Below are 71,098 nucleotides of genomic sequence, written 5' to 3' on the forward strand. Positions count from 1 at the left end.
ATCCTGCTATTGACTCTTGAACTGCTTTCAGATGGTCTTTTTGCATGACTCTTCGTTTCAACCATTCAGTCTTGCATTTGAAATAAAAGGAAAAGTATTAATACACACACACATATATATATATATATATATATATATATATATATATATATATATATATATATATATTCATTTAAAAATAAATAAAAAATTGATATATACGTACTCTGAGGATATCTTTAGGAGTTCTTCTTATGTGCGCAGTGATAAATTCACAAACGTAGTATCCACATAAGTTATTACCTGGTTCCTGCCGCAAACACCACTGTACGAGAAGAAGATTATTCTCATCATCTCACACGTAAATTGAAGTACGATATAGTAATTAAACACGTGGGGAAGTGTATATAGTACAACTTACTGGTATTTCAACTACATTAAGTGGTGCCTTGCAATCCTTGCGATGTTGCCGAATAAACTCTTTCCAAACCCTGTGCGACCAATAATGTACGATCGTTAATAAATTATGGCAAAGTCTATTCAATAATAGTTGTGCGCGAGAGATCGAAATTACCCCTGGATAATGTCTATTATATTTTGGTATAGTGCCCGCTCTTTTCTCAACGAGTCAAAGATTACTAACCGACTTGAGTTTAACTCAATGACAATGAGTATCCAGTGAAACCTGCATTGATTTATACACACACGTACATGCATATAAGTTGTATTGATATTACATAAAATGTGTAGACTACATTATTATTAACACTTACTCAAAGTTGTACGGGAAAAGTATTGTTGTCTTGTCGCGCTGCTTCACGAAGAACATCATGATATTCTCCTGTGCTTCAGATACCCACCGCTCCTTGACAATAATACCGGTTTTGAATACGATATAAGGATCAATGAAGCCAACACTGGTGTCTTGTATTCTTTGAAGCTCTGACATCTGGAATCTGTATATAAATATAAGTTACATGTGAGGATAATTATATACACGTACGCATGGAAGTGAGTTTATTAAATAAAAGTAAGAATCACTTACAAACAAAAGGAGCTAATGATTGATTTGTCCAGAGCGTCCATGTGGTATAGTTGATGCAATTCTTCGAAACTAATATGTAAGATGTCATCGCCACGGAAGTAATGATGGTCTCTAAATCTGACAAAGATCCACTGCTCACCCCTGCCATACGCCTGCATGTACCACTTGTTGAGCAAGTACATTTGCGTACCCAATTCATTCAGAGCCGCAGGGTTGTACAGACTTTTGCCATATTTATAAGTCTTCCAGGTATCAACTTCCAGGTTCTGGATTGGAGCTTTGCCCGTCAATTGATCCAAGGTTAAACCAGTATCTTTAAAAAAAGCATTAAGGGCTTGAACCGACACTTCTCCAGAGTTGTCTGGTCGATAGACTTCTATGTTGGAACCATATTCATTAGCAACAACAAGATTTTGCATTGGTTGCTTCTGTTGTCTGAGCTGTGGGACATCCTTCCCTGATGCTCTTTTTTTTTCTTATCTGCATCATGTGACTTCACGAGGGAGCGGTCATAGTCTGATAGTGGCGAAGGCTTACGAAGTTCAATCATCTTTTTCTTGTGTGCATCGACCTTCTGCCTCAGCACATCTCATGGTATGTAAAAGTGCGGCTTCTCCTTAAGCTTCGCTTGACTCTTGTTTTTGATATCTATAAAAAAATCTTTCACTTTTTTGTCTTCTTCAGCTGCTATTTGCTCATCAGTCTTTTCAGGAAGTATTTCTTGAGAAATAACTCTTTTTCTCAGGGTCTTCTTTGCCGTCGGGACCTTAGACGTCTTTGTAGTGCGTCGCTGTGGAGGGGGTGGGGCGGTGTTGGAGACCGGCGTGGAGGCGATGAGGCCGGTGTTGGTGGAGACTGGCATGGAGGCGTTGGAGATCGTTGTGGAGGCGGTGGGGCCGGTGTAGGAGTTGGAGATCATTGTGGAGGTAATGGGGCCGGTGTAGGAGTTGGTGATCACCGTGGGGATGAAGTCATCTCGCCCCCCGCGACGTTGTGATGAGATGGGGAATGAATGATTAGGCTAGGCTAAGGGGAGACCCTGCTACAAAAACAAGTTGTGTGTCAATTATTTTTGAAGCCAATAGAAAATTAATGGAAAATAATATTTCATTCACTTTCATTCGTACCTAGGGTGAGGTAGGGGAAGCGGTGGCGCCCCAGGAATGATGATGAAGCGTTTGCGCCATTGAATAAATGTCTTCTCTACTTCTCCTAGTGTTTTCTCCCCATCACCGCCTTCAATGTCAAGAGGAACATTGCTGTAACCTTTGAGCACTCTATCGACCGAGACGCTAGCATATCTAGGTTGAATAACTGACCCATGAATTCTTGGTGTCTTCATTCGGTCTATTGGAGATACAACCCCGACAGCCACCATGATTGATGCATTATTACCATCTGGAATATGCAGCTCACATGTTGTTAGAGGCTCGGTAATGTCATCAACAGGGAAGCGCAACCTAGCGTCGTCTTGAATAACTGGCAGCTCCGTAGAAGCACAACTATTTTTCATCTGACCAACGGGGCTAATGGTGACTCCCGGCGTTGATTGCGATTGCATTTGACTCATTGCTAGCTGCACTTGCCTCTTGATCTCCTCCTGCATTCTTGCCTCAAGAGATTTTTCTCGTTCACGTGATTCAAGCAATGCTTGTCGTGACTCATCAACAAATTGCTCCAATGCACGGATTCATTCTGCCTCCTCATCCTTCTTTCTCTGGCGGCTTCTGTAGGTATCCTTGTCTGCTGGGAATGCGTGTAGCCATGGAACCGCCCCATAGCCTCTTGTTTGACCACCATGTTCGAGATTCTCTAGGGCAAATGTCAATTCATCATTCTCTCTGTTGGGCTTGAAAACACCACTATCAGCTTCTTCCCTAGCACGAGCTAGTCTCTGTGTTGCTCTCTCAATTTTTTGGCCGAAAATTAGCTTGCCAGTGTCTGGGTCTAGGCTTCCCCCATGAGCGTAGAACCAATTCTTCGCGCATTGAGGCCAGTTCTTCTCTATTATTTTAGGTATGATTCCCTTGGCAGTAATCTCTGCTTCTAGGTTCTACCACTTGGGAATAGCACTCCTATAACCACCTGATCCCATGCGATGATGGTATTACTTCTGTCGGGCATTCTGCCGATTCCTCATCACACGTTCCTCACTATCTTGAGATGTCTTGTATTCTACGAAGGCATCCTAATGGGATTCCAACTTGACAAACGCCTTAGCATTAAAATTCGGCGTAGCATTCTTCAAGATAAACTTTTTATACAATGTCTTCTTCCAACTTTGAAACAATGTTACCATCTTCTTCATTGTCCAATCCCTCACTAGCTCCTTCAAAGCATCATCTACTTGTAATGTGAAATGCTGAGTGATATCTCTCCAAGCTAGGTTCTTGTCACGATCAGATACAAAACTAACATTAGGAGCGGATATCTTCTGCTTCCATTCACGAGCACTAACTGGGATCCTATCCCTTACAATGAACCCACATTGATTGACATATGTCTGAGCATGTGGTCCCAATGGTTTGCCGGTGTCGATGTCGAATTCTGATATTATGAAACGGCCCTCTAATGGCTTTTTTGGCCCTCGAACTTTCCTACTTTTGTCGATGGTTGATGTAGATCCAGAGACCGGCTACATGAGTAGAAACACAACGATTAACAACAAATATACGTACGTATGCATCTATAAGAGATGATAGATAATCGAATATACCTCGCTAGTATTTTCTTGCGCGACAATTTGTTGATCTTCAACCACCGGCATATTCAGGATATCCTTATAATCAGCAAAGTACTGACTCGTATCATCTACATCCACATTGGTGCCGGCGTTGATAATATCCACCATTATGTCATCACTCAAGTTATCATCCGGAGCAGCCATTTGTATCTTCAAAATACTATGGTACATAAGTACATGTGATAACACATATAGAATTACTAAATCCAATTAAATATAATAACACATAATATTTCATAAGGATAAACAATAATAAGGTATAGGCTTTGGAATCGAATCAAAAACACTTTCGATCCAAAAACATGGAAATAAGTACATGTATATATATACACATAGAATGATACAATATATTTTCTCTCTCTCTCAACACATAAAAATAAGTGCATATGTCTATATCTCTAGATATGCATGTGATAACACATAGAATGTCTCTCTAGATACAATTTTCTCTCTCTCTCAACACATGAAAATAAGTACACATATATATACATATAGAAATAATTAAGTACATATGTATACATATAGAATCTCTCTCTAGATATATATAGAGAGATAGAATATATAATTACTAAATCCAATTAAATAAATCTAACATGAAATCATATAAACTAGTAATAGATAATACATTTTAATCTAACATATATCAAAAACTATAATAAAAAACTATCTAAAAAACTATCTAAATAAAATACTAATTAAATTTTAATACATTTAAATCTAACATATATCAAAAACTATCTAAAAATAACTAAAAAACTAACAATAAACTACTAATTAAAATTTAATACATTTTAATCTAACATACAGCCGAGACTTTGTAAAAAATCTAAAAAACATGGCCGATCGAGAGCAGCAGATCAAGAGTTCAACGGAGGGTACGGTGGGCGCGTGGGAAGCGTCGGCGATGGAGGGTGGGGTCAGGTGCGGTGGCAGAGATGGGATGCGGCGCGCGATGCGGGCTGGGAGAATGGGGCGGCCGGGCAGGGGTAGACGACGACGGCGGCGCAGCAGAGACGAGCTCGACGACGGCGGATGGCGCGGCCGGGCGGGGCTGAGCGACGGAGGCGAGATCGAAGATGAACAGAACAGACGTTCGATATATATAGGTCGGGACCATTTAGTCCCGGCTGGTAACACTAACCGGGACTAAAGGACATTTAGTCCCGGCTGATAAGACCAATCGGGACTAAAGGTCCAACCCTTTAGTCCCGGTTGGTCTTACCAGCCGGGACTAAATGTCCTTTAGTCTCGGCTGGTGTTACCAGCCGGAACTAAAGGTATTTTTGGGCGGGCACCGAAATTGCCGCCCACCCTTTAGTCCCAGTTCTTGGCCTGGGCCGGGACTGAAAGCCTGAAATTTTGGCAACCTGCCAGCGTAATTGGAAAGGCCTGGGATTTTGATTTTGTTTAATACTAGGTTAATCAATTAATTCCATAGCAACTTCAATACTTTGTAATATTTATTTTAAAAAATACTATTGATTAACTAATTATTTATTGTAAATAGGAAAATTTTGTAACCTAAAGTTTTTAATTTCTTTTATGAATATAGAATATAAATGTTACTAATACTAAGTATTTTGTTAATGCAAAATATATTTATAACTTAAAATTAATAAAACTAATATTATTCGATAGGAAATTTATTATCATATTATTGTAACGTCAATGTTTCAATTTTTTCTCGGTTTTTGACCAAAATTGACAGGAAATTTTTGTTGAACCTATAAAAATAAAGAAAATATAGTATTTTTTGTTCTACAACTTTTTCAAATGAAAAAATGACCTATATAAGGATTGTATATATTGATGAGCTTAACAAACTTGGTATTCAAAAATTTTCAATTTGAGACAATCTAGGGTTCCGAAAATTAGTTTGTATGCGTCGAAATTTAAAAATCACAAATTTGAACCATCCAAACTTTCTCAAATGGAAAGTTGACCAAAACAATAATTGTAGATCTTTTTGAGTTTAACAAACTTGGTATTCAAAACTTTTCAATTAGAAGTAATTTAGAGTTTATAATACTAGAGTCAAAGTGTTGTTTTTTCATTTGACCAAATTTGACTTGGTCAAACTTGCTCAAATGAGACACTAAATGACCTCAGATGAAAAAACTCTGAATACCAAGTTTGATCATCTCAGCAAGATCTACAATTGTTACATAGCTTATTTTCCCATTTGAGAAATTTTTATCAAACACTAGTCACAACTTCTTGAATCTCATATAGACATTCTAAAACTATGTCACACACTTGTGAAATTTGAACTACATTTTGTTCAAGCTTTCTCAAATGAAAAAATGACCTATATAAGGATTGTAGATATTGATGATCTGAACAAACTTGGTATTCAAAACTTTTCAATTTGAGACAATCTAGGGCCCCGAAAACTAGTTTGTAGGCGTCGAAATTTAAAAATCACAAATTTGAACCGTCCAAACTTTCTCAAATGGAAAGTTGACCAAAACAACAATTGTAGATCTTTTTGTGTTTAATAAACTTGGTATTCAAAACTTTTCAATTTGAAGTCATTTAGAGTTCATAATACTAGAGTCAAAGTGTCGTTTTTTCATTTGACCAAATTTGACTTGGTCAAACTTTCTCAATTAAGACACTAAATGACCTCAGATGAAAAAACTCTGAATACCAAGTTTGATCATCTCAGCAAGATCTACAATTGTTACATAGCTCATTTTCCCATTTGAGAAATTTTTATCAAACACTAGTCACAACTTCTTGAATCTCATATAGACTTTCTAAAACTATGTCACACACTTGTGAAATTTGAACTACATTTTGTTCAACCTTTCTCAAATGAAAAAATGGCCTATATAAGGATTGTATATATTGATGAGCTTAACAAACTTGGTATTTAAAACTTTTCAATTTGAGACAATCTAGGGTCCCGAAAACTAGTTTGTAGGCGTCGAAATTTAAAAATCACAAATTTGAACCGTCCAAACTTTCTCAAATGGAAAGTTGACCAAAACAACAATTGTACATCTTTTTGAGTTTAACAAACTTGGTATTCAAAACTTTTCAATTTGAAGTCATTTAGAGTTCATAATACTAGAGTCAAAGTGTTGTTTTTTCATTTGACCAAATTTGACTTGGTCAAACTTGCTCAAATGAGACACTAAATGACCTCAGATGAAAAAACTCTGAATACCAAGTTTGATCATCTCAGCAAGATCTACAATTGTTACATAGATCATTTTTTCATTTGAGAAATTTTTATCAAACACTAGTCACAACTTCTTGAATCTCATATAGACTTTTCTAAAACTATGTCACACACTTGTGAAATTTGAACTACATTTTGTTCAAGCTTTCTTAAATGAAAAATGGCCTATATAAGGATTGTAGATATTGATGAGCTTAACAAACTTGGTATTCAAAACTTTTCAATTTGAGACAATCTAGGGTCCCGAAAACTAGTTTGTAGGCGTCGAAATTTAAAAATCACAAATTTGAACCATCCAAACTTTCTCAAATGGAAAGTTGACCAAAACAACAATTGTAGATCTTTTTGAGTTTAACAAACTTGGTATTCAAAACTTTTCATTTGAAGTCATTTAGAGTTCATAATACTAGAGTCAAAGTGTTGTTTTTTCATTTGACCAAATTTGACTTGGTCAAACTTGCTCAAATGAGACACTAAATGACCTCAGATGAAAAAACTCTGAATACCAAGTTTGATCATCTCAGCAAGATCTACAATTGTTACATAGCTCATTTTCCCATTTGAGAATTTTTTATCATACACTAGTCACAACTTCTTGAATCTCATAGACTTTCTAAAACTATGTCACACACTTGTGAAATTTGAACTACATTTTGTTCAAGCTTTCTCAAATGAAAAAATGGCCTATATAAGGATTATAGATATTGATGAGCTTAACAAACTTGGTATTCAAAACTTTTCAATTTGAGACAATCTAGGGTCCCGAAAACTAGTTTGTAGGCGTCAAAATTTAAAAATCACAAATTTGAACCATCCAAACTTTCTCAAATGGAAAGTTGACCAAAACAACAATTGTAGATATTGATGAGTTTAATAAACTTGGTATTCAAAACTTTTCAATTTGAAGTCATTTAGAGTTCATAATACTAGAGTCAAAGTGTTGTTTTTTTATTTGACCAAATTTGACTTGGTCAAACTTGCTCAAATGAGACACTAAATGACCTCAGATGAAAAAACTCTGAATACCAAGTTTGATCATCTCAGCAAGATCTACAATTGTGAAGTCATAACATATTACATAATATCCGTCTCTAAAACATAATATATTAAACATGCATCGTTGTATCATGCGGGCACAACAGTGAATTTCTTCTTGACGTATGACCCTTGGTTATGATCTTGTCGTAACCATGGAGTGTCTTCATCATTTAACATGATGCTTGGATCTTTCTTCACTATGAAGGGTGGAATTTAGACATTTCTTTCGTAATCTTCTGACATGTCTGACTTGTCTTCAATTCCCACTATAAAGAATTATGTGGCGCTTTGGCTCATTGATCATTGAGCTGATGTCTTCGTTTTTCCTCTCTTTGATTTTGTAGACATGTCTTTCATATAGAACACCTGACTCACATCGACAGCAAGGACGAATGGTTCCTCTTTGTACCCAATATTATTGAGGTCCACTGTTGTCATTCCATACTCTTTGTCGACTGTTACCCCTCCTCCGGTCAGCTTCACCCATTGGCACTGGACCAAAGGGACTTTAAAATTAGGTGCATAGTCTAGTTCCCATATCTCTTCTATGCGGCCATAATATGTTTGTATATTCCCATTTGGATCTGTGCCATCTATGCGAACACCACTATTTTGATTGGTGCTCCTTTTATCTTGGGCAACTATGTAAAATGTATTCCCATTTATCTCGTACCCTTAGTACGTGAGGATATGCCACGATGGCTGCCTAGCCAACAAATACAGTTGCTCATCAATATTGTCATCGCCTTGACATTCTTTTCGCAACCAACCACTGAAACTTTCCATGTGCTGACGCCTAATCCAAGCTTCAGTCTTCCCTAGAAACTTGGATCGTAAGAACTCCTTATGTATCTCGATATACGGATGCACCAATGACGAGTTCTGAAGAACTGTGTAGTGTGCTTTATTGAAATAATCATCTTCCATGCCGATATATGTTTTCTTCCCTAAAGTTCCTTTACCACTGAGTCTCCCCTCGTGTCGTGATTCGGGAACGCCAATCGGGGCAAGGTCAGGAATAAAGTCAACACAGAACTCAATAACCTCCTCTGTTCCATAGCCCTGGGCGATGCTTCCTTCAGGCTTAGAACGGACTTTCACATATTTCTTCAAGACTCCCATAAACCTCTCGAAGGGGAACATGTTATGTAAGAACACATGTCCAAGAATACTAATCTCCTTCACCAAATGAACTAGGATGTGTGTTATGATATTAAAGAAGGATGGAGGGAACACCAACTCAAAGCTGACAAGACATTGAACCACATCATTCTGTAGAGTAGCTAGTTCCACTGGATTGATTGCCTTCTGAGAAATTGCATTGAGGAATGCACATAGCTTCACGGTGGCTAGACGTACATGTGGAGGTAGAATTCCTCTTAAAGTAACTAGAAGCAATTGCGTCATAAGCACGTGGCAGTCATGGAACTTTATGTTTAGAAATTTCTTATCTGGCACATTTATTATACCCTTTATATTGGAGGAGAATCCCGATGGGACCTTGATGCTGCTTAGACATTCGAACATGCTGTCCCTCTCTTCTTTGCTAAGCGTGTAGCTAGCAGGACTTAAGTAATGACGTTCATCATCTGTCTTCTCTGAATGAAGGTTGTCTCGTTCTTTCATGCCCTGCAAGTCCTGGCGTGCTTCAAGTGAATCCTTTGGCTTCCCGTACACACCCATAAATCCTAACAGGTTCACACAAAGATTCTTTGTCAGGTGCATCATGTCGATTGCGTTGCGGACCTCTAGGACTTGCCAATAGGGTAGCTCCCAAAAGATGGACTTCTTCTTCCACATGGGTGCGTGTCCCTTAGCATCTTTGGGAACAGATTCACTGCCTTGTCCCTTTCCAAATACTGCTTTCACATCCTTGACCATTGCGAGTACATCTTCCCCAGTTCGGTTATGAGGCTTCTTCCGGTGGTCTAGCTTATCTTTAAAATGCTTCCCTTTCTTTCTTACTTGGTGATTCAAAGGAAGGAATCGACGATGGCCAAGGTACACGACCTTTCGACATCTTTTCAAATATATACTGTCAAGGTCATCAAAACAATGTGTGCATGCATTATATCCTTTGTTTGTCTGACCTGAAAGATTACTTAAAGCAGGCCAATCATTGATTATTACGAACAACATTACTCGTAGGTCAAAGTGTTCTTGTTTGTACTCATCCCAGACACGTACACCTGGTTTGTTCCATAAAACTAGAAGTTCTTCAACTAATGGCTTCAGATAGATATCAATATCGTTGCCAGGTTGCCTCGGACCTTGGATGAGGATCGGCATCATAATGAACTTCTGCTTCATGCATAACCATGGAGGAAGGTTGTAGATACATAGAGTAACTGGCCAAGTGCTATGACTAGTGCTCTGCTCTCCAAAAGGATTCATACCATCTGTACTTAAGGCGAACCTTAAGTTTCTAGCCTCATTTGCAAACTCTGGAAATTCCCTGTCTATCGCTCTCCACTAGGACCCATCAGCTGGGTGTCTCAGCATATTGTCTACCTTACGGTCTTCTTTATACCACCGCAACAACTTTGCATGGTCTTTATTTCTAAACAAACGTTTTAAGCGTGGTATTATAGGAGCATACCACATAACCTTGGCAGGGATTTTCTTTCTAGGACGTTGTTCACCCTCGACGTCACCAGGATCATCGTGCCTGATCTTATACCGCGATGCTTTACATACCGGGCATTCATCCAAATTCTCGTATTCATTGCCATGGTAGAGGATGCAGTCATTAGGACATACATGTATCTTCTGGATTTTTAATCCCAAAGGGCAGACAACCTTTTTTGCTTCGTACATAGTGGTGGGCAATTCATTTGGCTTCGGAAGCATCTTCTTTATGAGGTTCAATAAATTCTCAAATGCCTTGTCGGATACACCATTCTTTGCCTTCCACTGTAGCAATTCCAGTGTTGTACCTAGCTTTTTTTGCCCCTCTTCGACCGTCGGGTATAGCAACTTCCTATGATCCTCAAGCATGCGCTCGAACTTAACTTTCTCTTTTTCACTTTCCCATTCTTGTTGTGCATCACGAATGGCATCGCCAAGAGCATCACCGAGATCATCTTCTACCGCTACCTCTTCTTCATCTCCCCCCATTGTAGTATCATCAAAGACACCATACTGAGCAATAATGTCATCAATGTCTAAATCTTCTCCTTCACCTTCTTCCATCATGACCCCGCTTTCTCCATGCTTAGTCCAACATATATAGTTTGACATGAAACCTGACTTAAGCAAATGTGAATGAAGACTTATTGAGCTTGAATATTCCTTTAAATTCTTACATAGGGCACATGGACAGCACATGAAACCATCCCGCTTATTTGCCTCGGCCACACCTAAGAAATAGTGCAAGCCCTCAATAAAGTCTTGGGAGCGGCGATCGGCATTGTACATCCAATGGCGTGACATAATCTGTATTACACGACAAATTATGAAAACCTTGAATATAATTAAGTATTTTATTACACAACATAAATGACACACACACGGTTGATTAATTAACTAAGCCTGGCTACAACGTAAGCAATCCCAACTATCACTAAACAAACTAAAACTACAATGCACTTCAGTAACATAATTATTTCGTGATCGTACGCAACTAAAATAGACAAATCATTCTTCTGTTGAATATCAATAAGCTTCTCCTGCTGACTCACTGCCTCATCAGCAGCAGCCGCTACCTCAAGCGCACCCAAATTCTGCACGTATGTAGCATAATCTTCCTCCCAGTACCAACCATCGCATCCATTGCCCTCCCACTGAAATTAAAGCCAAAAAATATTTAGTCAAAAATATTCAAGAAAAGCAGGTCAATTAGCCATAATTATAAAATGCGTAAGAAACTCACATCGCGATCCGGGCACTTGTAGAAAACACGACCCTTGTTGGGTTCCTGTCTGTTGACTCGGTACTCCATCACAATCTTCTGCTTACACTTGCCGCAGATAATGAGAGGGAGTTCTGGCCTCAGTCGTTTCGCAACCGAACGAGAGGCCGATGATCCGGTACCAGTTGTCATCTACTTTCTATACTTATTTTTGCAAACTAGTGTAAATTTTATATTTTCTAAAATGATATATTTAAACAAAACTAGTACGGATTTCACATGTTTCAATAAATAACCATCCGTACTAGTTGACCTTCCTTACGTGATCATCTCGGTCAGCATTTCTCCACCGGACGGCACCGTACTTGGCCAAGGAAGAGCTCCGATTCTACGAGAAAGGGAACACGGTCTTCCACAACCGTTGCCGCTCTCCCTCGTAGAATCAAAGCTCCTCCTTGACGTCCGTTACCGCTCGGCAGAGAATATGTTGGCCGAGCTGAACACGGTCCGCAAGTTCAACTAGTACGGATTTTCTATAATTTTCTAACTATTTACTAAGTTTTTCATTTCATAGAAAATTTAATTCTAAAAAAAGGTATGATTTCTAAGTCGTTCATTTCATAGAAAAAAATAATTCTAAGTGACCTGTTCGATATCGGCGAGCTCACGGACGTTTAGGTTGCCGAGGATAGTAACATTTGTAGATGACATTTATAGGTCTGAAGTTATCAAATATCCATCAAATTATAGCTCCAAAACATGTTTCAATAAATAACCATCCGTACTAGTTGACCTTGCTTACGTGATCAACTCGGTGAGCATTTCTCCACCGGACGGCACCGTACTTGACCAAGGAAGAGCTTCGATTCTACGAGAAAGGGAACACGGTCTTCCACGACTGTTGCCGCTCTCCCTCGTAGAATCAAAGCTCCTCCTTGACGTCCGTTACCGCTCGGCAGAGAACATGCTCGCCGACCTGAACACGGTCCTCAAGTTCAACTAGTACGGATTTTCTACAATTTTCTAACTATTTTCTAAGTTTTTTATTTCATGGAAAATTTAATTCTAAAAAATAAAAGGCATGATTTCTAAGTATTTCATTTCATGGAAAAAATAATTCTAAGTGACCTGCTCGATATCGGCGAGCTCGTGGGCGTTTAGGTTATCGAGGATAGTAACATTTGTAGATGACATTTGTAGGTCTGAAGTTATCAAATATCCATCAAATTATAGCTCAAAAACATGTTTCAATAAATAACCATCCGTACTAGTTGACCTTGCTTACGTGATCATCTCGGCGAGCATTTCTCCACCGGACGGCACCGTACTTGGCTAAGGAAGAGCTCCGATTCTACGAGAAAGGGAACACGGTCTTCCACGACCGTTGCCGCTCTCCCTCATAGAATCAAAGCTCCTCCTTGACGTCCGTTACCGCTCGGCAGAGAACATGCTTACCGAGCTGAACACGGTCCGCAAGTTCAACTAGTACGGATTTTCTACAATTTTCTAAGTTTTTCATTTCATGGAAAAATTAATTCTAAGATCACGTAAGCCACCGGGGACGAGGATGGCGCGTGCTCCAGCGAGGACGAGCGAGGCGTGATTTTGATGAACTAATTTAACTTTTGTTTATCCAAACATATATGCAAATCATCATGTGATTTTGAGCTAAAAATGACATATAAAATCATAATAAAGTCCAACATATAAAGTTACACATGCATCTACATCGCAAAATTAGATAAGCTACTGATAAAACATAAGAGGATTAAGTTTGTTACCTCCAAAATCGAAGAGCAACACCAATGGAGGAGGAGAGAGCAAGAACAACAGCAAGCTGAAGAACTGAGGCAGTGAGTTTGAATGGAATGGCTCGGGCTCGGGGAGAAAGAAATGAGCTGAATTATAGGCCGGGATAATTAGTCCCGGTTAGGGGTCCAAACCGGGACTAAAGATTAATCTTTATTCCCGGGGCATCACCCAAACTGGGACTAAAAGCTTTAGTCCCGGTTGGTATTACCAACCGGGACTAAAGGTAAACCTTTAGTCCCGGTTGGTAATACCAGCCGGGATTAAAGATTCCTGCCCTGCGGACGACCGTTGGGCAGGGACCTTTAGTCCCGGTTGGTATTACCAACCGGGACTAAAGGGTCCTTTAGTCCCGAGGGCAAAAAATACCGAGGCTAATGCTAAATTGGGACATCGTTCTAAAGTCTGTTCTCTAGTAGTGTAGATCCAGCGTCCTTTCACCCGGATCCGGTGCCTTTGCAGTGGACTGGCTCAGATCCACAAAGGAGCGGGGAGCCAGTGTGGTAGCTCGACGCGGGGGCTGCTGGAGGCCCTACGCGGCGTGGGTTGATGCTGGGACTGCTCGGCAGGGGTCGAGACGGTGGTGGGATGGGCGACTGGGGCTTCTTTCTGATCCCGGCCCTCTTCTCCCCGCCACCTGCCTTCCCCTTGCTTGGGCTGGTTTCCTCGGGTCAGGCTATCTCTGAGGGTCTCCGGCGGTGAAGGTGTGGAGGTTGCATGAGGTCGGGGTGAAAGCTTAGGCGACGACGTATGTGGACGTCGTGCCCTCTTGGAGGCACTCTTTTCTACCTCTCCTCCTATCGTACTGGATTTTGCAGGTGAAAACCTTTTCTCTATGGGCTAGCTTGTCAACGTTCTTGGTATCGTTTCCTTCTTGAAGGCTTTGCTAAGCGATCCAGTTTCCGCTGTGGACCTCTTGTCATCCGTCATGGCGCTTCCCAATGGTGATGGTGCTCGGTGCTCCAAGGGTGATGGTGCTCGGTTCTCCATGTTGTCTTTTCTAGTTGAGGTGTCTTAATTGGGTCATTTCTTTGGCCAAGTTGTTGATAGTTGGGTAGTAGTTGTTAGTTGGGTCGGTTCGATCAAGTTGCAAGTAGTCACGTGAGTTGTGATAGTTGTACTAAAGTTGTGTAGGATGAGTGGGACACTCTCCTCAGTCTGTATGGTTTTTCTAGCCCAGTTTCCAATAAAAAAACTAGGCTGACGCTTGCATTTTTTCTTTCTTCGTCTAGTAGAAATCGCGGTAAAGCATTTACCGTCCTTTCTAAAAAAAACTTCTTTAACACGCATATTAGTTCTAAACTTGTGTTGTAATCGAATCACCAAAAGTTAAGATTTGATCATGTAACGGGCACATAATCCTTACATTCTTTACAGAAATTTTATACCAGAGGGGGTACAATATATATGATGGTGGACATACATACACCTGACGCGGCACAGTACGGGCACATGAACAAACTTACAATTGTAGAACGGTTTTTACAGAAGCACCACTGATTCGTTGACTTATGTTGCCCTCTTTGACAATATAACAGCAGGTTTTGTGTGTCTGATTACATTTCATCTGCCTTTTTAATCCATTCCAACACTGGGCCCTGTAGCCTTTGAGGTGCGAGTGCAACCCACGGCTCCAGGAAGTCTGTGAACACCTCTAACCATGCCTCCAGCTTTGGATCTTGCCGGCGCTGGATCATTGCCCTTCTGTCCCTGCTAGGATCGTCTCCAATGCCGTCCCGTGTCATCTTTACCATCCCTGTCTTCTCAAGCCGAAGGTACGCCATCTCATGCTTAGACTTCCAGGACAGCTGATACAACGATGCTTCGGGCTTCCGGTTAAGGCAATCTATCGCCTTCGGCAGCATGATCTCGTCGAGTTGCTCTAGGCTCATGTCCTTATGCATCAGATGCTGCTGCTTGCCATCCATGAACTCAACTGTCGAACTCCCAACTGAAAGCGACGCCATGTCTTCTGGAACACCATGAGGCGAGTAGTGGATAGCAAGCTTCAGATGTGGGAACAATTCCTTGGGGCTTCTTGCTTCACCCTGCACAAGTTTTCTCCTTTGAGCGCTCTGCCGTGACGACACTGCAGGGATGATGCGCACGAAATACATTTCGATAACTGGTTCCAGTGACACGTGTGGTAATGGTAGCTTGGCTGCGTACATGTTGCTGCTGCTGCTGCTGCAAGGCTTGGGCTCATGGTGGTGATGCTTGCAGCAGTTTGGGTTTGGGCGCGACACCTGGGACAAGATTCCGTGGATGCAGTTCCAGTGCTCTTTGTGACCAGACTCAACGTAAGGCACCCAGGAGAAGTCCTGTGTAGGCAGCTGAGCGATCTCTCGCATCGCGGCCTCGGCTGTGGACTTGAAGTGAGGCGTGACCAGCAGCTGCTGCAGGCACCTGATGGCGATACCGACGACGTCCATGCTTTCGGAAAGGCGGAGCATCAGACCTAGGCAGAAGTTGTTCTCCGGCGCGTCGTCGTCTTCGTAGACGTAGAGGAACTTGGCCTCCAGCCCGCGGCCTTCGAAGCTCACGGGGCGCATGCACAGGACATGGTGCTGGCTTCCCTGGACAAGCCTGTACCGGAGCTCCTTGCCGGCAAGGAGTTGCCCGATGAGAGGGTCGAAGAACATGTACCGGCGCGGCGTGCCACCGAGCTCCACGAACCGCAGGAAGTCGCTCGCGCCGTCCGCGAACCACTCAAACCTTCGAGCGTCGTCTCTGGTACTCGAGCTCGATTCGTCGCGGTGGCCGGCGATGACGGAGGACAGGCACGCCTTGGTGGCGTGAGCCAGCCGCTGCGGGAAGGAGGAGCTCCTTGCCGCTCGCTGCTTCTCCTTGTCTTCCACGATCCGCTGCTTGCACCTGTGGAGCGCCTCGTCGCACTCTTGCGCTGTGCGCTTCAGCTTCCTGCGCCAACGCAGCAGTGACGGATCCTTGATCTGCCACCGCACGGATACCTCGAGTACAGCCTCCAGCCTGATTTGTGCCATCTCCAGCCTCTCCACATGTTCCGTTTCGTCATCCGATCTCCCTTCATGATCATTGTCAGACAGAGCTGACAAGATCTGCTTCACTGTCTCCTCGACGACAACAGAACCGAACATCTGCACATGAAAAAGGTGAATATGAAACGTATAGGAACGAAATTGTTGTTGAAGTCTCAAACCTGGAAATTCCGAAGACCGAACCTTGTGAGTAAAGATGGCGCAGGCAACTTGCGAAATGGAGAATGAAGCCGTAGAAAGATTTAGCAGCGCAGTGAACAGATTTCGTCAAGTCGTGACTTCTGAAGAGAATGAGGTATTTCCCAGTATATATAAAGAAACTATGTTCAATTCTTTCGAGAGAAGATTCCAAACCACCTCCTTGCATTGACTCAAATCATAACAGAGTAGTTGCATGTTAAATATTTAACGGTATGCATATTTTGACCCACGATTAAGATAGCCAAAACACCATCAGACAATGTTTTTATCGAGATATATATTATTCTTAACCCTTTTAGATAACCAAAGTGCCGAAAAATATATATACAAAAATTGTTGAGGGTGGAGAGATATATAAAACGACTTTTATTAGAACGGCTCTCTAAACGAGTGTATTTAAGAAAGGCTGTTGGGCTAGTTAATACTCCATCCGTTCCAAATTATAAGTCATTTTGACTTTTTTTGATACGTTCAGTTTGCTATGTATCTAGACATACGTTATATCTAGATACATAGCAAAGTGAATGTACTAAAAAAAATTAAAACGACTTGTAATTTGGAACAGAGGAAGTAGATTGCAAAAAGACAATTTTTTCCTCCCACCTACCTGTAAGTATGTGCATTATCAATAGCAAATAGAAAAATAATACCATTATAGACAAAATGTGTCCACCTTTAGCTAGTGGATCCAAATAACACCTACCTAATAGTTAGCCAACTCTTTTTCTAGATAATGCAAACAAAAGTTCTGGCTTCATTGTTCCTCTAGAAGGACGAATTAGACTTATTACAAACTCACACCAAAAATAAAAATCAGAAAAGCACTCCTAATGTCCAAGACGATAAAAGAAGCTCCACTCATGAGAAGCAAACAGAAACATGATACCAGACTCTAAAAGCCTGCATGCCTCCATAATCGAAGTCTATGCTCATCCAAGCGTTGTAATTCATTCTAGAATCCGAGCCAATATGTCCCCAGAAAAGTACCTACGAAAAGTTTGTTTTTGGCTTTTGTTAAAAATGAAATCATTCCTTATGAGCCAGATTGCCCAACACAGGGTTGATGCTCCTGTTAAAACAAGCAAATTATGTTTGTGTGTCCCAATTTTGACCATCCCCAAACAAGTGAGACACGCTTGTTGGAGGGGCAATACCAAACTCCCAATGAACCGCACGTCAGAGAAAACGAGCATAATGACAATTAAAGAAAAATGTTGGATGATTTCAAAATTATTACAAAAACAACAAACTTTATTACCATTCCAATTCCTTTTTGCTAGATTAACTTTTGTTAAATTAACCCATTTTTAAGAACCACATGAAGATTTTGTTTTTAAGGGTACTTTTATTTGCCATATCTCCTGTGTGAGTTTCCTACCATTGCTGACAAGGAACTTATACATACAATTCACCGAAAAGGACCTATTTTTATGTAAACCCCAAACAAACCTATCCGGCATATTGTTGAGCGTGACATGCATAATACTAGCAACTAGGCTATGCCATTCTGTTAGTTTTGTCCCCACCAAACTCACCGAAGCCCTTCTGAAAGACACATTTAGAGGAGTAGATTGCAGAACTTCAGCTACCGCTGATAGTTAGCTAACTAATATTGCTGCTAGTGGATCCAAATAAGGCTTCAATATGTTTTCTCTTTCAACCGAGTTGTCTGGTTTATATAGTAGCTAGCACGCAACCAATTTCTCCCTCTGTTTTAAAATGTAAGAGATTTTAGTTTTCTGCGAGGTCAAACTTCCCTAACTTCGATCAAGTTTATAAAAAAGATAATTAAACATATGTAACAACATTTAGTTTCATTAAATCCTCCATGAAATAGATATTGATCATGCATTTATTTGGTATTTTAGTTGTTTTAATTTTCTACAAATTGATCAAAACTAGAGAAGTTTGATTTAGGACCACACTAAAACCTCTTATATTTTGGAAGGAATGGAGTGCAAGATAACAAAAATAAATCACCACATAAATTTATTTTTTTTACTCCATCTCGAAGAAATTATACTCTCTCTGCTCTAAATTATAAGTCATTTTAGCTTTTCTAGGTACATTTCTTTTGCTATGCACCTAGATATAGGCTATGTCTAGATTTATAATAAAAACTACATATCTAGAATAGTTAGAATGACTTATAACTGGAATGGAGAGACTAGAACTTATGAAAACCTAAACCACTTGTTCTTTGTCTTACATTTGTGGTTGCTGCATGAAATTTATTCGGCCTATATTGTTGGTCAAATTTTAGACAAAATATTGAATATAACCATTTTACCATCTATAATACATTAAGTCCTTTACCTTAGTAATGGGAGTTAGTGGTTTGTTTCTTCTATAAAATTATGATATATCTAGTATACTCAATCATCAAAAGTGTTTTTACCCAAGATTAGGATTTGTAACCATAGATAATATTGCCCACCCCTTTAACCAAAGGTGATGCTAACTTCCTTTTCACCTTGTAACCTCCCTTGCCCACCTAACCCACCACACCCACTATACACATGCCCACCACCACTCCCCCACACTATCTTTTTCTCCCTCCAATGTCCCTCTCTATTAGGGCACCCGCAACGTAACGGTGTGGATTAGCTCTCTACATCACCTCCACATCGGAGAGAGAAATGAGAAGAGAGATGGAATTGTCGCTAAATGTGGCGAGAGCCGCTAGCACAGTAGTTCATGTGAGCAGGCCCCATCACATGGCAGTCTCCTCGCTAGCCCATCCCTCTCTTTGGATCAATGCAGTAGGCCTCAGAAGAGGTCCCTACGCGGCCACCGTCAACGTGTGTGTGTGTGCAGGCTGGAGCTCTGGCACTAGCCACCTGCCACGTCAGTGGGCGAGCATGGACCTCGGCCGCTGTGGTGCTAGTGGGTGCTCGCACAGGTGAGCTCGGTGTTATATACTTTGCTTCCACTACTATTTCCAAGCCGACACAAGTACTCCAAGGGTCTTGGAGGAGCATGTGCACCAAGAAGGCCAAAACCTGCACCGTCAGCCTAGATTGGGTTAGCCAGATAACAACAGGGTAGTTGCACTGCTGTGAGCAAGGGACTGGTTGTATCCAGATGTAAAAAGGAGAGAAGTCATGAGAAAGAGGGTGAGCTGCAATAGAGAGAATAACAAATCTATAACTCTAATCCTTCCTTCGAATCCTTCCTTCGAGATTCTACCCAAATACCATTGTCGGTGTAGAAAGTGACCAACACGTAAATATTTATAGTTTTGTCGTATGTTGTGATCGGAGATGGCCTAGCACTCAATGACACATGATTTATAATGGTTCAGGCAACGTGCCCTACGTCCAGTCTGAGTCGGTCGGTGACTTTATTCCTAAGCCCATGTGCTCGAAGTTTGCAGTGGGGTTACAAACGAGGAGGAGAAAGATAGGGTGTACAAGAGGTCCGGTCAGAGGGACCGAGAGTGACGGGAGCTATGCTATGTGCTATGTGAGCTTGATCGATCTGAATGAATCTATCTGTTGGGAGAGATCGCATCCCCTTTTATAGATGAAGGGGATGGCCTTACAAGTGAGAGGGAGAGAGTACGTATGCTCCTGAGCCTTGTTTCCCATGCCGGTGGGTACAGGATGATGGTAGGCGCCCATAATATGTTGAATGTCAGAAGCACGTGGGAGGTTGTGTTGTCTTCTTCGGGTATGGCAGACGTCGGCGCCTGCCACACTGTTGATACCTGAAGGCATGCAAGGGGGTTTACCATGTTCGCTTGGTATGGTAAATGTTGGCACCCACAACACTATTGATGCTCAGAAGCACGTGGGGGAGCCTTACCGTATGGGAGTTAATGGCGCCCACAATACTATACGGGAAAATGTCGGCACCTACAACACTGCTTGGGTTCTGTTGTGCCAGGGAGGTCATAGGGTACTACCTCGTAGGTGCACAGGGTACGGCCCCTGGTATTGCGGTTTGACTTGTGCGCACTGCCTTACTTTCTCCGTCTGTTTCTTGGTCCTTACCGAGCGGGCGTCCCCGGTCGGTTGGTCCTAGTTTGCTTTGATCGCGCCAATCGAAGAAGAGCAGTGAGTAGGGGTTTAGCGCATCCCCGATCTCAGACATGGGTCGGAGTCAGAAGTGGTGCTTTGTCCAGGCCTTGCGATCGGAGAGGTCGTTCGGAGGCAGGCTGGAGACCGAAGCGAGCGCTTCGGTCGGAGCGGTGGGCCAGAATCAGAAATAGGTGCCATTCCTCCTCGGCCAGGCCTTCTGGTCAGAGATTGGATCGCCCCTCTGGCCTGTCGTTTAGGTACTTGGGCCGACTCATGAGTTGCGCGTTGTCTGCTTGGGCCGAGCCTTTGTTGGGAAACGGTCTACGAGGGATCTCGGGTTTATGAACCCGACAGGAGTCCCCGAGCCCCTAGGCGATTTCAGGTAGAATCGTCTGGGGGATTTTTTTGTCCCGATGGTGGGTGCATGCGAGCGCACCCGCGGGTGTAGCCCCTGAGCCCCGGGCGATTTGGGCAGAATCGTCTAGGGGGTTTTGTCAGCGGGTGTGTGTGTGTGCATGTTTTTTAGTTTGAGATAGAGTTGTCAACCAAGACGTCATTACGCAACCGAGGCGGTTAGTTTTTAGGGATCGGACGAGACGAAGCTCGTGGACCCTGGTGTCGGTGCGCGCCATGGGATCAGGCGAGGCAGTTAGTTCAGGGATCGGGCGAGACAGAGCTCATGGATCCTAGCGTCGGTGCGCATCGTGGGATCAGGCGAGTCGGAGTCACGGATCCTGGCGTCGGTGCAGTCCATGTAGACGAGGCAGTTAGTTTAGGGGTCAGACAAGACGGAGCTCATGGATCCTAGCGTCGATGCGTGCCGTGGGATCGAGCGAGCCAGAGTCGTGGATCCTGATGGGGTGAGTTCGGGGTCGCAGACCCAGGCATTTGGTGTGAAGCCGAAGGATGGGGTGAGTTCGGGGTCATAGACCTAGGTGTTTGGAGTGTCTTGAGCCCCCGAGCCTAGTTTGGCTTGGTAGGGGTCGGTTTGAGTTGTGTGCGTTACCCCATTCTCGGTTTCTCACAACTGGAGGGGCTGAGTTTTGTCGCTTGCCTCGATCGCTCGGGCTTGAGTGACGCGCTCGGTGAGCTCGCTAACGGGTATGATTGAGTAGAATCCAGGTCCGTCGTTCATGACGGGTTGGCATAGCCCTCTTGTGACATTCCATTGCTCCTTTACCTACAACCCGGCAGATGCCTGGGTCGTTTTAGAGATAGACCCGGGTGGCCTGCTGGCCTCCCCTCGATGGAGATTCTGTGAGCTTGGCGAGAGGTTTAGGATCGAATGAGAAGGTTGAGATGACCCTGTCTGCTTTGGGGCAGACTAGGCGAGCACCGCATAGGGCTCATCTATGTTTTCTCTCCTAGATCTGTTTGACGTGGGGCGGCCTCGAGCCCTTCATGCGCCGGCCTTCGAACCCTGGTCGGTCGTTGCTCATGTTGAATGAGGCAACTACCGCTTTGTGATGCAACACGGATCGTTGTGATGCATTTCGCCGCATGTGCGATGCTTTAGTTTCTGAACCCCCGGGTGATTCAGGGCCCGAATCATCCGGGGGGCATAGGCTTATGGAATGAATGCGTGTATGGATGTATGAAATGATTATAAAGAAATAGCAGGGGGTGGTAGTGTTACCTTGATGACTCGAGTGACGGGGTTTGAAGAGCTCCAATCAGAAATGTCCGACCGGGACCCATGCTCGTCGTTCGTGATGGAGTCGGCATGACCTACATGGGGCGTCCCTTTGCTTCTTACCTATCTCTCGGTATTTTCCTGAGCCGTTCGATCGACTTTTGGGAAGCCCGATGGTCTCTCCTGGCAGAGATCCTGTTGTCTGGGTTTTTTCCAAGTCCTGTCTAGGGAAGCGAAGAGCCGCCTGTGCATGGTGGTGCTTTGGTTCTTGCACTCGATGTGTGGTAGTGGTGGGCCATACCCAGGCCACGTCCCATCTGATCAGGCACCGTTCCATCGGGTAGGGCATGTCTCATCGGTTAGGGCGCATCCCATCATATTCCATCTGCATTAAATGGGGAAGGGAGAGGGTTTTTCGCCCATCATTTTGCCTTTTCCGATCGGCACGCCTTCCCCAACTGTTGCGCCCTTTGCCTTAGGTAGGAGAAGGGAGAAGGCTTTTCGCCCCATTCCTTCGCCTATTCCTTGTCTATCGTCTCTTCTTTCTTCCTTCTCGCCAAGAGCGTCTGAGTGCCGTGGCGGTTCCTAGGAGAGAAAAGAAAAAGGGGCAGAGGAGAAAACTCACAAATCTATCCGTGAACCCAGAGTGAAATGTCAGTCTGGTGGTCATCCACGGTGAGGGAGTCAGTGCTGGAAGCCATTGCCGTGAAGGGGTTCTACCACCAAAGGAGGTGGTGCACTAGAGGGCTCCTAGGAGGGAGGAGTTCCCACAACCTTGGCCCAGCGAGGTAGTTTCCTTTCTCGCCTTCCATGAGTGCAGGTTAGGATACCCTGCACACTGGTTCCTACGAGGGCTCCTCAATGAGTGGGGCCTAGAGTTGCACCACCTTAATCCGACAGGGGTGCTGAATATCGCTGGCTTCATCATCGTCTGCGAGGCCTTCCTCGGGATGGAGCCGCACGCAGACTTCTTCTGGTGGCTGTTCACTAGGCGGTCTTTACCGGTGGGGAATCCGCCTGAGGCCGTGCCGGTGGGGGGCTTCGCCCTGCAAAGAAAACCGAGCGCGGGGGGCTCGTATCCCGCGTACATCCCCTATGACTCCAACCGGGGGTGGCACGAGGAGTGGTTTTATATTAGGAGCCCGGTGGAGGCGTCATTCCTGGCATTCACCGGCGGGAGGCCGGAGAGGTGGTATAGTTGGTCGCGGGGCCCTTCCCATTGGGAGAAGAAGAAGGTGGAGATCATCGAGGAGGAGCTCTAGAAGCTCGTGCGGTGCGGCCTTAACGGGGTGCGGGTGTTTCACACCCTCTACCATCGTCGGGTTGCTCCATTGGTGGAGAGGGTACGACCGATGTGGAGGTATAGAGGCCCATTGGACCCTGATCGTGCATCACTGGAGGAGCTGCCGAATGACGAGGTCTAGAGTCACCTCGACCGGATGTTGCAGCTGAAGCCCAAAGTGAAGGTCGATGGAAAGCCCAGACCTCTCAATGCCTTGGTGGTGTCCAAACTGGTATGCTCCCATCTCTTTATTTTGTGTTCTTTTCCCCTTTGCTTTCCTGCTTTTTTTATTTTGAGTCGCCTATTTTGTAGGGACTTGACGCTTACAAGTCCCGGCCGCACCTTCCAAAGGGGCCAGAGGGCACGGCTTGGTAGGCCGCCCAGAAGGAGGTGGCAGAAGCTAGGAAGACGAAGAAAGCCGAGGTGGCTCGGTGGAAGTATGTGAAGGAGATCACCCGGCGCGTGGAGGCTGAGGAAAATAAGAGCGACGTCGAGTCAGAGCTTGAGTTGGAGGTCCCCACAGAGGTGGACGACATGATTTTCTCTGAGGAGGTGGAAAGCTGGGAGGTCGTTGTGACCTTGATGGAGCATCATGACCCTGTAGCGATGTCTGCCGGCAATGAGTAGGAGGCGGAGAGGCGCACCGAGGTTCCTGTGCCGAGGAAGCGTGCTGTGAGCGCGGACGCCGTCAGTGAACAGGAGGCGAAGCGGATGCGGTCACCACACCCCTCGGTGGCATTGCAGGTCTCGTCCCACCTGCTACGGATGCGGCCGAGCAAGCCAGGTGGTTAGAGGAGCGGGCTTGTACCCACGCATCGCCGGGACCAGCGCCAGCGCGTGACTCACTGTAGGAGGATGCCCCACCTATTGCTCCGGTTGGCATGTCCCAAGCCAAAGGTCATGGTGACACGTAGGCCGGGCAGGAGCCGGTTGGGACGACCCTGACCCTGACTGAAGTGAGAGGGCTTGGGTCATAGCCCGGGAGTGGTCGTCGCCCTATAGGCCCATCGACATCGGGTCTTGGTTTTAGAGTCATGTTGCTTACCTCCGGTATGTTTTTCTTTGTTTCTTTTCAATCTTGCTGTTGAGTCCTTTTTGGAGTATGACTAACCTATACTTTTTGACAGCGGCCGAACATTAACGGGGTTGAGCATCGCCCCAACTCCCATGCAAGAGGTTTGGAGGCCCACCCTGCAGCGTGCCGCTGCGAGCGGCGGGGGGAATAGGGTGGTGGCAGCGAGTCCTTCCCTCCCGAGGGTGGTGCTCCTCTGGTCGGTTGCTAGTACGGCGGTAGCAGCGGCGATGGTGCTAGCGGTGATCCCGGTGGTGATGGCGGGGGCTTCGCCGGAGGTGTCCCTTGCGGCCCCTCCTCCACCGGCTATGGTGGAAGAGGAGAGGGAGACCGAGCTCCCTGCCTTGCCGGGCAGAGGGCTGCGTGGCTCACCCTTGCGGTTAGAGCTGAAAGCACTGGAGGGAGATGCGGCCGGGACAAAGTCGGAATGCCCGTCGGTGTCTGATGAAATCAAGGTTGTGGAGATCCCTTCCGACGATGAAGCGGATGACATGGTGGAGCTGCTAGCACCATCGCGGGAAATGGTGGTGGTTTGATCGGAGGCTGGGCCCTCCGACAGGTTGGAGGAGGGTGACCTAGAGTGGCCCTACCCTGAGGACCCGTCAAAGGTTCAATTCATCCTTCAGGATTCCTAGGAGTGTCAACTCTGGGACATCCTTGGGGGGAAAGGACTCACCATGGAGTCCAATCTCGCCAAGGCTTGAGGACGCCCATGAGCGGGTTAAGTCTGCCCAATAGTTGGTCAAGGTTGACCTATAGCTCGCCGTAGAGGTGAGTTTCCCGTATTTGTCCTTGACCTCTTAGTCTTTTGTTGGTTGCCTCAGCATGCTTGCTTCTCATTTTCATAGGGTCTGGAGGATATGTCATCCCGCAAGTCCCATTTCCTTCGGATGGAGCATGCTCGGATGGTCGAGCTTGAGCGTCAGCTAGAGTCCACCCACCATGAGTCCCAGGACCGAGCGGCCGAGGTGACCATGGTGCGGGTGGAGGAGCAGCGTGCGGTGGAGCGGGTGACCGCCGCCGAGCGAGGGCTTGAGGCAGCAAAGGCCCACCAGGTGGAGACCGAGGCGAGGCTCTGGCGAACACCGAGGCAGTGCTCCAAAAATCCCTGGAGACCCTTGAGTTAGAGCAAAACGCCCTGGTGTCAGAGCGGAACACCCTGGAGTCAGTGCGAAAGACCCTAGAGTCGAAGCGAAAGGCCCGATCAGAGGCAGACCAGGAAGTGCTCGCGCTTCGGGGCCAGGTGATGGGGACGAAGGTGGCGAATGCCCGGCTATGTGAGTAGGTGGCCCAGTAGGTGGAGGGACTCTCCGCCCTCGAGAACTTCTGCCTCGGTATGTACCTTTTCTATTTTTCATTATGTTGGTTTCTTCCTTTAACTTGTTTCTAAGCTTGTCGCCCTTCTTCCAGAGCTGGGCAGAAAGGTGAAGTCATTGGAGCGAGACCTAGAGACAACCAAGATGACTTTTGGCCAGAATGCAGAGGCGCTGGCCAAGTCCCTTGAAGAGCGATGTGCTCTCGAGGGGGAACTTGACCAGATCTGTAATGTTGCCTAGTTTGTCGTCTCAGAGGTCTTTGGGTTGGTGCCAAGTACTAGAGCTCTCGTCATCCAGCTAGCGGAGGTTTCGGATGAGGTTTGAGCCCTCATCGCACATGGGTTGTTCTACGGAGCATCAGGGGTGTTGACTTTGGTGGTGATGTACCACCCGAACCTAGACTTCGCCACTATCTACAGTGGGTATGCCGACGGCTTGAGCACAGAGGACATCCAATCGCTCAGGGAGAGCTTGCTACCGCACACAAGGTTGGTTGCAGAGCAAGTCTCTATGTAGTGGGTGATAGATGCCTGCTGTGAGGACATGGCCGGAAGCGTGCGTCAGGGGACGTTGCCCAGCCTACAGATGGCATAGAGCCTGGGTCAGAAGTGGACATCGCTCTGCCTTCAACCGAGCCAAATGTCGTCCAGCCAGGGAGTGAGCAGCCCGTGCCTTCGCCGGTCGCACCAACAGCAGATGCTGCCGGGCCGCCCCAATAGCTTGTAAAGTATAAGTAGTTTAGTAGATGCAAAAAGTTTAAGTTTGTGGGGGATCCCCCGTGTAAACGTTCTTGTGTACTCAATGACTACAATCAGTTTCATTTTTTGTGTTGGAGTCACTCCGTTCGGGGAAGCTTGTCCCTTTCGTTCCTTAGTTTTACCTTAGCATAATTTTGTTTTCTATTCTTTCTTTTTTGTACTTGCCCATTCGTCCCGTAAGCTGCAACCTTAGGAGCCTGGGCGTGGCCCATGAGGCTCAGCTGCTCGTAACCATAGGTAGAGGCGGGGTGCGATCGGTCAGAATATTTTAAAGCAAAGCTACGTAAGGCAATTTAAAGAAACGATCTACCCTTTTGTTTGGGTAGGAAGGAGTTTCACCATATGATAGTAAATGAAAAGAGAGGTAGTAGTGCACCCTCATGGAGCCCCCGAGCGACCCGGGGCGAAAGTGTTCGGGTCAGGGTGCTTTTATAGGAGCAAACATTAAGTAAACAATGGTAAGACTGAATTTTAGGGGAAGAAACGACATAGCTGTTCCAAGTGCTGGTGAGAATATTAACATTATCGTCCTTCAGTCAGTAGGCGTCCGGTCGGATCACCTCGACCTTTAGTCGTCCGGATCCTTGCCCACTACGCCCCCTTTCTTCGCCTTTTTCTTCCTTTGGCCTGCCGGTCTATCACAGAAGGCACTTGAGGAGCTTGCAGTCCTTGTAGAGGTGTTTGATTGGGTAGGCGTGGTTGGTGCACAGGCTCTCCATGAGCTCGTGGAAGTGTCCCAAAAGGTCCTGCTGGGGCTGCTTGCCCGTGTGATCTACCGTGGCGACCAATGCAGAGTTGGTCGGTTCGTGGCGATCTTTTCTGTTCCTTTTCCTCTCTGCATGGAGGGGCCCTTGTCCTGATCCTAGTGCTTGGCCTTGCCTTTGCTTCGGCCTTCGTTGGAGCGCTATAGGAGCGGCGCTCTCTGGATGCGTTGGACAAAGGCCCGTGGTCCTGGGCCATCCGGGCTGGGACTCCGGGTGCTGATGACACTACGATCATCTTGGTTTTTCCCAAGTGGCTCGTGTACAGGTGGTCAGAGTGGAGCGGTCACTAAGTCAAGACGAGGCACAGATGCGGCCTTCTGTGCCACGCTCAGTGGCTATAGCGGTGAGCACGTGGAGCGATTCGTCTGGTGCGTCCCCACTCCCCTAGTGCAGAGAGAGGCCGAGTCGGTGTCGCGATGCGAAGCTCTCTGCCTGTTGAACGGTGGTGGTCTCCACTAGTGCCCAGAGGTTCTGGTGGATCGCTTATTCTTGGGGGTCGTTCAGCTTAGGAAGGCCACGTAGAAGCATTGCCACAGCGGCGATGTTCTGATTGTCCCGAGCGAACTATGGGGGATCGTTCCCCCAGTCCATGGTGTTACGCTGGACCCAACAGGCGTGACCCCGGGCGTCACTCGCTGGTTTCTGCACCCAAAGCGCAGTGTGGGGCGCCGAGCGCGCTGGTGCTGTTAGTGGCTGGTTCAGCCGTTGTTGTTGTAGCTCGTCATCATGCTCTTGTGTGAGCGCAGGGGTCTCCATATGAGGGTCTAGAGGGGTGTGAGTCTACAAGGACTCCATTACCACCAGTGGCTATCCTAGAGCGTCCGCCATAGCGCACTCTTCGGACAGACGGTGGCTAGGCGCCACATCGCCAATGCTGGAGCCACCACTCTCAACATCATCATCCATGAGGTCAAGGAAATAGGTGGGAGCATAACTCGCCATCCCCATGAGTTCGGACGTGAGAGGGGGCGGCGCCGGCATCCTTCGGAGCCCCCGGGCGTACGCGTCCGTGGGAGACATGAGGCCATAGGGGAACCGGTCGCATGACGGTCGCATCTAGGACAACGGTGTCCTTTCGGATATTCGGCGAAAGGTAGAGAATAGCAAGTAAATAATAGCATGTACATTAGTCACAGCGGGGTTTGAGTAGAGAGTTTGCTCGGAATGAAGCGCGGATGCCTCATCATTGAAGTCATCGTGCGTCCTAGAGCCGATGGAGGGTGCCCCTCTGACGGGCGTCGGAACGAGTGCCTCCTCATGGAGGTGTAGTACACCGAGCCGGTCGGCGACGAAGTACAGGCTTCCAAAGAGGAAGGCCTAGGATGGCTCAAAGATAGGTGGAACCCACATCCCAACAGGTGGGAGTGCGGAAAACTATGGTGAGCCAAAGTGAGTCATATCACCTGAGCCCGCCATGGCGAAGGTGGCAGAAAAGTGGGCCATCCAATGACCAAAAAGTGTTGAACGTACAACATCTTCCCCACGGACGGCGCCAACTATTGGTGCAGAAAGTGACCATCACGTAAATATTTGTAGTTTTGCCGTACGTTGTGATCAGAGGTGGCCTAGCACTCAATGACACAGGGTTTATACTGGTTCAGGCATCGTGCCCTACGTCTAGTCAGAGTCAGTTGATGGCTTTATTCTTGAGCCCCGGTGCTTGAAGTTTGCAGTAGGGTTACAAACGAGGAGGAGATAGATAGGGTGTACAAGAGGTTTGGTTAGACTCCGGTCAGAGGGGCCGAGAGTGACAGGAGCTCCGCTATGTGCTATATGAGCTTGATCGATCTGAATGAATCTATTTGTTGGGAGAGAGCGCATCCCCTTTTATAGATGAAGGGGATGGCCTTACAAGTGAGAGGGAGAGAGTACATATGCTCCTGAGCCTTGTTGCCCATGCCGGCGGGTACAGGATGATGGTAGGCACCCACAATACTGTTGAATGTTAGATGCACATGGGAGGTTGTGTTGTCTTCTTCGGGTATGGCAGACGTCGGCGCCTGCCACACTATTGATACCTAGAGGCATGCAAGGGGTTTTACCATGTTCGCCTGGTATGGTAAATGTCGACGCCCACAACACTATTGATGCCCTGAGGCACGTAGGGGAGCCTTACCGTATGGGAGTTAATGGTGCCCACAATACTGTAGGGGAAAATGTCAGTGCCTACAACACTGCTTGGGTTCTGTTATGCCAGGGAGGTCGCAGGGTGCTGCCTAGCAGGTGCAGAGGGTACGGCCCCTGGTATTGCGGTTTGACTTGTGTGCCCTGCCTTACTTTCTTCATCCGTTTCCTGGTCCTTACCGAGCGGGCGTCCCCGGTCAGTTGGTCCCAGTCGGCTCTAATCGCGCCAGTCGGAGAAGAGCAGTGAGGAGGGGTTTGGCGCATCTTTAGTCGGAGACATGGGTCAGAGTCGGAAGTGGTGCTTTGGTCAGGCCTTCCGATTAGAGAGGCCATTCAGAGGCGGGCTAGAGACCAAAGCGAGCGCTTTGGTCGGAGCGGTGGGCTGGAATCAGAAACGATTGTCATTCCTCCTTGGCTAGGCCTTTCGGTCGGAGATTGGATCGTCCCTCTGGACTGTCGTTTAGGTACTTGGGCTGGCCCATGAGTTGTGCGTTGTCTACTTGGGCCGAGCCTTTGTTGGAAAGCCGGCCTACAAGGGACCCCGGGTTTATGAACCCAACACCCATGTTCTTCTATCTCTACTACTTTTGTTAACACTCGGGTTTATTGGGCCATTACCGTGCGGGTGATCTCAGCGAACCATGGTCCTCATGGGTGCTTGCACGGTCGAGCTCGAGTCTTAATCGCCACTGTGCAGGTGACCTTTGCCCCGGCCACCACGAGCAGGCATGTGGGCTGTGGGCATACGGAGGAGGTGGAGGACGAGCTTGATGGCCATCTAAAAGCACTAGTTTGGTTTTGGTGAATTGATAAAACCCTAAGTGCTAACCTAGTTTATCAAAGTGATTATGAGATAGGTAGCACTACTCCAAGTGATGAAGCAATGGTGAAGATCATGATGATGGTGATGGCATGGTGATGATCAAATGCTTGGACTTGGAAAAGAAGAAAGAGAAAAACAAAAAGCCACAAGGCCAAGGTGAAACTTGATAGGAGCTTTTTTGTTTTGGTGATCGAGACACTTAGTGAATATGATCATATTTAGGATCGATAGCCATACTATTAAGAGGGGTAAAACTCATATCAAAATACGGTTATCAAAGTATCACTAGATGCTCTAACTCATTGCATATGCATTTAGGATCTAGTGGAGTGCTAACACCCTTGAAAACATTTGTGAAAATATGCTAACACATGTGCACAAGGTGATACACTTGGCGGTTGGCACATTTGAGTAAGGGTAAAGAAGATAGAGTTGAAAATGAGTTAGTCGCGCTGGTCACAGAGTGACCGGACATGTCTAAAATTGGGACTGGACGCGTTCAGTATTTTATCCAATCTTGGGGTAGTCAGACAGAACTGATCGGACACGGCCATAATCAGGACTGGACGCGTCCGATATTTGGACTTGAGGTGAGTGACTAAGTGAAAGTGACCAGACTCTGGCTCAGTGGAGTGATCGGACACTGATGAGTTACTGTTCAGTGTCAGGTCAAAGTGATATAGCCCAATGCAGGATTGCAGAGAGCGACCGAACATGTCCGGTCGCCTGTGAACCAGCAAGTCTCGAGTTTTCAGCGCAATAATTCATCAGACGTTGGGAGCGTCCGATCCGGTGTGATTGGACGCGTTCGGTCGGCCTAGAGCGGCACTAGGAGCTCTCTAGACTCGACCTGACGCTGTGTCTCTCGGGTCCGGTCATTTTCTAACAGCGCGTCCGATCACGTAGTATTACTATGTGCAGAGATAGCCATTGGGCGCCAATGGCTAAATAATTTGAAAGGGACACATGGCGGTCAGGCTGCGACCTATCGTAGCGACCAGACGCGTCCAGTGCACACAACCTGCGCATCCGGTCCATCCCGCAGTCAGCCCAATAATTGAGCCAACGGCTCTATTGTTTGGGGGTGTCTATAAATATCGTTTGGCCGGCTCTAGCTCACTCTCTTGGCTATTTTGCATTGACGTAGCAACCTTATGAGCTTAGCCAAAGCCCTCCCACTCATTTCCATCTTTGATTCATCATCTTTGTGAGATTGGGAGAGAATCCAAGTGCATTGCTTGAGTGTTTGCATCTAGAGGCACTTGGTATTCGTGTTTCGCTGTGGGTTTGGCTTGTTACTCTTGGTGGTTGCCGCCACCTAGATGGCTTGAAGCAGCGAGGATCGTCGAGCGGAGGTTGGTGATTGTCTCCGGCTCCGATCATGGTGATTGTGAGAGGTTCTTGACCTTTCCCTAGCGGAGAGCCAAAAGGTACTCTAGTAAATTACTAGTGGCTTGTGTGATCCTCATCTTATGTTGGTTATGCGGCACCCTATTGAGGGTTTGGCGTGTGATACCAATTAGCACGTGAACCTCCAAGTGAGTGAATCGCTACAACGGGGACTAGCTTGTCAGCAAGCAAGTGAACCTCGGAGGAAAAATAATTGTGTCTTGATTGTCTCCTTGGTATTCATTGGTATTCACTCATTGGTCACTTGCCACAGCGGTATACCTCTTTACCACTCTCTTGTATTTCATTATACATTCACTTGGATAGAGCTAGTGGTAGTTAAGACTAGATACTGTATCATTTAATTGTATTACTCTCACTAGGTTGATCACCTAGGTGTTTATTAGTGACACAGCTTTGTTGTGATATACTAGAGAGAATAGAAAATAGAATTAGGTAGGTGGTTTGCAACCCCAAGTATAGTGCTAGCGCAAAATTCGCTTCGCCATCTTATTGGCTAATCATTTGTCTTAGTGTTGTTGTAGAAATTTTTAATAGGCTATTCACCCCCCTCTAGCCATTAGGACTTTTCACCGTCACTGGCATGGGGAGGAAAGGCATATGAAGGAGCTAGAGGATGCAGTGGAGGTGGAGGACAGGCGTGGAGGTGTTGTTCTTGTAGAGGACGAGCGCGATGGACCATGTCGATGACGATGATAGGGCTAAGTGCTGGATCTTCGAACAATGGGGAAGATAAAAGAGAGAAGATAGGAGCTTTGGTAATATAAGATTATAATATAGCTAACAGGTAGGGCCCATGTTAGTCTTGGGCAGAGTGTTGTAGCTACAACATTGAATCGGTGTTCTTTTGATCCATCTATAGTGAGGTATACACCTCTTATAGAGAAGAGTTTACTGTAACGTTAAGGGTGTCCTTATACTTTTCTATGGCTTGCAAGCTATAAAGTGTTGGAGCCAGTGGCAGAGGCAAGGGGGGCTGAGAGGGGCCCGGCACCCCCAACATTTGATGCCTCCCATTAACACACCCCCTTAATTAGCCATTTAATGTTCTAAATAACTAGTTAATGATGTTATTTGTACTCAAAATTTCTTCTCTAATAGCATCTTATATAATTAAATTTTTTTTGTTTTTATTATTTTCTCCATCTCTTTTGTTCCTTTTATTTATTATTTTTTTATCAAGTATTCTAGTTTGTCCTCATAGTACACTCTCAAATTAGTTTGTTAAATCTAATTAGTGCTTTCATATTTGCTCTCTCTCTAAACTGAACTCTAATAGTATTTATATTATTTAGAATTAGTCTTTCTATTACCTTTCTTATCTTCTTTGCTTATTTTATTACTATGATTCTTTTTTCTGGTCTAAGAATTAGATTGGTCGAATGAACGTTAAAGGCCTAGGGATAATTAATTTTATTCCTTTTTTCTATAAAATACTCAATGTTCTTTTTTATTTTTTAGATTTCTTTTGTATCACAACACAACCATTTATTTGGTTATTATGTATACTCAGTAGTGGCTAAACCACCGCTTAGTGACCCTAGGTAGCCGCCCGGGCTCATCAGTGAAGTGAAAGGGATTTTTTTTGTATAAAAGAAAAACACTTTAAATTTTAGATAAATATTTTTGCATAATAAGAATTGTTGGTTGTTGGTTTGAACAGCCTCACTACTGTATTCGTGTATTTTACATTCTGTAAATTTATCACCGTCAGTTGACTATCAGATAGCAGCCTCATGCAAACAAACCTATCACCGTCAGTGTTGACTTTGAGAAAAGTCGCTATCATTTCCTCACTAGCTGTACAACACTTGTTGGCTCTTCCAGTCTCTCATAGCAGCCATAATTTGTTAGATAAAGAATCTAGGAATAAACTACTAGCCAGCTCATTCTAGTGGCACCCGGAGCAGACGGCCAGTGCCCACGAACACGTACACGCGCGTCTATTTTCTGCAGACCCAACGTTAATGGTTTGATAAGCTCATTTTCGCTCGATCCGTATCGGTAGCCACTCTTTTATCCTTCAAAAAGTAAAGCAGCTAAGAGATCCAAATAGATCATTAAGGATGCGTTTGATTTGAAGAATGAGATGATGTATCATGTACTTATTACTCACTTTTTTGTTTGCTTCGTGGAATGGGACGAGTTGATTCATTGTCTCATCATTTCTCACAAGCTAATAATTCGTATATACACGAGAAATGAAATGATTTCACCAAATTTATGGAATGAAATTATAGTGTACCACCACATGAAGCATGGAGTGATTCCATAAACCGAACACACTATTAGCTATTGTTGGACCAACCATATCGAACCCTCAACACAAACATGAAACACAAAGGATGACACAAAGATATATCATGTGGTTTGGTGACTTGCCAGTCACCTACGTCCATGTTGAGGTGAGTCATAGGATCACCGCTTTCCCTCCAAGATTGCCTCCTCACTTGAGGGCATGGTCTCTAAGCCTGCTCGATCACAAGGCACTCTGAACACCTATATTCCACTAAACTTGATCTTTGTGAACTCCAACAGGGATGAGCACAAGAGCCTATCACAAATCACCTCCAGAGCACCTTACAATCTTTAATTGAGTGTTTCAATAGAGTCCAGCTACTCCAAGTCATCAAGATGGCGGCAACCACCAAGAATTACAAGTAAACCTAAAGCAAACATGATTTCTAATTCCACTTAATGCATTCTCTCGAAGCAAATGAGAGTGGAGGGTTGTTTTAAGCTCTAATGTGTGTGGATATCGGTCCAAGTGTTAGCATGCCTGGCTGATCGCTAGGGTCAAGCTACGGTGAGCACTGGACATCGGGCCTGCTTGGGCTGTGCCCTGTGGCACCCGTTGGTCCTGCTCATTTGGCCGTCCATAATGTTTCGTATTGACACCGACATGAAAGGAACAATTCTTTCAAAGAACACTAAAAATATGGACATGCTATAATTCTCTGAATCCGTTTGAACTACCTGGATGGCTACACCAAAAGAGCCAGCAGGACTTTAGACTTCCCAACAATCCAGAAACCGTGAAAAAACACGAAACAAGACGATTTTTACCATAGACTCGATGAATTTCCACGGTACGGTCTACAAGTTGGGCCCTAAAATTGTCCCCTTCAGCGCAGATATATACGAACGTCAAATGGAGTGACCGTACGTGAGAGTGACCGCGCGCTCTTCGGAGCCCAGACGGAACCTCCTGCCGGAGCTGCGGTGACGTGGCCCTGCTGACTTGACTGCAAGTCTGGAACTGGAGCAGATCCCGGTTGCCTCTCCATGTTTCATACCAGCAGCAGTTTCTTCCCGGACGCCCTTCGCTTCGGGTAAGCACGGCAGGGCTTGCTGCTGTCCACCCAAAGCTCCGCCGGACTTGCGGGCCCAGCGTCCAAGAAACGGTGCTGCTGAGGAGCTCCCTGCAGCCTCTCGTAGCTCGCGTGCTCACCGAGCCTCCCAACGACGGGGCCGAAGCCGAACAGGCCGCCGCCCCACAACCTCCGCGGCGCGCTGCCGAACTTCACGCACCTGAGGAACTCGGCGGCGCCGCTGGCCAGCCTCTCGAACCTCTGGACGGCGGCGCAGGCGCGGGAGCACTCGTCGCCGCCGCGGGCGAGGAGCGGCAGGAGGACCGCCGAGAGGAAGCACAGGACCGCGTGCGCGACGCGACGCGGGAGCGGCGCCCGCGCCAGTCTCTCCCGGGCGTCCTCCTCCTGCAGCTCCCGCAGCTTCCAGCGGTGCAGCGCGGCGTCGCACTCGTCCGCGGCGCGCCGGAGCTTCCGGCGCCAGCGGAGCAGGGACGCGTCCGTGGCCTGCTGCCAGCGGCCGGACAGCTCCAGCGCGGCCTCCATCTTGATGTGCGCCATCTCCAGCCGCTCGATGGCTTCTCGCGTGCTCAGACGCTCCCTGTGCTTGCTGATCAGGAAGTCGGAGGTCCGGTTCACCACCTCGCCGACGACGATGGACCCGACCATCTCTGTCATGATTGCGATAGGCCTCTCGACTACTCTCAGTCTCTCTCACCGGCGCCCGCCTACAGATGCTAATAATCACATCAGTAGTTGATCCACTATTTGCACAGGAGAGGATGATCGGATTGGATGGAGGACAGAAGCATCTATCATGTGAAGGGAGATGAGATTATTGGACGAGAAAAGGTTGGATGTGTGTGTCCTCCAGGTCGTAAGAGTGTTCCGGCCGTTTTCTTGCTCAGGCCATCATGGCCCCATGGATGCCAAAATACACATGCCAGTCAATCGGGGGAGCTTGCACGACCGGCAGTTCGTTGCCTGGACCAAGTCGATGCCGCGTTAATCTGACCATCCTTTTCGTGTTCCAAGGGCCTGATGGTCTTAGGTCCGAGTCCAGTGCGAACACCAGGATGGGCTCATGTGATTTGGGCAGTAGCAGTAGCAGCCCAACGTGGCATGCGCAAGCAAGCGACAAAAGTAGCCCACTAGTAGGTATAGAGGACGCCCAGTGTGAACGGTTTCTAAAGATGCATTCGGGCCGCCCGGCACGGTATGGCCCATTGTGTCACCGGGCCGTGCCGCCCTAGTCCACCGTGCCTACCTGACAGCCCAAGCACGGCACGTGGGCCGTTTTTCGGGCCGTGCCAGCCCGAAGAGCACGGGGCCCAAAGCAGCACCGGGCCAGCCCGTAGCCCGCTATCTAAAAACCCCCAGGTTCAATTCAGTTTTGAAAGTTATACAAGTTACAATTACTTCATAGATCACAAGTCTAGTTAACAAACTAACAAGTCACTAGTATACCAGATTCAATCATACTTCACAAATCACTTCACAAGTCACAACTACTTCACACATCACAATATCACATACTTCACAAATCACAGAAAGATGAAAGCCAAGATGATCAAATTTTGAGCTGTTCGTGCAATACCGCCTCATTTAAAACCTTTCTAGGTAAAACTCACACCTCGTAAGAAACCCTATAAAGAAAAAAGAGTAAGACCAGTTCATTTTGGAATTAAAAGGTTCAAAGTTATTACAAACCATAGTCTCGAATGTCTCAATGACTAACACTCTCACTCACTGACCCACACACTCACTCAGACTCAGCATAACACTCAACCAGCATTAGAACCAGCACCAGCTTCCTCATCAAGCCATAGGTTCTTGAAGTAGTCTTCTAACTCCTTGTCCTCCACACTATGTTGTCCTTTGTCTTGGCCTAACTCCCAGTCCTTGATGCAGACCAACATCTCCACTGTTTCTGAGCCTAATCGCCGTCGCCGCTCCTCAATGATCCTGCCAGTAAGACTAAAGCAAGACTCTGAAGTAGTTGAGACAGGAACATGCATAATATCTTTAGCCAAGGTAGAGACAACTGGATAGGTTAGTTTATGTTCATGCCACCAATTGAGGATATCAAAGTCATCATCATAGGCCACAACATTATCACTGTCAAGGTAAACAGTGAACTCCAATATCTTTTCAGCAATATACCAATATTGTTCATTCAATAGTGGATAACCACAATGAGTATTTATGAACACAGAAAATACAGATCTATATGGCATAAGATGCTTTAGCATAAGATAGGTCGAGTTCCATCTAACATCCATATCCAAAACAAATTTATGAGGCCGCATACCCTTAGCATTGTAGTAGTTTTTGTCGATGTTTGACCACTGATAGCCTGCCACGGGGGTCCCCGGGGCAGTATGTCCGGGTTTCAGCGTATGCAGAACTCGACGGTTAACGCAAGAGACAGTCGATTTATCCTGGTTCGGGCCCTCGGTCGTAGATCGAGTAATAGCCCTACGTCCAGTCGGTGTTAGCCTTTGCGTTCAATTGATTGTAAAGTGTTGTGTTGTACAATTGTTGTCTGAACTCCCGATCCAAGGAGCCCTGCCCTCCTTTATATAGTCAGGAGGCCAGAGTCTTAGTCGGTTTACAATAAGAGTTTCTAGTAGGATTACAGAATAATACTACTACTAAGATTACATGGAAGAATCCTAGTTAGACTAGTTCTTCTCCCTTCCTTGTGGGGTATCACGTGGGTCCCACACCGACAAGCCCTCGAGCACTTCATGGTTGAGTTCTGGAAGCCTCGTTTTATTCCTTCAAGTCTTGTCGAGCAGGAACAAGCGTCGTCCGAGTGCTTTCTTGAGCAAAACCGTGCAGCGCTTCGTGAGATCTTCGCATGGTGTGTACCTTTTTGAAGAAAAAAGTACCCCCATTTGGATGTAGCCCCTGAGCCTCTTGCTGTTTAGCACAAGGAGCTTGAGGGTCTTTTCTTGAAATCTTCCTGATTCTTCATTGAAAGGTTCCCTGAGCATATACCCGGTTTCCTTGTTGAAAAGAGCTCTGATTTAGCTGTGTTCGGGTTCTTTTTGTCGAAAAGAGCTCGGATATAGCTATGCCCGGTTTCTTTTTATCTTGTGGCCTTGAAGTCGTGTGTCTTGAAGAAGTGTTCTGAGTGACGTGCGCTTTTTTGAAGGAAAAAGTGCACTCACTGAGTGTAGCCCTCGAGCCTCTTGCTGTTTGGAACAAAAAGTTGGAGGGTCTTAAATATGAGTTGTTCGAAAGAACTGTATACCTCTCCTTTTGCAGCCCCCGAGCATATATCCGAGTTATTTTATTCAGGAAGAACTCGGATGCAGAGTCTTGGCGTATTCTCTGGTAGTCTGCTGTTGTCAGATGTAGTTGTATGGTGGTGGTTGAGTGTAAATGCCTTTTGTTCACGGGTTGTACTGTGTTGGTATATTCTTCCAAATGTGCTCGTCTTCGAGTACTGTTCCCTCTCGCCTGAGTCTTCCATTATTGAGCCCTGTCTTTTCACTGTGTCCTTTGTTAGGCTTATTTTGTTGGTACTCCTAGTCCATGTGCACCGCTCCTTTGATCTATAAATACTCTCCTAGAGTGCTTGTTTTCATCCATTGAACATTCTGTTGAAACCTTCGTAGTTATGAAAATGGTAGTTTGTGAAGTAGAGTAGCCCCCGGGCGTGTTTTGTAGTTCTTGTGTGTCTTGTCGTAGCTGGAGGAAGTCTTGTGATAGGGATTAGAGGTAGGCTAATCCCGCAGCAGCAATGTACCAAGATGTACGTGGCAGTAGTTGGAGGAAGTCTTGTGATGTGGGCTTCGTTCCTTCATCTGGCAGTTCTGGGTTGATCCTCGCCACTTGTCTTGAGACTGTCCGGTGCAGATCAACACCATATCCAGCATCACATCGGACTTGGGTAGACAGATGCCTGCCGGCCTTCTCTGCTCCATGTTGTCCCACCGTTCTGCTGATTTCCGCCTTGGGTGCACTGCATCCATCCTTTGAAGAAAACAATGTAGCCGAGTGCGGTTTGTTCTACCGAGTAGCGATTTGGGACACGTAGTCGTTCTAGAGCCTAGCCATGTCCGGGTTCCCCTTTGCTACTTTGCTTTTTGTGGTACCGAGTTCGTTGGGTCTTGTAAGATTTGTAATCTTCTATTTTTGAAGTCGCTTGTAATGGAAAGAATCTTGTCTTCTGAGTTGTCATTTATTTTTCTGCTGTAGTCCTGGTTGTTCATGAGATTCCCGAGTTCTTTCCATAAGAACCAAGTTCTTATGTTCCTTGTGAGGTAGCCCTTCTTTTCTTCATGGTTGATGGGTTGTTTTTTGCAGTAATCTGATAACTCCACCGTAGTGCTGGTGGATAAGTCTGAAATCTGCCCGTTGAATTGTACCGTTGTGTGGATTTGTGCCCTCCGTCATTTTAGCTATGTCAGTAAATGAACCATTGCGTTCTCACATGGTGCTTTAACGGGCCTGGTGGGCCATTTTTATCGCTGTAAAATCTATTTAAAGACCCTTCATCTTCTTTTTCTTTACTGCCCTTCTCTTGCCTTGAAACCCTAGCTTTTAGAAATCCATTGTCGCCATTGCCGCCACCATCTTAGTGTCGCCGTCCAAACCTTCTCTTCCCCTAGTTCCTTCTTGCCTCCGTTAGTACATGGGTAGGAAGAAAGTTGTGAGCAAGTCCCAGGCAACCTTCATGGACAAGGAGTCGTCTCTTTCCATGATCGAGAACCAAGAGTTCGTGGCCATGAGGGCTGCCTAGAAAGCTTGGCCAGCTCCGACAACAACTAAAGACCAGCTCTGCGAGCTTGCCAGCAATGGTCTGATCCAGAGCAAGGGCATTGCTGAATGGAGAGTCCCAGGCGAACATCGGGTCCCTACTCCAGGTCTTGGTGAGATCATCCTTTTCATCTCTTTTATCCGTGCCGGTCTTTGCTTTCCTGCTTCCGCCTTCCTTCATCAATTTCTTGGTTATTTTGGGGTTAGTCTAAACCATCTAACTCCCAATGCCGTCCTCCATCTTTCTGTTTTCGTACATCTCTGTGAAGCTTTCCTTGGAATTCCTCCTTCTCTTTCTCTTTTCCATCACTTCTTTCATCTGAAGTCTCAACCCCGCCGTGAAGATACCAATGTTCTTGGCGGCTGTGGGATTCAATTTCGCTAGGGTCTGAAAAGCAAGTTCTTTGACTATGACCTGGTTGATTCTGTGAGGGATTGGCGTGCTGATTGGTTCTATGCCGCCAATTTGATTCCTTCTCTTGCCGTGCATTCTAGATCCGGTCCCTCGGTTAACGACCGGTGGGAAAAGAACTCCCTGACTCTAGTCGAGCTTCAGGCGATCCAGCCATTCCTTGAGCAGATAAGCACTCTGAAATAGCAGAGCTTGACTGGTTTCGGAATCGTCTCAAGTTTTCTTCACCGTCGTGTCCAGCCTCTAAAGGAGCGAGAGAACTTTGGCTTCGAGTACTCTGGGGCTGAGGATCCTTCGCGAATGGTCCCTGCTCTTGAGTTGATCGATGAGGAGGTTCTCGAGCATCTCTAGAAGATGCTAAAGGGAGCAAGCGTTGTCTCGCTTACTATCTTCGAGTTCTCTGCCAATAACTTGCCTCCAGTTGTGAGTAGTTTTCTCTTCGTGCGGGTACTTTCTGTATTTCTTTTGCTGTATCCATTTTTGCTTAATTTTCCTTGTCTTGTTGTTTTATTCTTTCCGTAGGAATTGGGGCGCAACTTTGTCGACTTGATCCCTCTTGATGCCCCCTTGCCGTGGTGAATACTAGAGAGAACCTTGTTGGGGCTTCTGTAACCAGTAAGTTCCCAATCACCACTATGTTTCTTGGAGTTTCTTCCGGAGTTGTTGATGTATATGAAGAATATGTTTGTCGATGTTTTACCACCGATAGCCTGCCACGAGGGTACTCGGGGCAGTATGTTCGGGCTTCGGCGTGTGCCGAACTCGATGGTTAACGCAAGACACAGTCGATTTATCCTAGTTCAGGCCCTCGATCGTAGATCGAGTAATAACCTTACGTCCAGTCGGCCTTAGCCTTTGCGTTGGATTGATTGTCAAGTGTTGTGTTGTACAATCGTCGTCCCCGTCTTAGGAGCCCTGCCCTCCTTTATATAGTCAGGAGGCCAGAGTCCTAGTCGGTTTATAATGAGATATCCTAGTAGGATTGCTTAATAGTTATACTACTAAGATTACAGGGGAAGAATCCTAGTTAGACTAGATCTTCTCTGTCCTTTGCGGGGTATCCTATGGGTCCCGCATCGACTATGTTCCTTGTCTAGTCCCTCGAGGTCCCCGTAGTGTCTCGAAGAGGGGGTGAGCGGATGGTTCTTCATCTGGTTTACCTACTTCCAAGAAGTCTCGCCAGCCAAGTACTCGTCTAGGTACTCTAGTTGTAGCTAGCATGCTCTTAGGTGAGCATATTAATACACTCTGTCCCTTTGCCTTCTTGTTTTTGTCTTGAACCGAGTACTTTTGTTCTTTTTTCAGCTGGTGCTATGGTGGCCTTGGTCGAGACTGAGGAAGAAGAGGGCGATGACGCACCCCTTATCACACGGCGGTGAGTTATTTTCTTATTTTGTTGCTGTTGAATCCCTCCTCTTTGTTTTGACTTGGGTCTTGATCTTTTTGTAGTAAGTGGTCATCGGGTACGAGTTCTTTTGAGGCTCCTGCTCCGGGTTCTTCCATGGCTCCGGAGCCGGATTCTTCCGTAGCTCTGGTACCGAGTTCTTCCGGGGCTCCGGTACCGGCTATACCGCTTCTACCGCCTAGTGGCGGGGATGTTTTTGCTACCGTGGTTCCTCCTGCGAGGTCTTCTTTTTGTTTTACGAAGAAGAAGATAGTTGGGTGAGTGGATTCTAGTTTCATCTCTTTGCTTCTGTTCTCCTTTTCTCTTGTTCTTATTGGCGAGTTCTTTTATCAACTTTCAGGCCTTCGTCTTCTCTTGTCCCCCCATCGACTTCTTCTTAGCCATCTGTTGTGCCACTGAGTACTGAGCCTCAGGACTCGTAGCGCACTGTTAGTGAAGTGGTTGTGGGGGCGACAAGGCTTTCTGGTGATGATGCTGCTGCTGTCTTGGTTGCCCTAGAGGTGACCGTGGCCATTGCGGTGGACTCATCTAGGGAGGCAGCCGAGACTTCCCATGATGTGTCCTTGGCCTTGTCTTCTATACATCGACCATCTTCTCCCTCCGCTCCTCTTTCTACTGAAGATGTGGTTCATCAATTTGATGCCACTCATCGGTTGTCAGAGTTGACCGCTTCTTGGGGAGACTTCGCAACCTTTACAACTTCTTTTGGAGAAAAACTCCAAGTAAGTTTTCTGGAGTTCTTTCTTTGGGTGTTCATCTTTCTCCTATTCTTATGCCTTTTTTCTCTCTTTCTTTTTGTTCAGTCCTTCTCTCGAGACCATACCGGCTTCTTCTTCTCGTCGGAAACCGAGAAGAAGTTATCTTCTAAGTTGAGCGCCCTAAAGGTAGAGCTGGATCTCTGCCATGCCGAGATGGAGGCTGAGCGTCAAACGCATCAGAAGGAGGAACAAAGTCTTCATGCCCGGGTTGTTGAGGCCAAGAAGCAGAGGGATGCCGCTATCTAGGAGGCCTTAAAGAATTCGGAGGCCATGAAGAACTTGGAGACTATGAAGAAGGAGTGCAACGGTATTGCGGGTTCTTTTTGTTTCCTTTTGCATTCAAACTCTCCTCTCTGCTGACTTGTTGTTTGTTGCCTTGTCTAGCTCTCCGGGTTGAAAAGCAGAAGCTCTCGGAGGGCATTGATGAAATGAAGACTCTTGTTCGTACGAGTCACAACAAGGCTGAGGAGGTAATTACTCATGCTGAGGAGGAACTTGCGCTTGCTAAGTTGATTAGGCGTGGAGCTGATAGAGATCTTGTGTAGGCCCAAAAAACTATTGAAGACTTGTCTGGCAAGTTGGCGACGACTACTAAAAACTAGAAAGCTTTGTGGAAATCCTTTCGTTCAGTAGCCGACGTTCTCCGAACTCCAGCGGATGATGGGCAATCTTGGGCTCAGTTAATTCCTCGAATTCCGACTCGTTTCCAAGAGTTTGTGAAGAGGTGCACCCAACTGTGTACCAAGAATGTCCTGGCCCAGATCTTGGTTCTTGCTCTAGCGGCTCCTTTGTCCAAGATAGCAGAGGAAGCTAACAGTCAAGAATACATTGATGACATTGAGAGGATGGAGCCTGAGGTTGAAGACTTAGCTAGTAGAATAGTAGATAATCTTAATATTGTTATCTCTTCTCCTGATGATGACGCTTGATGTATTTGACCTTTATTCCCGTGCCTTGTAATATGACATTATACTTCTTTTTGAATGAAGATTTCTTGTTGATGCCTTCTTTGCCTGGATGCCTTGTTTATTCCTTGGGTGATCTGTCCAATTGGTTAGAGTTACTTGACTCGCCGAGTACTTTGTCTTGCCTTCGTCTTTGCCTTGTAAATAATTCTGCGCGCTATCTTGACAAGCTTTCTTGATTTATCGAGTACTTTTTCTGTCCCGTGTAAACAACTCGTTATATATATAGATCTTTGTGTTGACAACCTTTCTTGATTTGTCGAGTGCTTGTCTGATTTGTCGAGTACTTTTCTGTCCCATGTAAACAACTCGTTATAGGCAGATCTTTGTGTTCTTGGGTATCGTCTGGCCTTCTTTTGTGCCATGTAAACAACTCGTTATATGTAGATCTTTGTGTTCTTGGGTACCTCCAGTGTAGCCCCCGAGCCTCTTGCTATTTGGAACAAGTAGCTGGAGGGTCTTGTCTTGAAATTGCTGTGGTCTATGCTCAGGCTTAGTTTCAGTCATTTTGCTTTTTGTTTCGGGTGTTAGCTTGTTAGCTACCCTCATCGACGGGCTCAAGCATCTTTTCAGCTATTTTGCTCTCGGCCGGGATGCTCAGGCGTATTTTCAGCCATTTTGCTTTTTATTTCGGGTGTTAGCTTGTTAGCTACCCTCATCGGTGGGCTCAAGCGTCTTTTCAGCTATTTTGCTCTTGGCCGGGATGCTTAGGCGTCTTTTCAGCCATTTTGCTTTTTATTTCGGGTGTTAGCTTGTTAGCTACCCTCATCGGCGGGCTCAAGCATCTTTTCATCTATTTTGCTCTCGGCCGGGATGCTCAGGCGTATTTTCAGCCATTTTGCTTTTTATTTTGGGTATTAACTTATTAGCTACCCTCATCGGCGGGCTCAAGCATCTTTTCAGCTATTTCGCTCTCGGTCGGGATGCTCAGGCGTCTTTTCAGCCATTTTGCTTTTTATTTCGGGTGTTAGCTTGTTAGCTACCCTCATCGGCGGGCTCAAGCATCTTTTCAGCTATTTTGCTCTCGGCCGGGATGCTCAGGCGTATTTTCAGTCATTTTGCTTTTTATTTCGGGTGTTAGCTTGTTAGCTACCCTCATCGGCGGGCTCAAGCATCTTTTCAGCTATTTTGCTCTCGGCCGGGATGCTCAGGCGTATTTTCAGTCATTTTGCTTTTTATTTCGGGTGTTAGCTTGTTAGCTACCCTCATCGGCGGGCTCAAGCATCTTTTCAGCTATTTTGCTCTCGACCGGGATGCTCAGGCGTATTTTCAGTCATTTTGCTTTTTATTTTGGGTATTAGCTTGTTAGCTACCTTCATCGGCGGGCTCAAGCATCTTTTCAGCTATTCTGCTCTCGGTCAGGATGCTTAGGCGTCTTTTCAGCCATTTTGCTTTTTAGAAACAACTCGGGGAAAGCCATGATGAGACATATATTTGTCGAGAAAGAATCATCTTTATTGATCATTAATATTGATATGTCATAATGATACATATGTTTTTGGTGGGCGCTATCTTTGTTGATCATGAACGTTGATCTCTCGTGTCTTGTATACATATTTTCCCTTGAGTTGTTTTCATGCGTAGAATCTTCGTAGCTGACTGATGTGTCATGTATTGTTGACTTCTTTTCCGTCTTTAGTTATGATCTTGTATGTGCCCGGTCCGATGACTTTTTTGACGATAAAAGGACCTTTCCATGGACGAAGTAGTTTGTGGCATCCATCTATTTTTTGTATTCTTCTTAGTACTAGGTCTCCGACTTATAATGATCGAGACTGAGTATTCTTGTTGTAGTGGCGCCTTAGTCCTTGGAGGTATCTTGCTGATTGTAGGGTTGCATTTATTCTAACTTCTTCTGTACTGTCGAGTTCTAATCTTCTGGTATGTTCTGCTTCTCCTTTGTCATACTGTTCTATCCTTGGTGACGTCTAGATCAAGTCAGCAGGTAGTACGGCCTCTGATCCGTAAACTAGGAAGAAAGGCGAGTATCTGGTGGCTCTGCTTATTTGAGTTCGTAGTCCCCATACTACTTTGGGTAATTCTTCAATCCATTTTGATCCATAGTCTACTAGCTCTTCATACAGTCTTGGTTTCAATCCAGCTAGTATGAGTCCATTAGCCCTTTCTACCTGTCCGTTGGCTTCTGGATGTGCGACTGATGCGTAATCTATGCTGAAGCCACAATACTGTGCCCAACTTTTGAATTCTGTAGCTATGAAGGAAGAACCCAAGTCTGTGATGATTCGATTGGGCATGCCGAAGCGGTGCATAATGTCTTGGATGAACTCAACTGCTTTGGCTGCGCTGTATTTTGTGAGTGGTTTGTATTCGATCCACTTGGTGAACTTGTCAATTGCTACAAAAATGTAGTCGAAACTGCCCTTTGCTTTCTTGAGGGGTCCTACTTGATCCAGCCCCCAGCAGGAGAAAGGCCAAGCGGGTGGAATACAGATGAGATTGTGGGCTGGCACATGAGCCTGTCTTGCGAACATCTAACAACTTTTGCATCTTCTGACGAGTTCTTCTGCGTCTTTCAAAGCGGTTGGCCAGTAGAAACTAGTGCGAAATGCTTTGCCGACTAGCGTTCTTGAAGCGGCGTGATTTCCACAGCAACCTGAGTGTATTTCGTCTAGGATTTGTTTGCCTTCTTCAAATAAGACGCATTTTAGGAGTACTCCTGATGATGCGGCTCTTCTGTATAGCTTGTCTCCTACTAGGACATAATTCTTGCTTCTACGAACGACTCGTGTGGCTTTCTATTTTTCTGCTAGCAACTTATTCTCTTTGATGTAATCAATAAAAACCTGGGTCCATGAAGTGGTGATTACCAAGATCTGGGTGCCTTTGGCTGAGATTTGAGGGGTTATTTCACCGGGTTGTTTGATAGAGGGGGCTGATAACTCCTCTATGAACACACTGGGTGGGACCTCTGCCCTGTCTGATCCAAGCTTGGCAAGGGCATCTGCTGTAATGTTGGAATCCCGCAGGACATGTAGAATTTCTAATCCTTGAAAATGTTTTTTGAGTTTTTGGATTTCAGCACAGTAAGCACCCATGTTTTCTTTGGTGCAATCCCAATCTTTGTTGACTTGGTTGATGACTACTGCCGAATCGCCGTATATGAGTAATCGCTTGATTCCGAGGGTAATTACCACTCGTAGCCCGTGGATGAGAGCTTCGTATTCTGCTTCATTGTTGGTAGCTTGCCATAATATTTGAAGGACATACTTGAGTTGTTTTCTGTCCGGGGAAATTAGGAGGACGCCTGCACCGGCTCCGCCTAGCTTGAGTGATCCATCAAAGTGCATCTTCCAATGATCAAGGATGGTGCTTGACATGGGTTGTTGAATTTCTGTCCATTCGGTAATAAAATCAGCAAGGGCTTGAGATTTTATTGCTTTTCACGGGGTGAAATCGATGTTGAGAGCACCGAGTTCAACCGCCCACTTGGATATGCGCCCTGTTGCGTCTTTGTTGTGTAAGATGTCTCCTAGTGGGAAATCTATCACCACGGTAATTTTGTGGCTTTCAAAATAGTGACGAAGCTTGCGTGAAGTGATCAGTAGGGCGTAGAGTAGTTTTTGCACATGCGGGTACCGGATTTTTGATTCTGACAGTACTTCGCTGATGTAATATACTGGGCATTGTACTTTATACACGCGCCCTTCTTCTTCTCTTTGCACTACTATCGCCGTGCTGACTACAGTAGAGGTTGCCGCAATGTATAGCATCATATCTTCGTCTTTCTTTGGAGGTGTGAGGACTGGTGAGGATGTGAGGTATGCCTTAAGTTTCTTGAAAGCTTCATTGGCTTCTTTCGTCCACTTGAACTTATCTATCTTCTTTAGTAGTTTAAAGAAAGGTAATCCTTTTTCGCCGAGTCTTGAAATAAAACGATTGAGTGCCGCCATGCAGCCTGTTAGTTTTTGTACATCTTTGACGCTTCGAGGAGGGCCCATCTCTGTTATGGCTTGAATTTGCTTGGCGCTTGCTTTGATTCCGCGATGACCGATCAAGAATCTGAGTAGTTGTCCAGAAGAAACTCCGAATACACACTTGTTTGGGTTCAATTTCCACCTCCACCTTTTTAGATTCTCGAAGGTTTGTTTTAAGTCTTCAATCAGTGTATCCGGGTTCTTTGTTTTTACAACAACGTCATCCACGTATGCTTCTACGTTTTCGCCGATCTGATCACCAAGGCATGTTTGGATAGCTCTTTGGTAAGTGGCTCTGGCATTCTTGAGTCCAAACGACATGGTCTTGTAGCAGTAGGCGCCGAACGGAGTGATGAAAGATGTCTTGCTTTGGTCCTGTTCTTTTAATGCGATCTGGTGATATCCGAAATAGCAGTCCAGAAAGGATAATAGGGCAGATCCTGCTGTTGAATTAACTATCTGATCAATGCGCGGTAGCCCGAACGGATCTTTCGGGCAGTGTTTGTTGAGATCTATGTAGTCGACACACATGCGCCACTCGTCTGTATTCTTTTTCTGTACTAGAACTGGGTTTGCTAGCCAATCTGATGAAGGATTTCTCTGATGAATCTGGCTGCCATTAGTTTTATAATTTCCTTTTTAATTATTGCCTTCTTGTCAGGGGAGAATCGTCGTAGTCATTGTTTCACAGGCTTGGAGCCTTCATTGATATCAATTCTGTGCTCAGCCAACTCTCTTGGGACCCCTGGCATGTCGGTCGGCTTCCAAGTGAAGATATCTTTGTTGTCCCAAAGAAAGTTGATGAGCGCGAGTTCCTATTTTGCTGATAGGTGTGCACTGATGGTTGTCGTTTTTGAGGGATAACCAGTGCCTAGGTCGATTTGCTTGACGTCGGCTTCTTTTGGTGGTGCTAGGATGCTTGGCTTTTTAGCCGGTATCTCTAGTTCTTCTTGGCTTATTTCTACGGTAATAGTGGCTATTTCTTTTCTTCCATCGTTTGCCTGTGCTCTTGCTACAATTTGAATAGCCTGAACATCACAGTCAAATGCATGCTTTAAATCACTCCAAAGAGAAAGAACATCGTTAGGCCCTGGCATCTTAAGCAACAGGTACGGATAATGCGGTATTGCCATGAATTTTGCTAGTGCCGAGCGCCCGAGGATCGCGTGATATGATGAATCGAAGTCTGTGACTTCAAACTTGATGAACTCTGTACAGTAGTTCGAGGGAGTTCCAAAGGTAACCGGTAGAGTGATTTGTCCAAGTGGCATTGCTACCTTGCCGGGTACTATGCCATAAAAAGGTGTGCTTGTTGGTGTGATCATCCTGACAAGTTGTAGTCCCATCTTCCTTAGAGTTTCTGAAAAAATGATGTTGAGTTCGGCTCCTCCTTCGATTAGTACTTTTGTAACAGTCATACCGACAATGGTTGGATCTAGAACCAGTGGGTAATGGCCTGCGTTTCCTACGCTGGTTGATTGGTCTTCTCTTGAAAATTGAATTGGATACTCCGACCAATTGAGATATCTTGGTGTAGCAGGTTCTGCTGCCATGATGGTTCGTAACGCTAGTTTTTCTTGATGTTTGCTTCTGGAATCTGGAACCCTGGCAAAGATTACTACCACTGTCCCCCTAGATTTTTGGAATCCCTTGTCTTCAAGGTTGTCTCCTTTTTTCTGATTGTCTTCTTTATTGTTTCCCTAGTTTTTCTTGATGTTTGCTATCTTTTCTAGTGTATCTTTCGTTGAAGGTGTAGCAATTTCCGATGGTGTGCTTTCCATTGGGGTGCAAGGGGCAACATATGTTCTCAATGTCATCATATCTTCTGGGCTTGGTAAATTTCTTTGATTTGTCAGCCATTGCTACTGTGTTGTCTGGACCACGCTTTCTCTCCTGATGTTTGCTGTTTCGAGGAATTTGCCTGTCCGGGTTGTCTTTGTTGTTTCTATCCGGGAATCTTTCTCGTGTCTTCTCTTCTGCAGTAATCATCTTTTTCACTGTTCTTCTGAATTCTTCATTATTTCTTGGGTTTTCTTTGCAGAAGTCTTGAAATTGCCACCTAGCCATGATTCCGTGAGAGAAGGCTTCGATTACTTCTCGTTGTGTGATGTCATGTACTTAAGCTCGTAGTTCGCCAAATCGTTGATAGTAATTTTTGAGACTTTCACCTCCTTTCTGCTTGAGTCCTTTTAACTCTACGTGGGTGATTGGATGTGTAATAATTCCCATGAAATTTTCACAAAAAACTTTTTGCAAGTCTTCCTAATTTCTGATTGATCCTAGATTCAATTTGTCAAACCAATGAAGTGGCATGGTTTCTAGGACCATGGGAAAGAACAAGGTTTTGATGTCATCGTCCCCTCCAGCCAATTCAATTGATTGTGAGTAAATCCTGAGCCATTGCTTTGGTTCGGTCTTGCCATCATACTTGGAGTGGTTGGACGGCTTGAACTTGTGAGGTAGTCATATTGAAGCAAGTCTGTTTGCAAAACAGGGGAATCTATCGTGCGTTCTGGCTTCCGTATATTCTGATTCTGCGCCCCCTTCTTGCCAACTGTCGTCTTGGTGAGAGTAGTTCTGCGTGGCTGTCTAAGTAGGTGCTTTGCTTCTAGCCTTTCTTGGTTGCTCGACTCGGTTGTTTTGACTGTGATATCTTCGGCTCTCTCTGTTGTGACTTCCACTTGGTCCAAGTCTTTCGAAAGCGGACTTCCTTTGATTTTGATCTTCCTGTTCATGAGATGTTGCCCTTCCATCGTTTGTCCTAAAGATTGTTGATCGGAGAAAGTCTCGAAGCTGTTTTTGTTTTTCATTGGGATATGAGGTCGCCCTGAGTTCTTCTAGTGCTTCTCGGATCTTATCGTAGGGTGTATTTACTGCTCATCCTTCTTCGACCTCTTGTTCTGATTTTCTTCGACCTCTTGTTCTGATCTTATCGTAGGTATCGTAGGGTGTATTTACTGCTCATCCTTTCACTGCTTAGCATGGCATTGACGTCCTTGTTTCAATTTGTTCTTTCTTTCTCTCGCTTGCCTCTGACTCTTAGTCTCACCATCGTGCCCCTGGATAAATGGTGATATGTTGGATTCGGATTCATCTGAAGACCTCACGTCAGGTACTTCTAGGGGGATCAATAGTGATCGAGGATGGCGAATCATGAATACTTCTCTAGCGTGAGTTGTTCTGTCATCATCGTTGATTTCTATACTGCCAGAGCTGTTGATAACTTCAGTAGAGGTTTCAAGGTCATAGATCGAATCTCCTTCTTAGTAGGGTAGAGTTTTTATCGTCGTATCGTCGACTAGTTGGGTGTCGTCATCCTTAGGAATGATACCTGGCCAGTGAACGATGCAGTCTTGAGATGTTATAGTTAGAACGAGACCTTCCTAGGCTCTCTTTAGTGGCCTTCTGAGCATCGGATCGAGGAATCCTTCGGGCCGTGTCTGATTAGACGTTGCCATGTTGTGGAGTCCGAATGGAAGAGGACCCAACTTCTTTGAAGTATTCTGAGTGTGTTCTGAGTAGTATTCTTGATAGGTTGACGTCATGCTCCGGAGCTTTATCAGAAAAGAACTCAGTTTTCTGAAAGAACTCGGATAAGACTTCATCTCAGAAGCGGAACTTGAGTTCGAATCGGATGCGTGAAGTCGCAAAATCCGAGTTGGATTGGAAATTACGAGCTGCGCAAATCTTCCGGCAAGCTGATCTGTTGTTGTCGTCGAAATGAAAAAGTTCTGATGATGATTCGAATCTTCGAGGAGATGGCCTTGGAGCTTGCCGTCGTCGCCTGCCTCGCAGATCCATGAACCAAAGATGAAGGTTGATCCCATCGAGAAGATCATGTTGTCGAGGTCTGTTGAGCTCTCGGATGCAAATTCACCGAAAGCCCCTACCTGGCACGGCAGCTGTCGATGTTTGACCACCGATAGCCTACCATGGGGGTCCCTGGGGCAGTATGTCCGGGCTTCAGCATATGCAGAACTCGACAGTTAATGCAAGAGACAGTCGATTTATCCTGGTTCGGGCCCTCGGTCGTAGATCGAGTAATAGCCCTACGTCCAGTCAGTGTTAGCCTTTGTGTTCGATTGATTGTAAAGTGTTGTGTTGTACAATTGTTGTCTGAACTCCCGATCCAAAGAGCCCTACCCTCCTTTATATAGTCAGGAGGCCAGAGTCCTAGTCGATTTACAATGAGAGTTTCTAGTAGAATTACAAAATAATACTACTACTAAGATTATAGGGGAAAAATCCTAGTTAGGCAAGTTCTTCTCCCTTCCTTGCGGGGTATCCCATGGGGCCTGCACTGATAGTTTTTGAATTGTGCAATGCACTGGTTAGATGAATTTAGAAAGTTAATTGCAGTTCTAAAGACCTCTGTATAAGGTTGAAGCCTTTTCAAACCAGATTTAACAATCAAATTAATTATATGGCAAGCACAACGCTAATGCACAACATGATATATCTTTTTAGTAGGATCTATTGGATCAACATCAAAACCCAAGTAACAATCAAGCATATGTGTCAAAGTATGCATAGCAGTTGTATTAGCAGATGCATTACCAAGGCTAGCAGAGAAAACTTTGTCAAGCAGGCCAAAATCTCTAAGCACACCAGCAGTACATTCAGCAATGTTAATACCATTATGAGACATTTCAATCAGTTTAAAACCTATCACAGATTTCTTATGTTCCCAATCAACAATAATATAGTGAGCAACAATAGTGATGTAATCTTCCTTAGCATTACCAGACCAGATATCAGATGTCATACAAATAGAAGACACACCAGACATAACAACGTTTTTAAGGCGATGTAGTTTTTCATTGTAAAGCTTAGACATGTCTCTAGCTATGGTAAATCTAGAGACTCTTTTATATCTAGGGTTGTGAGCACGCTGAATGTAATCATCCCAGGCATCAGTGTCAGCTATTGCTAAAGGAAGATCTAATCTGGCAATCAAACAACATAACTCAGCCCTAGCAACATCTGGTCTATATTCCCAATTTCGATATGATCCATCAGGGTTTAAGCAAGCCTACTTTGAACCATATTAGCATGATCAACCTTCTTCTTGCATGATTCCTGATGCCTAAGCAAATGTCTAGTGCCAAGAGCTGAATTAGTAGACAACCTAGCCTTACAGAACATGCAAATTGTAATAACACGTTGTATACCATCAACTGTCTCATTGACTTCATCGAAGTCTGCCCAGATAGGAGATCGAAGCTTACTAGTGGCGGAGGATGTCAGAGATGCTACGTCGCTAGGGCTAGTGGCCGCAGCACCAGTACCTGCCACTGCCCCATCTAGGTCAATCGGAGCAGCATCACTCCTACCGAACAAGGTAGCAGCAACATCTCTCATGTCGTCGACGTCGTCGAGGAGTTGCCCTAACTCGATGAGCTCTTTGTTAATGGCACTAGGGTAGCGGGTCCCATCGTTACCATCATCGCCGGCCATGGCCACCTCACCTCTTCTTCTTCACCTCTCGTCATGGTACCTCAATGGCTCATGTGGCACTAGCTCGACGCACCAGGCATCGACCGGCGACCTATGAATAGAGAGAGAACATGGTTAGGGTTAGGGTTAGGGTGAAGTGAGGTAGATCTAGGGTTAGGGTTAGGGTTACGGTGAAGACGCACCTGCATAAGTGGAGCCTAGTGATGGAGAGATGGAGAAGAAGACGCGCGGCAACAAGAGAACCTCCCTGACAGACGGCGACAAATGAGATCGATGGATGGAGGACAATGAGCGGTTAGAGAGAGGGCGGGAGGAAGTAGAGAGTATGAGAGGAGGAAGACAAGAGGAGATCTGCAAGATCCGGTGGTGGAGGGGTCACCGGAGACAGGGAAGACGATGAGAAAGGCGACGGCAGTGGCAGGCTACGGTGAGAGAGGCCGAGGAGAACGAGCCTTGTCCACAACGGGAGGAAGGCAAGACGAGATCTCCAAGATCAGGTGGTGGAGACGTCACTGGAGATGAGCAAGACGACGGTAGTGGCAGGTGGACCATGGCGGGAGCAGGGGAGGCAGGGGGTGGGGAATGAATTTAGGGTTTGTGGGTGAGGAGCGCCACAGCGGGGGCTTATATAGCCCCGTGGTACCGGGCCGCACCCGCGCCTGCCGTTATGGACGAGGCCGTGCTATGCCGCCCGGCAGGCCAAGGTGGCGGCCCAAGCACGGCCTGTGGACCGGGCCGTTCCTGGCACGGGCCTGGTGGAGGCCGGGCCGGGCCAGACTTGGGCTGGTGAAAGGTCCTAATGGCTAGAGGGGGGTGAATAGCCTAATAAAAATTTCTACGACAACACTTAACCAAATGGTTAGACAATTATGAGGCGAAGCGAGTGTTGCGCTAGCCTACTCAAAATGCAAGCCACCTACCACAATTCTAGTTTAGATAGTGTCAATTCACACAAGAGCAATGACACTACCCTATGTTAGTGTGCTCTCAAAGGCTAACTAAAGAGCCACACCAACCAAGCATGCAAGCTCTCACAACTAGCTACACTAAAGAGCTTGTCAACTAGTTTGTGCTAAAGTAAAGAGAGTGATCAAGAGGGTTATACCGCCGTGTAGATGAATGAACCAATCAATCACGAAGATGAATAACAATGATGACCAATCACCTCGGAATCAATGATGAACACAATGATTTTTACCGAGGTTCACTTGCTTGCCGGCAAGCTAGTCTTCATTGTGGCGATTCACTCACTTGGAGGTTCACGCGCTAATTGGCTTCACACGCCAAACCCTCAATAGGGTGCCGCACAACCAACACAAGATGAGGATCACACAAGCCACGAGCAATCCACTAGAGTACCTTTTGGCGCTCCGCCGGGGAAAGGTCAAGAACCCCTCACAATCACCACGATCGGAGCCAGAGACAATCACCACCTCCGCTCGACGATCCTCGCTGCCCCAAGCCGTCTAGGTGGCGGCAACCACCAAGAGTAACAAGTGAAATCCGCAGCGAAACACGAACACCAAGTGCCTCTAGATGCAATCACTCAAGCAATGCACTTGGATCACTCCCAATCTCACTATGATGATGAATCAATGATGTAGATGAGTGGGAGGGCTTTGGCTTAGCTCATAAGGTTGCTATGTCAATGAAAATGGCCAAAAGATGTGAGCCACAGCCGGCCATGGGGCTATAAATAGAGCCCCAATCAAATAGAGCCGTTATACCCCTTCACTGGGCAAAACACGCTCTGACCGGACGCTCCGGTCATACTGACCGGACGCTGGCCCTCAGCGTCTGGTCGCCCGACGGACGCCACGTGTCATCGCCTTCAAACGCTGTTCGTCAGATTCCAACGGCTATGACGCTGACCGGACGTAGCAGCTTCAACTGACCAGACGCTGAACCCCCAGCGTCCGGTCGTTTCCAGTAAGGTCCCGACCACGACCGGACGTGTCCGGTAAAAACTGACCGGACGCTGGACCTCAGCGTCCAGTCGAGTACAGTAAGGGTCGAAACCTGGTTTTCCTCGACCAGACGCGTCCGGTCCACCTCGACCGGACACAGCCAGCGTCCGGTGGTAAACCCTAGCCACTGTCCCGATAGTCAATGCGACCGAACGCAGGCAGTCAGCGTCCGGTGCTTCTAGATCTAGCGTCCGGTCACTGGACCGACGCTGGCATCAGCTCTGTTCTCACTTCTATCTTCTCCACCCTTGCTCTAATGTGCCAACCACCAAGAATTTGCATCCGGCGCAATAGAAAATAGGAACCCAAACCCATCTCAACCCTACAACCACCTTGTGCACATGTGTTAGCATATTTTCACAAATATTATCAAGGGTGTTAGCACTCCACTAGATCCTAAATGCATATGCAATGAGTTAGAGCATCTAGTGGCACTTTGATAACCGCATTCCGATACGAGTTTCACCCCTCTTAATAGTATGGCTATCAAACCTAAATGTGATCACACTCTCTAAGTGTCTTGATCACCAAAACAAAATAGCTCCTATAGTTTATACCTTTGCCTTGAGCTTTTTGTTTTTCTCTTTCTTCATTTCAAGTTTAAGCCCTTGATCATCGCCATGCCATCACCATTGTCATGCTATGATCTTCATTAGCTTCTTCTACTTGAAGTGTGCTACCTATGTCATGATCACTTGATAAACTAGGTTAGCACTTAGGGTTTCATCAATTCACCAAAACCAAACTAGAGCTTTTAGATGGGCCAAAAAACCAGGCTCCATGCCAGGCCTTCATGTCGTGGGCTGCATGCTCAACTTTAACGATTCTAGGATACCGAGGAGCATGATTCCTATTAGTAGACTATGGAGCTGCCAACGTTCTCAAAAACATCCTTTGACACAACAGCCACCCGAAAACCACTCGTTTCTTGTAGCCGCCGCCACCATCTCCCTCCCCTACGCCACCGTCTCAGCCCCCTCCTCTCTCGTAACTGGTTGCTCAAACAGTGGGGCCTCATGACCTCTTTGTAAATTTAGGTTTTGTTGATACCTATTCTTCTAGGGTTTGATATCAGACGTCATCGACGAGTTGATGATAACAATAGTGAATTGAAATAAGGTCTCTTTGGTCCCTCTAGACCTCGATGACATTGATTTGGCTTTGACAAACTGCTAGTTTTTTTATTTCAATTCAAAAATCCCCACACAATTCTATTATATATTTTTCCTTTCAAAATTAAATTCCCACACAAATCTATAATCTTACTGATTAGGTAAGAAGAACCACCACATCAACTCTAATGGTCTCAAAATTAACATGTTAATAGAAATTTGAAATCGAAGTGTCCCTATACTATTGGCAACTTACAGCCATTGCCATTATGCAAAAGTTGTTAATTCAAAAACTCTTATGCCTATTTCTCTATTAACTATCCATACCGTTATTAAAATAAAAGTTTGACGCCAACTATCTTTGTTGCGCCTTGTCCATTTAAGAGTTTATTAAAGTTGACTTTGAAGGGACCGAGATGCCTAAGAGGGGGGGGTGAATTAGGCAACTTAAAATTCTAACTCTAAACTATGGCCTCTTTTTCTAACCCTAGCAAAACCTATGCAATAGATAAGCTATCTAGATGTGCAACTATGGTTTTGCTAGTGTGTTGCTATCTCTACCGCAAATGTAGTAAAGTAATCAATATAAATGCGGAAGCTAAAGAGCAAGGTAGAGATATGCAAACTCCCGTCGACGACTTCGGTATTTTTACCGAGGTATCGAGAAGCGCACAAGCTTCCCCCTAGTCCTCGTTGGAGCCCCTCGCAAGGAATCCCTCGCAAGAGCCAAGCTCCCGGTCGGGTGACTCCGTGGATAGCCTCGGGCCTTCCCCACGCGCAAGTGGGTCTCCGATGTGCCTCACGGCAAGCCTCTCCCGGATGCTCCCCGCCGTCTTCACTATCAAGCTTCCGGCCGAAATGCCGCGGGCCTTGTTCCCTTCGGTACACGGTGGCGGCCACACCACAACCGCGGTTGGTGTGATCTCGCAAGACTTCAAGCCCCTCCGATGTACAGCACTTGTGCTCGCAAGCACGGGGTGGCAAGAGGTATGCAAACCTCACTAAACACTAGGCAAACACCTAGAGCAAGCGCATAAGCGGTGGTCTAATCAACCTAAGCACTTCGCAAAGCACTTATGCTAATCACCTAATAAAACACTAAGCACTATGCATGTGGAGATCACTAAAATGGTGTATCAACACCCTTGGTATGTTTCCTTAGCTCCACTCCACTCAAATGGCCGGTTGGGGGTTGTATTTATAAGCCCCACTGAGAAAGTAGCCGTTGGGGTCGAACTCCCGCAATTCTGCTACTGACCGGACGCTGAATCGTCCTGACCGGACGCGTCCGGTCGTCCCGACCATTGCAGCCGCGAACCACCGATCGGACGCTGCCAGCGTCCGGTCGCCTGCCACCGGACGCGTCCGGTCGCAGTTTCGCGCGCCTGGAACCTCTCTGTACTCGATCGGACGCTGATGCCCTGCGTCCGGTCGGTTGCCGCCAGCGTCCGGTCCTTGCGTCCGGTCGCCTGTTTGCCAAGCCACCGGTCCAGCGTTCGGTCGCGCTTCCAGCGTCCGGTCCTTGCGTCCGGTCGCGTCTGCGAGCTCGTTTCTTCATGATCTTGCGTATGGCTTGGTTCCAATCTTTATGCTTGGATTTGGCTTGATCTTTTGGGTCTTCTCTTGTGCTTCAAAGGTCTTGCTTGAGGTGTTGATCATCGAATCATCACGTCGCCTTCGTCCAAGTTATGTTTTGCACCCTATTGAACTACAATACAAACACTTGCAAATTCATTAGTCCAATTTGGTTGTGTTGGTCATCAAACACCAAAATCCAAAGTAAATGGGCTAAGGATCCATTTTCCTTACAGACTTAAAATAAGAGTTCATATTGCATTTCAAATGATCTTTTGATGTGAAAATATGAGAGGTAGAATATAGATATAGTTCAATAGGAGGACAAGTTAAAATGGATTAAGTCCATTTTGGGCTCTCAACTCTTGTCTTTTTCTAATTTTAAACCCAACTACAAAACCGTCTAACTTTGGCACCTCAACTACGAAAATCGTTTAATTTTGACCCTAGAGCCATCTCAAAACCACTCAGAATTGCCTTGGGGACCAAAATTGATAGGTTATGTGCAAAAGTTAGACAAAGGCAAGAGTTGAGGGCAAAAAATGTACTTTAGTTTTTTAGATATTTATAAAAAAGTATGTATTAAGTTTCCTTATTGATAAATATTTATATGTATTAAAGTATTTATCTACACTTTTTTGGATTTTTTTGTTCTAAACACAAATCCGAATTTATCTAATAATCTTTATGTTTTAAGTTCTGACATTTTGAAATTCTATTTTTATGAATTGTTCGAACAAAGTCGGATGGAGAAATAACCAATTCCAAAGTTAGATATACAACTTTGCCAAAAAGAAAAGAAATGGAAAAAATGATTTTGGGCCAAACCTGCATGTTTCTCGGGTGAACTCCCCGGCCTCACGGATACTGTACTGGGCTGAACCCACCCGTATTCCAAGAAATCGTCGGTGCAGTGCACAATCTAAAAAATGCCTGCAACCTTTGATTGGTGGTCTGGATCCGTGGAACTAGACTTCTGACAGAGACTTGGCACGAAGGCATGCATTCCAAATCATAAATACTAATCTGAATTTAGTTTTGTGTAAAAAAACATATAATACTACTTAGGTCGATAGGTGCCAGGGGGAGCCGGAGCCGCGGAGCCTGAAAAACGAGCTTCTCCGGCTCCGACGGTGTCTGTGAGAGAGGAAAGGAGGATAGAGAAAAACGGCTCCGATGAACAGCAGCCCCCTGTCGGCCCATGGGCGGCTGACAGGCGAACAGGGGCGGGAGCCGGAGCCACCGGAGCCCTGCCAAAGAGGGCCTCACTATGGAAAACGATGTCCCTGCTTCCTTTGTGTTCGTTGCCACTTACCGATCTGAACATTCATCATCATCAAGTCCATGTTCAAGCCAAATTGGCCGTTATTAAGCATCATCTGGAAGTGCGGTTGCTCATTCCATGAGATGGAGCTAGTTCTGTGACCTGCAGCTGCAGTACATTCTTCAGTAGTTCAGTTTACTTGCTTTCCAGTCCGAAGTGGTGCTTCTGATTGGAGGGCATGACATGATCGATGTTTTCAGATGAAAATGAAACAGAGGTTCGAAGTTCTTTGGAGTACCACAGGTCTCCTTCTTTGATATCAGCGAGAACGACAAATTTCTTACTGCTTGAGATCCACTTTAAGACTAGCATGCAATTTGCTACGACGTCATAGAAAAAATGAAGTGGTTAAACATGGGAAGACAGTAGCTTTGTCTGTCGCGATCAGATGATCCGATTCTTTCTGTCTTCTGCTCCTCGGTTTCTCTACCTAACATAGCACACCAGAATCCAAACTTTTCAGTGAGTCCTCTGAAAGCATATACCCAAACCAGCTGCCGTGTTCAGAGGTACAAGGATCTAAAAGGATTGCCAGCAGAGACTCGATCCTCTATGTCTTATTTAGATTGAGGTTGGAAATCAGTATTTGGCATGGTCGTACTTTCGTTTGTATTTGACAATTATTGTCCAATCATGGTCTAACTAGGCTCAAAAGATTCGTCTCGTAATTTACAATCAAACTGTGTAATTAGTTCTTTTTTATCTACATTTAATACTCTATGCATATGTCCAAAGATTTGATATGATGGAGAGAGAGTGAAAAAACTTGCAATCTAAACAAGGCTCTGATTGCACCAAACTTCTTTGGGAGACCAAATTCAGACAGAGGTGTCTAAGGGGGTGTTTGGTTCCTACAGAAAAATTTTAGTCCCTGTCCCATCAAATGTTTGGACACATGCATGAAGTATTAAATATAGACAAACAAAATAACTAATTGCATAGATTGTGGCTAATTTGCGAGATGAATTTTTAAGCCTAATTAGTCCATGATTTGACAATATGGTGCTACAGTAAATATGTGCTAATGGCGGATTAATTAGGCTTAATAAATTCGTCTCGTAAATTAGTCTCCATCTATGTAATTAGTTTTATAATTAACTCATATTTAGTTCTCCTAAATAGCATCTAAACGTCCGATGTGGCATGGACTAAAATTTAGTCCGAGAAACCAAACACCCCCTAACCTTGGGTTCAATCCTAACAAGTTCGAAGATATCTATTTGAGATCAAATCATATCAGACCGGCCGGACTTTAGCTGGAACCTGGAAGGGGCACCAATGGTTCAACAAAGACGGAAAAAAGAGAAGGTGTTGTATCATTGCAACAACAGTGATCTATCATTAGTTCATTACACGTGTGGACACAACAGGACCGACCGATGGATCATTCCTTCCTTGATCACCTAGCGTTCCGTTACATATTCGTCTAGGCTGACAGTAACGGTTCAACCGACTGCCGATCATTCTAGCGATCCTTGCTTATTTTTTTGGTCCCTTTATTTTACTTGTTTGTGTTTTTTTCACTCTTGGTCCACACATGCCACATGGTAATGATGCATAGCATGCATCAGACATATAGCTAGGTTAGCTTTCATACGGCCTAACACACACGGATTACTCGTATAGTTAAGAGTTGTGTAACTCAATGTTTACAACAAGTCGTCCGATTAATCGCGATTAGTCGGTCTGGTCGGTCCCATGACCTCGATTAGAGACTTCGACTCGATTAGCTCGACTAGAAACCTGGTCGTCCGACTAGTCGACGACTATCGTCCGACCAGAGGGCTGCACGACCAGGCTGGGCACTGCCTTCTTTGGGCTTGCCTGACTAGGCTTCAAGGTGAGTAGTTGGGCTGCCAATTTGGCCCACTAAGGTTTGTAATATATATACAAGTGGCTGCTGCTCTGCTCTTTCTCTCTTCTCCTCTCCTGGCTGCTGCTGCTCTCGTCTTCTCTCCTAGCTGCTGCTGCTCTCCTCTCCTCTCCTGGCTGCTGCTGCTCTCCTCTCCTCTCCTGGCTGCTGTTGCTCTCTTCTCCTCTCCTGGCTGCTGCTGCTCTGCTCTTTCTCTCTTCTCTCCTGTGCGTGACGGCTGCTGCTCCACGCGCCTCCAGTCTTCCCCATGTGCCTCCAGTCGCCGTTCTTCGTGATGAGCTGCTCCGAAGACGGTATGTGCCTTTCCCCTCTCCATCTTCTTCCCTCCTCCCCCATCCCTCACTTTGCAGCCTCTCTGGCTCTCTGCTAGGTTGCTTGCTGTGATGTACTTTTGTCCCTCTGCTATTCTCTGACTCTCCATCGTCCATCCTAAGAAGTTGTTCTTCTGCAGATGTGGACCGACGATGTGCAAATGTGGAAGTGTACATGCCTCCGCCTGACCTTGAAGGAGGTGTTCTAGATTCATCAGTTGGGTCAGATCCTACTGCCACGGCTTCCTCATCTACTCTAGATGATATTCCTTTCCTAATTGAGAGGGCTATAGCAAAACTACCTCCAGATCTTGCTGCCCATGCTGTTGACACAAAGAGAAAGGCAAGATCTCAAGACCTAGGATGGAAGTATGGGTGGTGGCCAGATCCTTCCAAGAAGGACTTTATGCAGTGCATATTTTGCAGGAAGGTAGTCCCATCCGGAATATGCAGATTCAAGCAGCACCTTGCTGGGGGGTATGGAGATGCAATAAAATGTCCTAATACTCCAGCAATAGTTAGGAAGGAGATAGTTGTTTATCTGAAAAAGAGTTCAAGGACTGTTCTTGTGAAGGTACCTGTAGAAGATGAACAAGATGCTGCTGGTGTAGAAGAACCTGTAGCTGTACCAGTACCAAGTTCTGGAACAAAAGTTAAGCAAGCCAAGAAGAAGATTGCTCAGGCTGCCATCACTTCTTTCACTATATCTGCTGTAGCAAAACCAGCAACTCAAAAACAGTCCAGGTCAGTGAGTTCCATGCTTCGCAAGTCACCAGAAGAAGTAGTTGCAGAGAGGCACAAATCCAAGCAAAGTCAACCTACACTTGAGCAGTGCATAAAGAAAAATAAGGAGGCCAAAGTAATTGTTGATGATCATGTTGCCGATTTCTTTTATGAGAATCGCATTCCATTGAACGTCATTAATTCAAGAAGCTGGGAAGTTTTGCTTGAGTCAATTGGACAATATGGTCCTAGGTACCGCTCACCGTCATATCATGATGTTAGGACTCTGCTGCTTGAAAGAGCTGTGAACAGAACAGCGGAGTTGAGGAAGAAGCATGAGGAGGCTTGGAAGGAATATGGTTGCACCATAATGTCCGATGGGTGGACTGACACAAGCCACCGCCATCTCATCAATTTCCTTGCTAACAGTCCAGCAGGGACTTTCTTTCTAGGGTCTGTTGATGCTTCAAGTGAGATAGCAAATGCGAATATGTTGGCTGACTTGTTGGAGAAGCAAATTGATAAGGTTGGGAAGGAACACGTGGTGCAGATTGTCACTGACAATGGAGCCAACTTCAAGGCAGCAGGGAGGCTTTTAATGGAGAGGATCCCACATCTATTTTGGACACCATGTGCAGCCCATTGCTTGGATTTGTTGTTGGAGGATATTGGAAAGATCAAGGAATTCCACACTTGCATCAACATGGCATAGAAGGTGAACAGATTCATGTACAAGCATGGGAGGGTTCTAGATCTAATGCGAAATAAGATTGGAGGAGATCTTGTGAGGCCAACTGTAACTCGCTTTACCACTTCATTTCTCACATTGGCAAGCCTGCATAAGAACAGGAGTGGATTGAGGAATTTAGTGGTTAGTGATAAATGGCATGCTACCAGTTTCTCTACCACTCAAGAAGGCCGGCGAGTTGAGAACATTATCCTTTCAATGCCATTTTTGAATAAAGTTGAATTATGCCTAAGAGCTTCACAACCACTTCTTGTAGCTCTAAGGATAGCAGATGGAGATGAGACACCAACAGCTCCTGAGATTATGGCAGCCATGGATGTTACAAAGGCCGCAATCAAGGATTCTTTGCAATGCAAACCAGATTTACTCAAAGAGGTACTAAAATACTATGATAACAGATAGGAAAACCAAATGGAGCAGCAGCTGTATGGAGCAGCCCTATACTTGAACCCAAGCAAGTTCTTTGCCCTAAAGGAAAAGGATAGGAGACAAACAGGAAGGCTGAGAATCATGTTTAATCAAGTTATGTGGAAGATGGTGACTGATGATGAGGAGCAGAACAAGATAAGCAAGCAGGCAGAAGACTATGAGAGGGCTGAAGGCGAATCCTTCTCACAACCAGGAGCAATAAGAGACAGAGATAGAAAAAATCCTAGTAAATTCTCTAATAACTATTTCCTTCTCTTTTTTCTAAAAGCAATCAGCAATGAACTAATTAAGTACATTACAGTGCTTTGGTGGGGTGCATATGGTGGCCTCACATATGAGCTCCAATGTTTAGCAAAAAGGATTGTTAGCCTTTGTTGCGCTGCATCTGGATGCGAGCGTAGTTGGAGTGAATTTTCTGCTGTAAGTGCTAGTGTACTATTGCTGAGTAATTAAGTATGGTAGTAAACTAGTAATATTGATATGTGATTCTGCATTATATTTTGTGTAGGTCCATACAAAAAAGAGAAACTAATTAGAGCACCAAAGGTTAAATAAGTTGGTATATGTCAGTTACAACCGCAAGATGGAAAACAGATTTAAAAAAATTAGAGAGCTGGGTTCCAAAGGAAAGATATGCAATCCACTCTTGCTTGATGAATTTCATTGGGAAAATGAATGGGTCAATGAAAATTGTGAACCAGAACCAGTTCAGGAAGGTGGTGGCGATGCTATGACTTGGGCTGCTGTGGATGAGGCTATTGATGCAACTCAGGGTCTAGAGGGACGTAACTTGCCTAGGGCTGCTGCTACTCGTGCTGCTGTTGCTGCCCCTGTGAGGCTTACTTATGCTAGGAACAGGAAGCGTCCAAGGAACACAATGACTCTGACACAAGATATTGATGAAGTTGATGATGAAGACCAAGATCAGCATGTAGATTCAGCAATAGCAATGTAGAAGGATGAAGAATCTGCACCAACGGAAACTGGAAATAGACCAACTGGAGATGGAGATGGAGGCTTCACTTTTAATGTTGATTTGCTTAATTAGATGGCTAGTTGCCTACTTTTGTTGGACTATTAAATTAGATGTCAATGTTTGTGACTATGTTGAACACTTTAGCAGTTTAGCTTATGTGTACTGAACTTGAACACTTTAGCTTATGTGTACTGAACTTGTTTGCTAAATGCTAGTTATTTGCTACTGCAGCCGTGCTTGCTACTGCAGCAGTGCTGTTGTTGAGCTGTGTCAAGATCAAGACTACATTAGTGTTGCTAATTATGGTCTTCTTTGGTATTTTAGGCTTCCAGCAGCAAGTCAGCAAAGAAATAGAGTTTGGGATAGGAATATGGACCTCTGGACATGGTAGAAAAGAGAAGAAAACAACTCCCACAAGTAAGTCACCACCTAAACTCAGTAGGAGACAGAGATGCTCTTGATGCTTGCTTTATTGTGTATACTATATAGTATATATAGGTATATATATATAGTAGGTATATATATCCTGATATATAGGACGACCAGGGGTCGACTAGGTTCGACTAATCGTCCTGGTCGACGCTTAATCGCGATTAGTCTTCTGATCGGTCCCATGGCGACTAGGTTCGACTGGACGACTTAAAAACATCGGTGGTGTAACTACTAACTTGGTACGTACAGTGACATTGTAGCAACCAGCCAGCGGTTGATTATGACCACGGCAGAAATGTGGCACGCATGCTGCCTAATCATCTTGTTAAATTCAGCGTGAAGCACCGACGACAGAGAAGGTATCCGCTGCAGGTAGGAATCACATCTTCTCAGATCAAACTTATAGCTAGGCTATGTTAAACTGTGCTAGAATTGTTCAACACATACCGTAGAATTCTTCATCAGAGAAGGCAACCGCTGCAGGAGTACAGATGTTATAATAAGGCTGATCCTGAGCAGTGAGCACACATGGAAACAAGCAGCAATTTGCGTGCCAACGTTAAAACAAAACTGAAAACAGATGGTTTGCAAAAGACAGAGTTGGGCGATTAAAGCGTAGTAGCCCAAAGCTGATGAGGACACGGAAGGATGGCAATGCGTTCAATCAAGCCATGCTGATGTACGCCCGCTTATGCAGGGTTTTATGCGTCGACAATCTTGGTACGAGTCCTTTCTGGACGTGAGTGTTGTGCATTGGCTACTCCGCCGCCAACCACACCGACAGGCGAGTACGCGTATGCCAACACTTGTGCAACAGCGTCCAGGATGCGACGCCGTACCCGTCCCAGAAATCTCGGTACACCAACACCAGCACTACGCCGCTACCAGCAGCTGGCAAGTGAAGTTGGACACTTGGCCGAGCAGCGCGGTAACGTGACGAAGCAAGTGACCAAGCACACTCGGCAACGGCTCCGCGAAGGAGCCCGAGGCGGCGGCCTCCTGACGGAGGCACGGAGCGGGCTCGGCCGCTCGGCGACGACGATGGGACACAGCCTGCTGGCGTAAAGCAGTCATTTTTGGTTGGCTGGTTCATAGAAGTACTGTTGGTTGATTTGTGTGAGAGAAAAATACTATTTCAATTGAAAATTTACGATCGTTTACGATAAGCCACAGCCAAACGAACAGGCTGAAGGCAGGAGGACCTCGCCTTCACCGGTCACCGCCAAGGGAGGGAGAGAGGGAGGGAACCGACTACGAACCGTCATTTATAACGATGCCGTTGGGTAGATTTGGGTAAACCCGTCTCTTCCCCATGTCCATACCCACAAAGCTGTTTGCCTGCTCCACACCCTCTCCATACCCAGATCTGTTCGCGTGTTCTTAAATTCGACTTGATTCGTTTCTTTTTTTTTATTCGAAACAATATTTTTCTATTACAAGTATCTCTAAATTCAATTTCTCCAGAATTTCTCCCGGCGAACGAGCCCAGTGGCATCGTTAATTTCTGTCCGGAAACCCCGCCGACACTCCGCAGCAACGGCTCCCGACACCGCCGGCCCTGACCTGACTTGCCAGGCTCCGCGCGCACCTACCGCCCCCAACGGCACGCTGCGACTACGACGCGACCCACCCCACCACATGGCCGCGTCCGGCCGTGCGTTTCCCCAAGCCGATCGGGCCCGTGCCCGTCGCGCTAGCTCCATCGAGTCTCCGCCTATTTATCCCGCGCGGCACCCTGCTCCTGCCGCCTCGCTCTCCGCTTCCACACACTCCAACGGTTGCCACTCGCACAGCACCAGAGCACGCAACGTTCGCAATGGCGGCGCGGGCCACCGTCGTCCTCTGCCTGCTGCTCTGCGCCACTACTTCCCTCGCGCAGTCCCCCGCGTCCGCGCCGGCCAAGGCACCGCCAACCAAGTCCTCCTCCAAATCCACGCCGGCGCCGGCCGCCACGCCCACCTCGCCGTCCGACGCGTCCGCGTCCACGCCGGCCGCCGCGCCAACCACCTCCCCCGCGGCGGCGCCGGCCAAACCCAAGGCCAACAAGGCCCCCGCGCCCGCGCCGCCGACCAAGGCCTCCGCCCCGGCCCCGGCCACGCCTGCTCCCGTCGCCACTCCGCCCGCGGCGGCGACGCCTCCCACCGCCTCACCACCCGCGCCCGTGGTGCCCGCCGCGGCGCCGGCGCCGGAGACCAAGCCCGTGGAGGCCCCGGCCCCCGCGCCCGCCAAGAAGAAGAAGCCGTCGTCGTCCTCCAAGGACAAGAAGAAGAAGAAGAAGGGCGCGTCCGCGCCTGCTCCGGCCGCCGAGGCACCAGTTGCTAAGAAGAAGCCCAAGACCGCCGACGCGCCCACGTCCGCGGCCGAGGCACCCGGACCCAGTGGCGATGCCGCCGCTGCCGACACCGCGGTACGCTTGCTCCCCACATTTATTACCGTTCCTCGACCTAATTACAGTGCGGGCACATCGTTTTATCACTACTCCTGCTTAACTAGGCATCATTATTACAAGAAAAGAAGAATCTATCGAGCACGGGCACTGAGTCGAGCGTACAGTAGTGCAAGTCCGCCGAACCCAACAAGAACGGGTAAAAGCAAAATGAGTGCGGGGGGGTCACCGTCGGTGGCCGTTGGTGCGCCGGATAGAGACAGCAGGGGAAGGGGGACCCGTGCCTCTCGCTCTCTGTTGCCTGCAGTTGACATGCCGACACGCACGGCAGCTGCTTCTGGACTGCAGCTACCGTTTTACTGCTTGCCCAACAGCAATAGGCCATCTATACTATAGTATAAAGAGCTATAAAGAGCGTGCAACCTCATATCTCCGATCTCTCTCACAAACCACTGTTACCGGCACAGTCAACCGCTGGATGAACAGTAACGAGGTTTTTTATAAACAGTACAGGGTCCGTCGGCGAACAGTAACGTTTTTAAATAAACAGTAACCGGTTATGAACACTGCTTTACCGAATTTTATGAACAGTAACGGGTTACTATGAACAGTGTCTAACCCGTTAAGGAACAGCAACAACCTATTTCCTTTTTTTTTTTAAGTCTCAATACAGATCTTTTTTCTCCACTATTGCCCGCGCATAGCGCGGGGTTCCCTGCTAGTTTTTATGATGATCGACCAAAGAGGCACGAGCGTGTTTACTGCGCCACGCTGTTTGGTCGCCCCACACACGCACGACGGGGTCGACGGCACGAGCTTCTCGCCTGCTGTGTGTGGCGAAACATATAGATAACGCCCGGAATTGTAGTACTGAGGACTTAACGGCTTGTCCTCTTATCGCGTGCAAAACAAAAACTTCACATGTTTCGACGGAGTAGATTGTTTATCAGTTGTGGCAGAAATGCAAAAAAAGGTTACTCAAGTGCTAACCCTGTGAAAATGTGTGGTTTTTGCCGTGCAGAGCGGCGCTGGGAGGACACTGGCGGGCGTGATCGCGTCCTCGGCCGTCGCTGTGGCGCTGGGCGTGGCGGCTCTGCTCGCCTAGATCCGGATGCTTTTGTGACTTTTACCACAGAATGGATGCTGTTGCTGTGCTGCTGCCACCCTTTTTCCTGCTTTCACTTTTTCTTTTCTGTATTTTGTGAAAGGGGGCTGGCTGGCTCTGCCTTTCTTCTGTGTAGTAGTAGGGCCCACATCACATCGATTGATTCACTTGTGCGGATGAATTCTTTTGCTTTTATTAGTCGAGAGATGAAATGAGACTATGAGAGTGTGGTTAGAGAGGAGAGGGGACACTGCCCGTGTAATATATTGTTATTCCTCCATTTCCGCGCACACTTACATCGTTGCTTTCGTGTTGCTGGTACTTTTCTCTTCTTCTCATCCTCATCGTAATAAATTCATAATCATCCAGCAGCCGCGGCAGTACTGTACCATATGGGCCATTACAGGCCTGATGGGCCGAATGTTCAGAAGCAGCAGCAGGTACTAGATGGGCCGATTGTTCAGACTCGTTGGATTGGATGACGACGGGCCAATGCGAAAAGATGCAGATTTCGGTACGAAAAAGATCAAACACGGCCTTTGGAAGGGTTCCTTCGCAATTTTCGTGAGCTGCGAAACGTACCAAAATCAGAGCGCCATTTGGATTTTGGAGGACTCTTACATAGCAGTTCTTCTAAAAAAAACATACTAGCTGTAGGCTACTCCAACGCTTGAGCAACGGTCAAGGATCGGTGGCCTCGTACGGGGTAAGGTGCTAGTTGTGGATTGGATTGGAGAGCATTAAGGAGGAGATTAGTTCATTTCCTGCTTAATCTCATTGAATCCTCACCATGGACTCCCATGAGCTCTTTCTCCCTGGTGATCTCCGTCGCCGCTGCCTCCTTCCGGGCCGGCCACCGGCCATGGCCTCCGAGGATCACCTTGAACTGGGTGTTGTCAGTGCAAACTGCAAAGTGGCCACAGGAATTGCTCGGCGCAGAAGTTGCAAACTGCAAATGATTCTTTCATGTACATATGAACGAGTTTAAATTTACAGGCTCATGTTTATATTCGACAATACAAACAAAGATACTCTCTTTGCCCCTAAATAAATGGATTCCTAGAGTTGTCTTAAGTCAAACTTTTTAAACTTTCATTGAATTTCTAGAAAAAAAAACGTTAAGATTTATGATATCGAATTAGCATATTTAGATTTAACATAGAAACCATTTTCATAAGGTGCTCATTTTATGTCATAAATATTGTTACTCTTTTTTATATAAAGTTAGTCAAACTTAAAAAAGTTTGATTGGCACGGATTCTAGGAATTGATTTATTCAGGGACGGAGGGAGTACTACGGAGAACAAACGTGTTTATCACAAAAGGCATACAAGCGAAACTTTTGATTCCTGGGAAACAGTTGATACCTGACCATGCATGGTAACTGAAAAGTTGTCGCAGCAAGCATTAGGGAAACTAACGAGGAATAGTAAAATCGAAGAAGGGATTCAAGGAACAATCTTGTAGGCCTTCATCTTGTCGATCCATGTGTTGAAGGACTTGACCGTGTCGCGGAAGCCGAAGAACCCGTGCTCTTTGCTCTTGTTCATGCTGTCCAAAAGCTTCCAATTGGCGCCGTGCTGATACACCACGACGTCGATAAGCCACCAATCGGCAACGTCGTGGAGGTGTGTCTCCACGAGCTCGTTCTCCCTGACGATCTCTGCCCACACCGCCTCCTTCCCGGCCATGGCCTCCGACACCTTGAACTGCTTCTCCTCCCCGTCGTACCCGGTCCACTCCAGCCCGAAACGCGCGGCAAGTATCGGCCACAGCGTCTTCCAGTTGTAGAGGTCTCCGTTGTTGCAGTTGAACGCCTGGTTCTTGGCCATGGGGTCGACGGCCGCCCAGATGTGCTGCTCGGCGATGAGGTCCGCGTCTGAGGCGTTGCTGAAGCTCTCCCAGGAGCCGAGGCAGCCCGGCCAGCGCAGCGCGACCCCCTCCTTGCGGCAGATGGCGGCGTACACGCAGAGGCTGCAGACGACGTTGAAGACGCTCCGTGGGGAGAAGCCGAGGATGAGGTTGGGGCGGTGCACGGACCAGCTGACGGCGCCGCCGCGCCGGGAGACCGCGTCGAAGAGGATGTCCTCTTGGTCGTAGTAGAAGTTCGGGCAGTCCCGGCGCGGCACGTCCTCGGTGTAGGGCGGGTCCGGGGTGGGGATCTTGCCGATGAGCTCGAAGGGTCCCAGGTAGTGCTTGGTGCCCGTCTGGAGGGAGACGTGGGCGAGGGCGGGGCAGTTGGGGACGACGACGGAGAGCACGTTGCGGAGCATGGCAGAGTTGGCCTCCCGGTTCTCCGCCTCGGTAGCGCGCGGGGACCAGGCGACGTAGAAGACGTGGGTGATGTCGGTGAGCGGCGTCAGGGCCTCGGCGACGGCGGCGGAGTCGGTGAGATCGACGTGTATGTGTGCCAGCGAGGAGGATGACGGCAGGGACCAGGGCGGGGGTGGACGGCGGGAGAGCGCGTATACCTTCCATAGCCCACCGGGGGTGTCCGGCAGCGGGAGGATGTCGACGAGGGAGGTGCCTACTATGCCGGTGGAGCCGACGACGAGGGCGACGCTCTGGAAGGAATGCCGAGGCACGGCGGCGAGCTCATCCTTGCGCTCCCTGACTGCGCCGGCTGACCGTGCCCACCACCAGCTTAAGCTCATTGCTGCCCGCCGGCAACCCTATAGGTTCAATGAAGGGTGAACACGAATTGGTAGTGCAGCGTGCAGAAACATATAGGTACATTTATACCAATTGAATATTCGTTTTCTTGTTTCTCAAATATAAAATGGTTTCGCCGCCGTACCCGCATGGTGAAGCCAATCAACAAGTTCGCGTTTCAAGCAGCCAACAGTGTCACGTGTCACGTGGTTACGTCTTCAGAAATTAACTTCTTTTTTGTTCTAACTTCTGAAGCGATACCGTATCCCCTTGCTTGATTTTTCTCTCACGGCGTGCTGCATATATGCGCCACCTTTATATTACCAGTTGAAGATTCGTTTCCTTGTTTCTCAAAGAAAATGTCAGGCGAGGCTCCAGGCGGCCGTCAGGCTAGGAATCACA

The 71,098-nt window shown here is 46.4% G+C and overlaps 5 protein-coding genes across 5 annotated transcripts; 2 read left to right on the forward strand and 3 right to left on the reverse strand.

The window, feature by feature from the left end:
- Positions 1-15,207: 15,207 nt before the first annotated feature.
- On the reverse strand, positions 15,208-23,225 carry LOC136463419 (uncharacterized). The gene is made up of 2 exons (XM_066462420.1): positions 23,166-23,225; positions 15,208-16,767 (listed from the first exon to the last, which is right to left on the reverse strand). The coding sequence occupies exons 1-2, from the start codon at positions 23,223-23,225 to the stop codon at positions 15,208-15,210; spliced, it is 1,620 nt and encodes a 539-aa protein (XP_066318517.1).
- Positions 23,226-35,022: 11,797 nt separating this feature from the next.
- LOC136493920 (uncharacterized) lies at positions 35,023-36,291 on the reverse strand. Its single transcript, XM_066490044.1, has one exon. It carries the CDS (start codon positions 36,057-36,059, stop codon positions 35,364-35,366), a length of 696 nt encoding a protein of 231 aa, XP_066346141.1. The 5' UTR covers positions 36,060-36,291; the 3' UTR covers positions 35,023-35,363.
- Positions 36,292-61,420: 25,129 nt separating this feature from the next.
- LOC136463423 (uncharacterized) lies at positions 61,421-62,680 on the forward strand. The gene has a single exon (XM_066462430.1). The coding sequence runs from the start codon at positions 61,421-61,423 to the stop codon at positions 62,678-62,680; it is 1,260 nt and encodes a 419-aa protein (XP_066318527.1).
- Positions 62,681-66,038: 3,358 nt separating this feature from the next.
- LOC136493930 (classical arabinogalactan protein 4-like) lies at positions 66,039-68,343 on the forward strand. The gene is made up of 2 exons (XM_066490055.1): positions 66,039-66,960; positions 67,961-68,343. Exons 1-2 carry the CDS (start codon positions 66,370-66,372, stop codon positions 68,042-68,044), a joined length of 675 nt encoding a protein of 224 aa, XP_066346152.1. The 5' UTR covers positions 66,039-66,369; the 3' UTR covers positions 68,045-68,343.
- A 994-nt stretch (positions 68,344-69,337) lies between these two features.
- Positions 69,338-70,730, reverse strand: LOC136493937 (3-oxo-Delta(4,5)-steroid 5-beta-reductase-like). The gene has a single exon (XM_066490066.1). The coding sequence runs from the start codon at positions 70,696-70,698 to the stop codon at positions 69,493-69,495; it is 1,206 nt and encodes a 401-aa protein (XP_066346163.1). The 5' UTR covers positions 70,699-70,730; the 3' UTR covers positions 69,338-69,492.
- Positions 70,731-71,098: the final 368 nt, after the last annotated feature.

Source organism: Miscanthus floridulus, chromosome 1, assembly GCF_019320115.1.
Source record: "Miscanthus floridulus cultivar M001 chromosome 1, ASM1932011v1, whole genome shotgun sequence".
In the NCBI taxonomy this organism is placed as follows: Eukaryota; Viridiplantae; Streptophyta; class Magnoliopsida; order Poales; family Poaceae; genus Miscanthus; species Miscanthus floridulus.

Bases quoted from the DNA above. Each gene is read 5' to 3' on its own strand.
- LOC136463419 (XM_066462420.1), bottom strand. From the start codon at position 23,225: ATGGCTTCCAGCACTGACTCCCTCACCGTGGATGACCACCAGACTGAC. The intron at 16,768-23,165 runs GTTCACGGATAG...TTTCATGTGCAG, and splicing joins AGACTGACATTTCACTCTGG to ATGTTCGGTTCTGTTGTCGT.
- LOC136493920 (XM_066490044.1), bottom strand. From the start codon at position 36,059: ATGACAGAGATGGTCGGGTCCATCGTCGTCGGCGAGGTGGTGAACCGG.
- LOC136463423 (XM_066462430.1), top strand. From the start codon at position 61,421: ATGCCTCCGCCTGACCTTGAAGGAGGTGTTCTAGATTCATCAGTTGGG.
- LOC136493930 (XM_066490055.1), top strand. From the start codon at position 66,370: ATGGCGGCGCGGGCCACCGTCGTCCTCTGCCTGCTGCTCTGCGCCACT. The intron at 66,961-67,960 runs GTACGCTTGCTC...TTTGCCGTGCAG, and splicing joins CCGCCGCTGCCGACACCGCG to AGCGGCGCTGGGAGGACACT.
- LOC136493937 (XM_066490066.1), bottom strand. From the start codon at position 70,698: ATGAGCTTAAGCTGGTGGTGGGCACGGTCAGCCGGCGCAGTCAGGGAG.